This window comes from Heterodontus francisci, chromosome 43 (genome assembly GCF_036365525.1).
Source record: "Heterodontus francisci isolate sHetFra1 chromosome 43, sHetFra1.hap1, whole genome shotgun sequence".
NCBI classification, from domain to species: Eukaryota; Metazoa; Chordata; class Chondrichthyes; order Heterodontiformes; family Heterodontidae; genus Heterodontus; species Heterodontus francisci.
The window spans coordinates 28,164,839-28,236,927 of NC_090413.1; the positions used below are offsets into that span (position 1 = coordinate 28,164,839).

At 47.6% G+C, this 72,089-nt stretch overlaps 1 protein-coding gene across 2 annotated transcripts; it reads right to left on the reverse strand.

The window, feature by feature from the left end:
- Window positions 1–2,448: 2,448 nt before the first annotated feature.
- LOC137355774 (mitochondrial adenyl nucleotide antiporter SLC25A24-like) lies at window positions 2,449–53,052 on the reverse strand. 2 transcript variants are annotated; one of them, XM_068021276.1, is made up of 10 exons: window positions 52,607–53,051; window positions 22,013–22,139; window positions 20,994–21,081; window positions 15,029–15,140; window positions 12,702–12,860; window positions 12,016–12,165; window positions 8,527–8,634; window positions 6,830–6,997; window positions 4,711–4,861; window positions 2,449–3,246 (listed from the first exon to the last, which is right to left on the reverse strand). In XM_068021276.1, the coding sequence occupies exons 1-10, from the start codon at window positions 52,796–52,798 to the stop codon at window positions 3,062–3,064; spliced, it is 1,440 nt and encodes a 479-aa protein (XP_067877377.1). In that variant the 5' UTR covers window positions 52,799–53,051; the 3' UTR covers window positions 2,449–3,061. The 2 variants fall into 2 exon arrangements, with proteins under 2 accessions (XP_067877377.1, XP_067877378.1); XM_068021277.1 differs by lacking the exon at window positions 12,016–12,165 and having other exon boundaries at window positions 52,607–53,052.
- Between the last annotated feature and the right edge of the window lie 19,037 nt (window positions 53,053–72,089).

The following is a 72,089-nucleotide window of genomic DNA, read 5'->3' on the forward strand; positions in this document are numbered from 1 at the left end:
GCTGCCAGAGCTGCGTCTAGGTTGGAATTGAAGGTTTCTTTCACTGTCCTTGGAGTCCAAGGTAGGTGCATAAGCACTGATGAGGGAGGCGGATTGATTGCCTTTGAGCTTAAGATTGAGTGTCATAAGACACTCATTGATCCCAACAGGGGGTTCATGGAGACTCTTCATAAGCTCATTTTTGATGGCAAAGCCGACTCCATGAATTCTGTGTTCCTCTTGTGATTTCCCTTTCCAGAAGAAAGTATAGCCACTGCCATGTTCTTTACTCAGTTCCTCACCTGCTCTGCAGGTCTCACTAAGGGCGACTATGTCAATGTCTAAGTGTTGGAACTCATGGGCTACTATCGCCATTCATCTCTCAGGTCGATCTGAGTTCTCCATTAGCGATCTGATATTCTGAGATCCTATCTTGATTGTTTTTGTGAGTTTCCACTGCTGATGAGTGATCCCACTGCATGTGGTTTTCCAGCCGAGTTTGAAGTGAGGCATGCTATTTTTAGGGCATCTTTTCCATCCCCTTCCCTGGAGAATTGATAACGGGGAACAGGGAAGTGGCAGATAAATTAAACCAATATTTTGCATTGGTCTTCACGGTGGAGGACACTATAAACATCCCACAGATATCAGATAAGCAAGGAGCTAATGGGAGGAAAGATCTTGTAACAATCTCTATCACAAGGGACAAAGTATTTGACAAACTAATGGGACTAAAGGCAGACAAGTCGCCAGGACCTGATGGCCTGCATCCAAGGATTTTAAAGGAAGTGGCTGCAGAGATAATGGAAGCATTGGTCGAAATATTCCAGGACTCACTGGATTCTGGGAGGGTCCCAGCGGATTGGCAAACCGCTAATGTGACGCCCCTGTTCAAGAAGGGAGGGAGACAAAAAGCAGGAAACTATAGGCCAGTCAGCCAAAAATCCAACGGTCATTGGGAAAATGCTAGAGTCCATTATTATGGAAGTAATAGCAGGACATTTAGAAAAGCTTAACGCAATCAAACAGAGTCAACATGGTTTTGTAAAAGGGAAATCATGATTGACAAATTTGCTAGAGCTCCTTGAGGATATAACAAGCAGAGTTGATAAAGGGGAACCGGTAGATGGAGTGTATTTAGATTTCCAGAAGGCATTTGATAAGGTGCCACATAAAAGATTATTGCACTAGATAGGAGCTCACGGTATTGGGGGTAATGTATTAGCATGGATTGAGGATTGGTTAACTCACAGAAGATAGAGAGTCGGGATTAATGGGTCTTGTTCAGGTTGGAAAGACGTAATTAGTGGAGTGCCAAAAGGATCAGTCCTCGGGCCTCAATTATTTACTATCTATATTAATGACTTGGAGGAGGGGGCAGAGTAATGTATCCAAATTTGCTGATGATACAAAAATAGGTGGGAGGGCATGTTGTGATGAGGACATAAGGAATCTGCAAGGGGATAGAGATAGGTTGAGTGAGTGGGCAAAAACTTGGCAGATGGAGTTTAATGTAGGAAAGTGTGAGCTCGTGAACTTTGGTAGGAAGAATCAAAAGGCAGACTATTATTTAAATGGAGAGAGACTCCAAAAAAGTGCAGCACAGAGGGATCTGGGTGTTCTTGTGCATAAAACACAAAAAGTTAGCATGCAGGTGCAGCAAGTAATTAGGAAAGCAAATGGAATTTTGGCCTTTATTGCTAGGGAGTTGGAGTTTAAAAATAGGGAAGTCTTGTTACAACTGTGCAGGGTGTTGGTGAGGCCGTACCTGGATACTGTGTACAATTTTGGTCCCCATATTTAAGAGGATATACTGGCATTGGAGGCAGTTCAAAAGAGATTTACTCGGCTGATTCCTGGGATGAAGGGGTTGACTTATCAAGAACGGCTAAACAGGTTAGGCCTTTATTCATTGGGGTTTAGAAGAATGAGGGCTGATCTTATTGAAACGTACAAGAGTCTAAGGGGGCTTGACAGGGTAGATGTTGAGAAGATGTTTCCACTGGTGGGGGAATCTCTAACTAGGGGGCATAGCTACAGAAAAAGGGGACACTCATTTAAAACTGAGATGTGAAGGAATTTCTTCTCTCAGAGGGTGGTGAATCTCTGGAATTCTCTAACCCAGAGAGTTGTGGAAGCTAGATCACTAAAAGTATTTAAAAGAGGAGATAGATAGATTTTTGAAATATCGGGGAGTTGAGGGCTATGAGGAGCTGGCACGAAAGAGGAGTTGAGGTCTGGGGCAGATCAGCCAGGATCCTATTGAATGGTGGGGCAGGTTTGTGGGGCTGAATAACCTACTCCTGCTCCTATTTCTTATGTAAATGCAAGTTGTTGTTGCTATGAGTCTCATGACAGAAGCTTGCTTTCCTGGAGAGGATAGTGAGGAGGTTAGAGATAGAGAGATTGGTACCAGCTCAGCAATTCACAGATCAGCTTCAGTAAAGAGCAGCGAGGGGTTAAGAGCAAGTGAGTTTATTAAATTATTAAAACAATTGTTATATACATACAGTGTTCTGACATCACATTCAGCAGTAGATATCTCATGCATGACCAAGTTACCCAGTTGTATTGGCAACATGTGGCATGTGAAAACATTTCTTTTTGAAAGAATATCTGGTCAGAACCAAGTTCCCATTGCGAGACCCATTGCTGGTTTGCACTAGTCCCATCAATTTCAGCTGGGATGTGTCTCCAGTCAGTCTGTTCAGTGCTTCCTGCTGCAAAGTGCACCTCAGGTGAGGATGGAATCGGGAATCTGGTCTGAGGCCCAAAAAAGGGAACCTCGATCAGGCTGAAGATCATCTCCCTGATCTGATCAAAGGCAGCACTCCAGTGCTGCACAGGGAGGCTGCTTCCCGCCAGGGAGGTGCTGGTGACTGGAGAATTGTACAGTCAAACAATAAAATGATAAAAGGAATTAAGACGGGAGGAGACCATTGAGGATCAGGGGTTTTCATTTTTCTTCACGTTTGCTGGCATGCTATATTTTTCTGGAGCTTCTTTGTGTTTGGAGAGAACACAAGGGAAAGAACAGGGCGAAGATGAGAATCGTTCAAAGGACAAGGGTCCTCGCACCCAGTTACTTTGAGGTGACACCCAGGAAGAATTTCATATACTCGTACACAACATAGCTGATGCTCACAGCAGGCACCACCTTCATGAAGTTTGGGGTGATTCCTCGATACAAGCCAGAACAGCCCTCTCCTTGCACGATCGTGGCAAACTGCTGAAACATGCTCAGTTGGGGCTCGTTTTTGATGACAGCTGGGGAAAGAAGAGATAGAGGCCTTAAGGTGAGGTTTGAAACGATGACCCCCTTTTACAGTAAGTAATTCTCACTATGTATTCCAGTACATCCAGCGCCCTCTGCTCCCATGGCGCTGCCAGTCTTTGCTCCCAAGTACCTGCCAGTCTCTGCTCTTGGTGCACTGCCAGTCTCTGCTCTTGGTGCACTGCCAATCTCTACTCCAAGGCCACTGCCAGTCTTTGCTCCTGGTACCTGCCAGTCTCTGCTCCAAGGCCACTGCCAGTCTTTGCTCCTGGTATCTGCCAGTCTTTCTACCAAGGACACTGCCAGTCTCTGCTCTCAGGGCACTGGCAATACCCCTCTGCAATTGGCCCCTGGACGGTGTATGAGTGGAGCCTGGGATAACTCTCAAATGAACATACATACAGATGAATTAGGAGCAGGAGTCGGCCCTTCGAGCTTGCTCTGCCATTTGATAAGTTCATGGCTGATCTGATTGTGGCCTCAACTCTACTTTCCTGTCTACCCCCCATAACCTTTGATTCCCTTGTCAGTCAAAAATCTATCTAACTCAGCCTTAAAAATATTCAATAACCCAGCCTCCACTGCTCTCTGGGGAAGTGAATTCCATAGACCAGCAATCCTCGGAGAGAAAAAAAATTCTTGTCATCTCCGTCTTAAATTGGAGACGCCTAATTTTTAAACTGTGTCCCCTAGTTCTAGTCTGTCCCACAAGGGGAACCATCCTCTCAGCATCAACCCTGTCAAGTAGTCCCCTCAGGATCTTATACATTTCAGTAAGATCACCTTTCATTCTTCTAAACTCCAAAGGATACAGGCCCATCCTGCTCAACCTTCCCTCATAAGATAACCCCTTTATCCCAGAAATCAACCTAATGAACCTTCTCTGAACTGCTTCTAATGCAATTATATCCTTCCTTAAGTAAGGAGACCAAAACTGTACAAAGTTCTCCAGATATGCTCTCACCAATGCCCTGTACAACTCTAGCAAAGCTTCCTTACTTTGTATACTCCATTCCCCTTGCAATAAAGGCCAACATTCCATTTGCCTTCCTAATCACTTGCTGTACCTGTATGCTGACTTTTTGTCAATCACGTACCAGGACACTCAGATCCCTCTGGACCACACAATTCTGCAGTCTGTCTCCATTTAAACAATATTCTGCATTTCAATTCTTCTTGTCACATTGGAGAAGTTCACACTTTTCCACATTAAACTCCATCTGCCAAATTTTTGCCCCATCATTTAACCTATCTGTATCCCTTTGCAGACTCTGTCCCTTTGATTTTTTTTTTCCTTGCTTCCCTGCCTCGGACCTCTGTCAGGCAGTTCCTGTCAGCAGCGTTGGTCAGCTCAGTGTGTTGAGGGAGTTCACAAACCCCGGCTGCTGTTTCTGAGTGCCCTACATTCTCTCCATCAGGCTGTGCCTGAATCAACCTGATGGGGCCCCAGCTCTCACCTTGTGCTTGCATTCTGGTCCGGACGAGTGCCAGCGGGTAGCTTGCCAGTTGACCACAGGTACTGGAGATGGTGCCACATGCAAGAAGGACCAAGACTCCCGGGTTGGTGCTGTCTCGGCCGTACCTTTGTAAATAACGGTTCTTCACAGTCTGCCAATGTAGGGAAGAAAAATTCAAGAGTAGGGAGCAGTGCACAGGGAGGGGCTGAGAACGAGACTGGATTTGAGACAACCTGTGGAATGCAGGGACTTACAGTTGTTCTGTCACCTGGGGCACATTCCCCTACATTACATCGTAGGCACGGGTAGCCTTTCTGAAATTGGGCTGCACATTTTGAGCTGGTGTCCAGTATGTTACCAGGAGTGGTGGAAGCAATTTGTGCTGCAAGGAAAGTGTATCACACAACAAATATATGGAAAAAAGACAGGGAATGCTGTGGGGTATTCAACCACAGGAGGTTTAACAATCAGTTCTGAACCAATATTCCCCAATTTACAACATATACACATATTTCTATGAGTGTGCATATATACACACACATACACTCACACTTGCATGATTACACATACACACATTCAAATCTGCTGTCCATGCCTCCCTTGGGATCTCTGTCAATGTTGTAACCAGGTGTCAGGAATAACACTGGAGCAGTCAGGACATGCCAGTTATTCTTCCAACTTGCTGCAGAATGAATCGGCCTTCTCTGGGAAGCTAGGTTAGCTGCATGCCCTCAGTTACAGTGAGTGAAGAAAGCCTATGTCTGTTCTCATTATGTGGGAATCAAGGACTTTTACCAGTATTTTCAGGATCACATTCCATGTATCCATCTGTTTCTTCATTGAAACAACAACAAAGTGACTTGAGTGTGTGCATGGATGTGTGTGTGTGTGTGTGTGTGTGTGTGTGTATTTTGTAAATTGGGGAATATTGGTTCAGAACTGATTGTTAAACCTCCTGTGGTTGAATACCCCACAGCATTCCCTGTCTTTTTTCCATATATTTGTTGTGTGATACACTTTCCTTGCAGCACAAATTGCTTCCACCACTACTGGTAACATACTGGACACCAGCTCAAAATGTGCAGCCCAATTTCAGAAAGGCTACCCGTGCCTACGATGTAATGTAGGGGAATGTGCCCCAGATGACAGAACAACTGTAAATCCTTGCATTCCACAGATTATGTCGAATCCAGTCTCGTTCTCAGCTCCTCCCTTGATTGCAAAACGGGGCTGCGATAATCAGCCATCGATTTTTCATGTCTGAGCAAATCAGATTCCAGTAGATTAGAGTATTTATTTTGGGAGGAGGGGGATGTCCTGTGATTTGATCCTTTATCCAGCAAGATCCAAAACACAGTGGCCTTGTGTGAGGGAGTGTGGTTATAAATCAATGCAGAAACAATACTTTACTCCGGATGGAACTCTTCAAATCATGGAAGGGTTTTTGACAAAGTAAATAAGGAGAAACTATTTCTACTGGCAGGAGGGCCGGTAACCAGACAACACAGATGTGAGGTGATTGGCAGAAGAATGAGAGGGGAGATGAAACATTTTTATGCAGTGAGTTGCTGTGATCTGGAACGCGCTGCCTGAAAGGGTGGTGGAAGCAGATTCAATAGTAACTTTCAAAAGGGAATTGGATAAATACTTGAAGGGGAAAAAATTGCCTGGGCTGTGAGGAAAGAGTAGTGGAGTGGGGCTAACTGGATAGCTCTTTGACAGAGCTAGCACAGGCACAACGGGCTGAACGGCCTCCTTCTATATGATTCTATTATCATGGCAGGGAAGCAGTTCTTCAACTAACACCTGGAATCCCAAGAAATGCTGCGTGATTTTACCCAACAAACTCTGTCCGTTTTCATTACCTTCCTCGGTCTCCACAGACACTAATTTGTCTATTTTAAAGGGTCGAATGTCTCTGCTGAAAAAGGAATGTCGTGAGCCTTCATCGGTGAACATTCCCAACAATTGTCCTTGGTCTAAAGCCCCCGCGATGTGCATGAGCTCACAGAGCAGCTAACGCACCTGGTAATCAGAAGAAGACTTCACACTCTGGGCCAGAGGACATTCAAGGGAGTTTCACCGAGGTCACAATATTGCTTTTTTTTTTAAGACTTACCTCATAGATGGCAAGGTCGATCCCAGCGTAAGGAATGATGCCAAGAACATTCGGGAGGTATCCTTTGAAAAAAGAACGCGGACCTTCCTTCCTGAGCATTTTCTGAGCACAGTCAAAGATTCCCATGTACTGGCCACTCTTTCCTAGGCCCATCCTGGTCTTTAGTATCTAAACAAACAAGGATTTCTGGTGAGAAGTCAAGATTTCTCTGTGTACCAAGATAACAATGCATTCAGCATTGGAGGTAAACTTACACAACCTCAACACTTCCCAAAGCGCTTTACAACCAACAATATATTTTTGAAATGTAGTCACTGTTGTAATGTAGAAAATCTCAGCCAGTCTGCGCACAGCAAGCTCCCACAAACAGCAATGAGTTAAATGACCAGATAATTTATTTTTAGTGAGGTTGGTTAAGGGATTAAATATTGTCCAGGACACTGGGATGAACTTCCCTGCTGTTCTTCAAAATCTTACACATCCACCTGGGAGGGCAGACAGGACTTTGGTTTAGAGTCTCCTCTGAAAGACTGCACCACCAACAGAGCAGCACTCCCTCAGCACTGCATTGATGCGTCGGCCTAACTTTTGCATTATAAATTCTTCCATCTACATTCATGATGGGGACCTGCCTGTGTTACCATTTAGTTACAGCCTCCTGCCAATGAAATAGTTGCAGTGCCACCACAGGTGAGAAGCTGTAACTGCAGCGTGACATGTTTACTCAGACAGTCGCCATTATAAATATGGATGTAGGAATTTATAATGAAAATTTAGACATGAGGAACAGTGTACAACTTCAAAATGTGGACCAGTTAACAGCTGCATGTCCTGCTTCAATTATCCCCAGCCCTCTAACCCTCTAACTTTGCCTAAAACTCTAAATCCCTACATACATTGAAGATAATCGAGCAGTAATTTTAATTTTAGTCCTGTCTCTTTATCATTAATTTTTAAGCTGGCTTTTATTTTGGTTTTCAGAATAAATGTAGTTCTGATTTTAATTCACTTTAAAAAATACACCTTATTTATCCAGCTATTCATAGTTAAGATACAGACCAGCCATGATCTGGTTAAATGGCCTAACAGGTTTGAGGGGCTGAATGGTCTCCTTCTGTTCCAGGTCTGTTGTTAAGGTGCAATATGGTGTCTGTCTCTCAACTATTAGTGTGTTGGTAACGAGCGATGGAGACACAGGAGGCTGGAGTTACTGACCAGGCAGCAATCACACGGAACAGGAGGAGGCCATTCAGCCCATCGAGTCTGTTCTGCCATTCAGTTAGATCCCACCTGATTTGTACCTTAATTCCATCTACATGCCTTGGCTCCACAATCCCTTTATACCTTTGTCTGGAGAAAAACCTATCGATCTCAGATTGAAAATTATTAATTGACCCACAGCATCGCCTGCTTTTTGTGGGATAGAACTCCGCACTTCTACCACCCTTTGTGTCAAGAACTGTTCCTAATTTCTCTCCTGAATGGCCTGGCTCTAATTTTAAGGTTAAGTCCCCCACCAGTGGAAAATGTTTCTCTCTATCTGCCTTATCAATTCCTTTCAAAGTCCTAATAACTTCATCAAAGCACCTCTTAACCTTTTATATTCCAGGAAAACAAGCCTAGTTGATGTAATCTCTCCTGAGAACCTCACCCTTGCAGCCCTGATGCTGTCTACAGGTACTGTACGAGCTGCTTACCTCCATTGGGTAGATCAGGGTCTGACTAGTGACACCAGCGAGCGAGCCTGCCACAAAGCGTTCATGCACCTGGAGTGTGGTATGTGAGCTCGGAAGGAACTTTTTATACTGTTCAGGATTTTAAAAAAGAAAGTCTTAGCAACAGGATAACATCACGGTGCCTTTTAATGACAAACTCGATCATTGAGAAGCAAAATAATTTACAGTGCCACAGGAAAACAGCTGAGGGGAGTGACACTAATTGGATAGCGCTTTCAAAGAGCCAGCACAAGCACAATGGGCCAAGTGGCCTCCTCCAGTGCTCTTTGATTATCCATCAATTAAAGGGCACTGTCGGATTTTTCTTTTGATTTAATTGAAACATTACTTGTTTAAACTCTTGTGTACTGATGGTGTGAAAAGCAGAACTGACCATCCCCCACTATGCTGCACCTCTGTCAAACTGCAATAAAGACCTGCATTTATGTAGCGCCTTTCACAACCTCCCAAAGTGCTTTACAGCCAATGAAGTACTTTTGAAGTGTAGTCTTTGTTGTAATATAGGAAATGTGGCAGCCAATTTATGCAGTGCAAGATCCCACAAACAGAAATTAGATAATGACCGGATAATCTGTTTTTTAGTGCTGTTGAGGGATCATTGTTGTCCAGACCCCCAGGGAGAACCTCTGTGCTCTTCTTGGAAATAGTGGCTATGGGAGCTTTTACATCCTCCTGAGAGGGCAGACATGGCCTTGTGTTAATGTCTCAGCTGAAGGATGGCAGATCTGACATTGCAGCAGTCCCTCAGTACAGCACTGGGTGTGTCAGCTCAGATTATCTGTTTCAGAGGCAAGATTGCTACCCACTGAGCCCCAGCTGACACCAAAAGATCAGTCATAGCCTGGGCTCACAGCTCGGCCCAGTAATACAGAAGAACACTATGCAAAGGGAAATGTAGTGCAGTGAACAGAATGTGACAGGGGGAAGCTCCCTTTGGCATTGCTCAGGTGTGTAGGCAAGAAGACTGTAATGATCATGGGTTCAGTTCTGGCCCATGCTGCTTTAACTGTTCTGGATCATGCAGTAACGAGAGCATTAAATCGGCCTCAGTTTCCTCAGGAGCGGAGGAAAAGCTTCCTGCTGATATTCCATGTCCAAATGACTTCCTTCCTGGAGAGTGCGAATGCTGAGTGACGAGGTTCATACTGCTCTGTCAATATCCTCCCTTTATGGTCACAAAATCCACAGGTGAAAATTAAATGTAGGGGGCTGTTGGCAGATATGAAATGATCCCAATGAGATTCAGCACCTCCAGCAGAGGAGGGGGGGAAATCACTTCCTGGTCACTTTTTTTTTTCCCAAAAATATATTTTATTCATAAAAATCTGTAAAAAAAATACATTACAAAACAGTTCAAAACAGCACCAAGTTGACATTCCAGAAAGTGCAAAGGAAATCAGTTTTTTTTTAAATACAGGAGTGAGTTGCTTCACAACCTTTTCATTCCATTTTACATGCAATGTACATTTTACAGCAAACCCATATTTGGTGTATACAGTCCGAGGGGTTTTTCACAGGTTCCAGCCCCTCAGTTCAGCTTGGTGGGGGGACCTTACACAGTGGTCTTTCCCCATTGAGCCTTTGCCGCAGCTGCCCCAAGCTTTAGTGCGTCCCTCAGCACGTAGTCCTGGACCTTGGAATGTGCCAGTCTGCAAAACTGGGTCGTGGACAACTCTTTGCGCTGGAAGACCAGCAAGTTTCGGGCAGACCAAAGAGCATCTTTCACCGAATTGATAGTCCTCCAGCAGCAGCTGATGTTTATCTCGGTGTGCGTCCCTGGGAACAGCCCGTAGAGCACAGACTCCTGTGTTACAGAGCTGCTTGGGGTGAACCTCGACAAAAAACACTTTCCACACCTACTTTGCAAAGACACATTCCAGAAGGAGGTGGGAAACTGTCTCTTCCCCACCGCAGCCACTGTGATTTGCTCTATCATCAGGCCAGGAACAGCCACCTTCAGTGGGATTCCTCACGACATCACCACATTAAGGGAAACACAGGAGGAACCACCCCATCCCCATCCCCTTCCCACTTGTGAGTGACATCAGTTCGGGGTGGTGAAATTCCCACATAGAACGGCAGAGATGGGAAGCCAAGCTGGGAACGCTGGGAATGCGGAATTAAGCAGAGAATGCTGGAATGTCCAGGGTCTGATGGAGAAAGCTGGGTGAGTGTGAAGGAGGGAAAGTCCTACGGCCGACTCACTGCCAGTTGGTGACCCACTCCCTGCTCATTTCCTCTCAGCATCAGGGTTAAACTTCTGACTGATCAAAGGTCATCGACCTCAAACATTAACTCTAATTCTCTCTCCACAGATGCTGCCACATCTGCTGAGTATTTTCAGCACTTTCTGTTTTTATTTCAGATTTCCAGCATCTGCAGTATTTTGCTTTTATCCAACTTTTGACTGTCTGACAAATCCACTTGGATGCAGTAAGTCTCATTGTCTCCAGGAATAAAGAGACAAATGAGAGACATTGATAATTGTGTGGCCTCTCTGTCAGAGAGTGACAGGTCCCTCATTGAATTCCAGTCGAGAGAGAGTGTGCTCAAGAGTATTACTCGTCAGGCTGCTGTATGGAGTGGTGTTGTGTACTCATATTGCTGAACTAGTAATTCAGAAAACTGGAGTTCAATCCCAGCCTGACTGTGTGAGAACTTTAATTTAGTTTAAACTATCTAGAAATGTAGAGTATTATCAGTGCAAGTCACCATGAAAGCACAAAGGACATTCACACAGTACTACAAGGAGTGGCTGAGGTGAAGAGCATAGATTCATTTAAGGGAAAGCTGGATAAAATTCTTACCGGGCGTGACAGGGTGGATGTAGATAGGATGTTTCCCCTGGTTGATGAGTCCAGAACCGGGGGACATAATCGTAGAATAAGGCTAGGCCATTTAAGACGGAGATGAGGAGCAATTTCTTCGCTCAGAGGGTGGTGAATCTGTGGAATTCTCTACCCCAGAGGGCTGTGGCAGCTCAATCATTGAGCAGGTTCAAGACAGAAATCGATAGATATCTGGAGACAAATGACATTTGGGGATATGGAAATAGCACGGGAAAGTGGCATTGAGCAGGCTCGATGGGCTGAACGGCCTACTCCTGTTCCTATGTCCCGAAACATAGGAAGAAGCCCACATGGAGGACAGACTAGATTGATCGAATGGCCTGTTTCCCGTGCTGTAAATTCTATACCAGCATGGATTTAATGCTCAAATCTCTGGAGTGGGACTCAAAACCACAACCTCTGACTCAGGTGAGAGTGTTACCCACTGTTACGATGGTTAAGGGAGGGGACCAGGATTCAGAATGAGTCCAGAATCTCTCTAAATGAACAATCACCTCTGTTTAGAATATTTTGGATCGCATTTATGTGACAAACAAGATCAGTACGGTTGTCCTTGGGGTGAAATGGCTAAGCATGTCCCACTCCCTTAACCCCCCAGTACCTGTTCGTAAGCCATAAACTTGATGCTTGTCTCTGGAGTGATTTTGAGGACATTGACTCCATTGCCTCGCCACAGTGACATGTAACCTCCTTCTCTCACCATCATCACCCACACCCCGACCAGGTTTAACTTCTGCTTGGCTGCAAAGACCTGCAGGGGAGAGTAGTGACCAGTCTTCACCATTTCATTTAAACATTTCCTCATTCTGGAAGGAGTGGTTTGAATATGGTGGACAATGTGAGTTCATGGCCTTACGCCTAGTTACCTATTCTCTCCTGCACACTCAGAGAGGAGACAGGCAAGGAGCCAGATCACTTGCTGCAGATCACCATCATCGGCTCCAGATCACCATCGCTGGAGCCAGATTACCGGCTCCAGATTACTGACTCCAGATCACCATCACCAGCTCCAGATCACTGGCTCCAGATCACCGACTCCAGATCACCATCAATGGGTCCAGAGCACTGGCTTAAGATCACCGTCACTGGCTCCAGATCACCATCAAGGGGTCAAGAGCACTGGCTTAAGATCACCGTTACTGGCTCCAGATCACCATCACTGGCTCAAGGTCACTCGCACCTCCTTGAGGTCACGAACTCCTGAGGTGTCAGTGTCCTCCAGAGGTCACCAGAGAATCTGTCTGTTCTCTGGTTGCCGTTACCATCAATGACCGCACTTCACCTCACCTGCATGTAGATCTTGAGCCGGTCCAGGGGGGCTGTACAGGTGCGTGACACTGCGCCCGCCAATGCCCCCGCCAGGAGCTGCCTCCACCAGTTTCCACTCAGCCTCTCCGTCTCTGAGAACTCATCCACGATGGTCAAAGATTCACCGATGTCCATAAACTGCAAGCCAAGGTAAGCAGAGTTTAGGGCATGGCACCTCTTTATTTAAAGGGGCAAAATTTCCCTGAAGCTGCCGTAACGTTGCTGGAAAATTCCCGGTTACAGCCAAGGAACAGAAACTGGCGTCAGTTTGAAATCTAGAATTCTGTCCCCCCCCCTCCCCACCCCCCCAAAGCTGGCGTCAGTTTGAATTGTCAAAACGGAGATGGATAGATTATTGTTAGGTAAGGATATTAAGGGATAGGAAACTAAGCGGGGTAGGTGGAGCTACGATACAGACAGGCTATGATCTAACAGAATGGCAAAACAAACTCAAAGGGCTGAATGGCCTCTTCCTGTTCCCAGTACAGTGGCATTATTTACATCTGAGCTTTCCCAATGGGCGTGAGCAGCTCATTAGAGACAGACCCTGTGCTGGCCTCACAAACACATGTAAACTTCCAGCAAAGGAATCATTGCACAGTAACCAGGACTAGGAATCTTGGCCAATTGCCCTGAGCAGGGGTGACTTGAGTTTCAGGAGCTTATCACTGCTGGACTGAGATGATCTATCATCTCCAAGAGGACCTGAGGGATTACAGGACAAACAAAGACCACTGTTTGTCTAGTTCATCTTCTATCATCCTAGTATTCACATGATAATGGAGCAATTGACTAATCACAGTGATCAATCACTATCAGAGTCTACAAGAGACCCAGAGCAGAGGTGAGGAAAACCCCCAGTGGGGGAGAGTTTTGGAAACCAGAGGCCCAAACTCACCTGCTCCTCCCGATCACTCAGCACTCACCACACGTCACATCCCAAATTACTCACACACTGGATCCCAAAATGTTGGTTTCTGAAGGAAATCTATCTTAATTTGAATGCATTAATACTAACTGCTTCAATGGCCTGTTCCATCAATTGTCAATGGAATTCACCCCTCCCCCTCTTCAATCACAGGGTCGTGTCCACTGTTTCAACACGTCCAACATCTGGAGTCAGTGTTTGGAGCCACCTCCCCCAGACAGTTCTGTACTCCAGCACATTGCCAACATGACATCCAGAGCCAGTGAAGTCAAGGGGCCCTTAGTTTACTAAAACTTGTGTAAGCTGTTTATTTTTATCTGTTTTCCCCACCCCCACCCTTTATGTCCTCACACCAATCAAAATGCAGGATAGTCCATGCTGAGACACGCCCCACAAGCTCAACTCTATGATTAACCAATCAAGGGGTTGCTTGCTATGATAGATATGGTGATCAACCTCCCCTTCACTTTCTCCTGAGAACAGGAAACCTCAGGGCCAGACACAATCAGCATCGGGCCAGTGTTCTCAGATTGAGACACCCGGTGCTCAGTCTTTCTGAAGCTCAGCAACTGTTGGTATCGTTGAATGTTCATTGAACAAACAGAGGTTCCAACTTGTGCCAAGTGCCCCAAACATCCCAGTCAGCTCTCACCCCGGTACAGATGCAGGAGATGTGGGACGTTCAGAGCCATTTAGTGTGTATTCAGCCCCCTGACCACATCCCCCAACCCCCCGCCACAGCCGGCTCCTCCTGTGGGACAGGTTGTTGGGGGAGGGGGTGAATCTGAAGGCAGAGGGATAATCATCAGATCATACGTCTCTTGGCAACCATCCAAATTGGCCTGAGGCTTCAAGAACCCAAAGGAAAATGGAGAGAGCCCTGTGCTGAGGACGTGCTGTAATTTGTGTTCAGAGTCAGTTTCTGACTCCTCACCAGGCCTCCCTCAGGGGGTCTGGCACTGACACAGGGTGCGAATCCATGCAGTCAGTGGTGACTGGCTCTCGACTGTGCCAACCCTCCAGGATCGGCCATGAGTCTCCAGGATTCGAAGCAGACTGCTGCAGGAAAAAACACAGGAGAAATTTGGTGCATCGAAAAAGGTCTGTTATTTTTTCATTATCTTTGAACAATTCTGTTAGTTATAAAAATATTGGAGATTGGGAGTCAAGAATCATCCAATCGGGTAATGTCGAGCCTGTTTGCTTTCCAATTGGACATGGGAGGTGGGCACCGTGAGGATGGACAGGCCAGGTGACCAATGACAGGGATGTGGATGTGGGTCATGTGACAAAACCTCCAGGAATACATTTAACCAAAGTTGGCAACTTTGATAGACGTGCATTTCTTTGTGAAACTTGGTACTGGGTATGGACTCACCGTCGAGTGCTTCCAGTGCTCAACAATCTCCTCCATGTTGCTTAACGGGTTAAAGATGAAATGGTCTCGAAATTCATTCCAGTCCACAGTGATGGTCCCATCAGTATCCATGCTGAATGACGGAGAGAAGATTCAGTGTCAATTTCTGTGTCAGGTACAATACCTCACACAGTGGCTGCTCGCGTCTCCTTCCCAAATGACACCCCCCCCACCCCTCACTCCCCTCGCGACATTTCTGTCCTTGCTGGACCTCCCCAGGCTGCGAGAGTCAGTCAGGACTCTGCTCCGAGACCACACTCGTGGGCCAATGTTAGAGCGTTAGATTTGGCGTTAGCACTCCTGCTCATGCCCAGGGTTCCCCAATCCTGATCTCTGTCCCGTCACTGCTGCTCAATCCTGTCTGGGTTTTTCATGTTAAAGTGAAGTCACATGCAGACCCCTCTCTCTCCCTGCTGTTTCCACGCCCCCCCCCCCCACCCCCCCCCCCCACCACTGTGGACCCCCGTCCCCACTGCCGCACTCATAGTCCAAGAGCAAACCAGCCTGTTTTTTAGTAATTGAAGCCCTGCTGCAATTTTATTTTTCTTACAAGGTTTACAGTGAAGCCAGTATTCAATTCACAAGTATGGATATGTATTAGTCAGTGATATAAGCTGCCATGTAGTATAAAAATTAACCACAAATGTAGCTACCAAAAAGGCTTTTGGTTTATTTAGATATCATCCCCTCTAAATATTGAGGAAATGAATTATCTCAATGAGGCATCAGTGTTTTTTTTCGACAATTTGATGGACTGCTAGGTTTAGATTAAGTGTCAGTGTGGTTCACTTGCTAGCCCTCACATCCCTGAGTCAGAGGTCATGGGTCCAAGTCCCACTTGAGCGTAAAAGCTAGGCCGGCACTCCAAGCCAGTACTGAGAGGGTGCTGCACTGTTGCAGGGTCAGTACAGAGGGAGGGCTGTACTGTCGGAGGGTCAGCAATGAGGGAGCGCCGCACTGTCGGAGGGCAGTAGTGAGAGTGTGCTGTACTGTTGGAGGGGCAGTACTGAGAGGAGTGCTGCACTGTTGGAGGGTCAGTACTGAGGGAGCGCCGCGCTGTCAGAGGGCAGTAGTGAGGGAGTGCCGCACTGTCGGAGGGTCAGTACCGAGGGAGTGCTGCACTGTCGGAGGGTCAGTACTGAGGGAGTGTCACAGTGTTGGAGGGGCAGTACTGAGGGGAGTGCTGCACTGTCGGAGGGTCGGTACTGTGGGAGCGCCGCACTGTGAGAGGGCCAGCAGTGAGGGAGCTTTGCACTGTCAGAGGGCTGTAGTGAGGGACTGCCGCACTGTCGGAGGGTCAGTACTAAGGGAGTGCCGCAGTCGGAGGTCAGTAGTCAGGGAGCATCACACTGTCGGAGGCTCAGTACTCAGGGAGTGCCACACTGTCGGAGGGTCAGTACTCAGGGAGTGCCACAATGTCAGAGGTTCAGTACAGAGGGAAATCCGCACTGCGGAGGGTCAGTACTGAGGGAGGGCTGAACTGGCAGAGGGTCAGTACTGAGGGAGGGCTGCACTGTCAGAGGGTCAGTACTGAAAGGGTTGGCCCACTCAAGACAGAGATGGGAATCTATGTGTGGAGCCAGAGGAAATGGGTGAGGTACTAAATGAGTACTTTGCATCAGTATTCACCAAAGAGAAGGACTTGGTGGATGATGAGTCTAGGGAAAGGAGTATAGATAGTCTCGGTCATGTCATTATCAAAAAGGAGATGGTGTTGGGCGTCTTGCAAAGCATTAAGGTAGATAAGTCCCCAGGGCCTGATGGGATCTACCCCAGAATACTGAGGGAGGCAAGGGAGGAAATTGCTGGGGCCTTGACAGAAATCTTTGCATCCTCATTGGCTACAGGTGAGGTCCCAGAGGACTGGAGAATAGCCAATGTTGTTCCTTTGTTTAAGAAGGGTAGCAAGGATAATCCAGGAAACTATAGGCCGGTGAGCCTTACGTCAGTGGTAGGGAAATTATTAGAGAGGATTCTTCGGGACAGGATTTACTCCCATTTGGAAACAAACAAACTTATTAGCGAGAGGCAGCATGGTTTTGTGAAGGGGAGGTTGTGTCTCACTAATTTGATTGAGTTTTTTGAGGAAGTGACGAAGATGATTGATGAAGGAAGGGCAGTGGATGTTATCTATATGGACTTCAGTAAAGCCTTCGACAAGATCCCTCATGTCAGACTGGTACAAAAGGTGAAGTCACACGGGATCAGAGGTGAGCTGGCAAGATGGATACAGAACTGGCTCGGTCATAGAAGACAGAGGGTAGCAGTGGAAGGGTACTTTTCTGAATAGAGGGCTGTGACTAGTGGTGTTCCGCAGGGATCAGAGCTGGGACCTTTGCTGTTTGTAGTATATATAAATGATTTGGAGGAAAATGTAGCTGGTCTGATTAGTAAGTTTGCGGATGACACAAAGGATGGTGGAGTTGCGGATAGTGATGAGGATTGTCAGAGGATACAGCAGGATATAGATCGGTTGGAGACTTGGGCGGAGAAATGGCAGATGGAGTTTAATCCGGACAAATGTGAGGTAATGCATTTTGGAAGGTCAAATGCAGGTGGGAAGTATATAGTAAATGGCAAAACCCTTAGGAGTATTGACAGGCAGAGAGATCTGGGCGTACAGGTCCACAGGTCACTGAAAGTGGCAACGCAGGTGGATAAGGTAGTCAAGAAGGCATACGGCATGCTTGCCTTCATCGGTCGGGGCATAGAGTATAAAAATTGGCAAGTCATGCTGCAGCTGTACAGAACTTTAGTTAGGCCACGCTTAGAATATTGCGTGCAATTCTGGTCGCCACACCACCAGAAGGATGTGGAGGCTTTGGAGAGGGTACAGAGGAGGTTTACCAGGATGTTGCCTGATCTGGAGGGCTTTAGCTATGAGGAGAGGTTGGATAAACTCGGATTGTTTTCACTGGAACGACGGAGGTGGAGGGGTGACATGATAGAGGTTTACAAAGTTATGAGCGGCATGGACAGAGTGGATAGTCAGAAGCTTTTTCCCAGGGTGGAAGAGTCAGTTACAAGGGGACATAGATTTAAGGTGAAAGGGGCAAAGTTTAGAGGGGATGTGCGAGGCAAGTTCTTTACACAGAGGGTGGTGAGTGCCTGGAACTTGCTGCCGGGGGAGGTGGTGGAAGCAGGTACGATAGCGACGTTTAAGAGGCATCTTGACAAATACATGAATAGGATGGGAATAGAGGGATACGGTCCCCGGAAGTGCAGAAGGTTTTAGTTTAGGCAGGCATCAAGATCGGCGCAGGCTTGGAGGGCCGAATGGCCTGTTCCTGTGCTGTACTGTTCTTTGTTCTTTGTTCTTTGAGGGAACGCTGCCCTGTCAGAGGGTCAGTACTGAGGGAGTGCTGCACTGTCAGAGGGTCAGTACGGAGGGAGTGCTGCACTGTCAGAGGGTCAGTATGGAGGGTGTGCTGCACTGTCAGAGGGTCAGTATGGAGGGAGTGCTGCACTGTCAGAGGGTCAGTATGGAGGGAGCGCTGCCCTGTCAGAGTTTCAGTACTGAGGGAGCGCTGCACTGTCAAAGGGTCAGTATGGAGGGAACGCTGCACTGTTGGACGGACAGTACTGAGGGAGCACCACACTGTCGGAGAGTCAGTACTCAGAGAGCGCTGCAATGTCAGAGGGTCAGTACTGAGGGAGCGCTGCACTGTTGGAGGGACAGCACTGAGGGGGCGCTGCACTGTTGGAGGGACAGTACTGAAGGAGTGCCGCACTGTTGGAGGGACAGTACTGAGGGAGCGCTGCACTGTTGGAGGGACAGCACTGAGGGGGCGCTGCACTGTTGGAGGGACAGTACTGAAGGAGTGCCGCACTGTTGGAGGGACAGTACTGAGGGAGCGCTGCACGGTCAGAGGGTCAGTACTGAGGGAGTGCTGCACTGTTGGAGGGACAGTACTGAGGGGCCACAGCACTGTTGGAGGGTCAGTACTGAGGGAGCGCTGCACTGTCGGAGGGTCAGTACTGTGGGAGCGCTGCACTGTCGGAGAGTCAGTACTGAGGGAGCGCTGCACTGTCGGAGGGTCAGTACTGAGGGAGCGCTGCCTTTCAGAGGGTCAGTACTGAGGGAGCGCTGGACTGTCGGAGGGTCAGTACTGAGGGAGCGCTGCACTGTCGGAGAGTCAGTACTGAGGGAGCGCTGCACTGTCGGAGGGTCAGTACTGAGGGAGCGCTGCACTGTCGGAGGGTCAGTACTGAGGGAGCGTTGCACTGTCGGAGGGTCAGTACTGAGGGAGCGCTGCACGGTCAGAGGGTCAGTACAGAGGGAGCGCTGCCCTTTCAGAGGGTCAGAACTGAGGGAGTGCTTCCCTGTCAGAGGGTCAGTACTGAGGGAGCGCTGCACTGTCGGAGGGTCAGTACTGAGGGAGGGCATCCCTGTCAGAGGGTCACTACTGAGGGAGTGCTGCACTGTCAGAGGGTCACTATGGAGGGAGCGCTGCCTTTCAGAGGGTCAGTACTGAGGGAGCGTTGCACTGTCAGAGGGTCAGTACGGAGGGAGGGCTTCCCAGTCAGAGGGTCACTACGGAGGGAGCGCTGCCTTTCAGAGGGTCAGTACTGAGGGAGGGCTGCACTGTTGGAGGGACAGTACTGAGGGAGTGCTGCACCGTCAGAGGGTCAGTACTGAGGGAGGGCTGCACTGTTGGAGGGACAGTTCTGAGGGAGTGCTGCACCGTCAGAGGGTCAGTACTGAGGGAGGGCTGCACTGTTGGAGGGACAGTACTGGGGGAGTGCTGCACCGTCAGAGAGTCAGTACTGAGGGAGGGCCTCCCAGTCAGAGGGTCAGTACGGAGGGAGTGCTGCCTTTCAGAGGGTCAGTACTGAGGGAGGGCTGCACTGTTGGAGGGACAGTACTGAGGGAGTGCTGCACCGTCAGAGGGTCAGTACTGAGGGAGTGCTGCACTGTTGGAGGGACAGTACTGAGGGAGTGCTGCACCGTCAGAGGGTCAGTACTGAGGGAGGGCTGCACCGTCAGAGGGTCAGTACTGAGGGAGGGCTGCACTGTTGGAGGGACAGTACTGAGGGAGTGCTGCACCGTCAGATGGTCAGTACTGAGGGAGGGCTGCACCGTCAGAGGGTCAGTACTGAGGGAGTTCCGTACTGTCGGAGGGTCAGTACTGAGGGAGTGCTGCACTGTTGGAGGGACAGTACTGAGGGAGTGCTGCACCGTCAGAGGGTCAGTACTGAGGGAGGGCTGCACTGTTGGAGGGACAGTGCTGAGGGAGTGCTGCACCGTCAGAGGGTCCGTACTGAGGGAGGGCTGCACCGTCAGATGGTCAGTACTGAGGGAGGGCTGCACCGTCAGAGGGTCAGTACTGAGGGTTCCGCACTGTCGGAGGGTCAGTACTGAGGGAGTGCTGCACTGTTGGAGGGACAGTACTGAGGGAGTGCTGCACCGTCAGAGGGTCAGTACTGAGGGAGGGCTGCACTGTCAGAGGGTCAGTACTGAGGGAGGGCTGCACCGTCAGAGGGTCAGTACTGAGGGAGGGCTGCACTGTTGGAGGGACAGTACTGAGGGAGGGCTGCACTGTTGGAGGGACAGTACTGAGGGAGTGCTGCACCGTCAGAGGGTCAGTACTGAGGGAGGGCTGCACCGTCAGAGGGTCAGTACTGAAGGAGGGCTGCACTGTTGGAGGGACAGTACTGAGGGAGGGCTGCACTGTTGGAGGGACAGTACTGAGGGAGTGCTGCACCGTCAGAGGGTCAGTACTGAGGGAGTTCCGCACTGTCGGACAGGGAACAATATCGCTGGTCATTTATCTCAGTGTTTGTGGTACTTGGCTGTGCAGAAACATCTGTCTTTCACACACATGAAGGACGGTCAGTTGGGGGTTGGCAGTGACAACTGTTCCCCAGCAACAACAGGGTGGGGACTGGGTGGGAGGGGAATTTACTTTCACAAATGGTGCCTTACCTCAGCAAGATCTTCTCTGCTTGTTGCAGTGTGATTGTGATCCCGAGGGTAGAGAGAGTATGCTGAATCTCGGAGGCATCAATCTGACCTGATCGAAGACAAAGAAACAGCAATTGAGAGAGAGACTAAATTAGGCCAAACAATGTGGGGAGGGGAGCCTTTCCAATTAGTGCCTGAGAATCCTTGCAAATGATCACCCTGTCACTGACTCGATCTACTCTGTCCCACTGAACTTCTCAAACCGCACCTCCATCACCAGAGGCTGGCACAAATACAAAATAGGCAGGCCATTCAGCCCATCTTAGCTTCGTTGTGAGCACATCCAACTGGATCAGAAGGTTATTCCTTCCCCCTCCCCCAACTGGAAGTCTCTTTCGAGTGTTGATTACTCTTTGCAGGCTAATGAATTGACCTTATCCACTGCTGCTGTGCTTTATCTGGAAGTAGTGACTTTCCTTTTATCTCTGGGTCCCTGTCTGATCTGGTAGTGATTCGAGTTCAAATTCTCATCTCACTCTGGACTCAGTTTCCACTCACTCCACCACCGACGCACAGTGGCAGCAGTGTGTACCATCTACAAGATGCACTGTAGCATCTCGCCAAGGCTGCTCAGACAGCACCTTCCAAACCCGTGACCTCCACTGCAGAGAAGGACGAGCAGTATTGTCATCGGAACATCACCACCCTCTTCACCACCTTGATTTATCCGTTCCTTCACCATCGCTTCACCTGGAGCTCCCGATCAAACAGCAGGATGGGAGAGCCCTCTCACACGGACTGCAGCAGTTTAAGTGGGAGACCCATCACTGCCTTCTTGAAGGGGATGGGGAGTAAATGCTGGGACTTGCCAGTGACCGCCCCCCCCCCACCCCCCGCCACCTCAGAATGAATTCTTCGAAAAGGGTTTAAGTGGAAGCAGATATTTGAAAAACAAACGATGCAGGGAAAGGGGGGAGAGTGGGATGGGGAATTGGGACTAATTGGAGAGCTGTCGGGAGGGCAGTTCATGTCACAAATACCATCATTGTTCTGATCGAGGCTCCTGAACATCAGCTTCAGCTTTTTTTCATGTTGCCGCAGATACTCGATGAACTCTGCGAGGTCTAGCTGGCCATCCCGATTGGTGTCACCTGCTCGCAGAATTTCCTGCAATATGAGGGCCCAGATAAGGAAAGAGGAAAGAAATGAGGAATGTGAGTGTTTCTGATCTCTGAGTAACGTCCGAGAGCGTTTCACAATGAGTGAGTTAGATTGAGGTGCAGTGACTGCTGGTGTGCGGCTGAGGCAGACAGACACTGTGGTGAATGTAACTCACCGTCCTAGCACTGCGGTTAATGGAGCTCACTGGTCTGGCACTGTGGTTAATGTAATTCATCGGCCCTGCGGTTCGGTTAATGTAACTCACCGAGCTGGCACTTTGGTTAATCTAACTCCGAGCTGGCACTTTGATTAATGTAACTCACCGGTCTGGCGCTGCGGTTAATGTAACTCACCGGTCTGGCACTGCGGTTAATGTAACTCACCGGTCTGGCACTTTGATTAATGTAACTCACCGGTCTGGCACTTTGATTAATGTAACTCACCGAGCTGGCACTTTGATTAATGTAACTCACCGGTCTGGCACTTTGGTTAATCTAACTCCGAGCTGGCACTTTGATTAATGTAACTCACCGGTCTGGCGCTGCGGTTAATGGAGCTCACTGGTCTGGCACTGTGGTTAATGTAATTCATCGGCCCTGCGGTTCGGTTAATGTAACTCACCGAGCTGGCACTTTGGTTAATCTAACTCCGAGCTGGCACTTTGATTAATGTAACTCACCGGTCTGGCGCTGCGGTTAATGTAACTCACCGGTCTGGCGCTGCGGTTAATGTAACTCACCGGTCTGGCACTTTGATTAATGTAACTCACCGATCTGGCACTTTGATTAATGTAACTCACCGGTCTGGCGCTGCGGTTAATGTAACTCACCGGTCTGGCACTTTGATTAATGTAACTCACCGAGCTGGCACTTTGATTAATGTAACTCACCGGTCTGGCACTTTGATTAATGTAACTCACCGGTCTGGCACTGCGGTTAATGTAACTCACCGGTCTGGCGCTGCGGTTAATGTAACTCACCGGTCTGGCACTTTGATTAATGTAACTCACCGGTCTGGCGCTGCGGTTAATGTAACTCACCAGTCTGGCACTTTGATTAATGTAACTCACCGGTCTGGCGCTGCGGTTAATGTAACTCACCGGTCTGGCACTTTGATTAATGTAACTCACCGGTCTGGCGCTGCGGTTAATGTAACTCACCGGTCTGGCACTGTGGTTAATGTAACTCACCGGTCTGGCGCTGCGGTTAATGTAACTCACCGGTCTGGCACTTTGATTAATGTAACTCACCGGTCTGGCACTGCGGTTAATGTAACTCACCGGTCTGGCACTTTGATTAATGTAACTCACCGGTCTGGCACTTTGATTAATGTAACTCACCGGTCTGGCGCTGCGGTTAATGTAACTCACCGGTCTGGCACTTTGATTAATGTAACTCACCGGTCTGGCACTTTGGTTAATGTAACTCACCGGTCTGGCACTTTGATTAATGTAACTCACCGGTCTGGCACTTTGATTAATGTAACTCACCGGTCTGGCACTTTGGTTAATGTAACTCACCGGTCTGGCACTTTGATTAATGTAACTCACCGGTCTGGCACTTTGATTAATGTAACTCACCGGTCTGGCGCTGCGGTTAATGTAACTCACCGGTCTGGCACTTTGATTAATGTAACTCACCGGTCTGGCACTTTGATTAATGTAACTCACCGGTCTGGCACTTTGGTTAATGTAACTCACCGGTCTGGCACTTTGATTAATGTAACTCACCGGTCTGGCGCTGCGGTTAATGTAACTCACCGGTCTGGCACTTTGATTAATGTAACTCACCGGTCTGGCACTTTGATTAATGTAACTCACCGGTCTGGCGCTGCGGTTAATGTAACTCACCGGTCTGGCACTTTGGTTAATGTAACTCACCGGTCTGGCACTTTGATTAATGTAACTCACCGGTCTGGCGCTGCGGTTAATGTAACTCACCGGTCTGGCACTTTGATTAATGTAACTCACCGGTCTGGCGCTGCGGTTAATGTAACTCACCGGTCTGGCACTTTTATTAATGTAACTCACCGGTCTGGCGCTGCGGTTAATGTAACTCACCGGTCTGGCACTTTGATTAATGTAACTCACCGGTCTGGCGCTGCGGTTAATGTAACTCACCGGTCTGGCACTTTGATTAATGTAACTCACCGGTCTGGCACTTTGATTAATGTAACTCACCGGTCTGGCGCTTTGATTAATGTAACTCACCGGTCTGGCGCTGCGGTTAATGTAACTCACCGGTCTGGCACTTTGGTTAATGTAACTCACCGGTCTGGCACTTTGATTAATGTAACTCACCGAGCTGGCACTGCGGTTAATGTAACTCACCGGTCTGGCACTTTGATTAATGTAACTCACCGAGCTGGCACTGCGGTTAATGTAACTCACCAAGCTGGCACTTTGGTTAATGTAACTCACCGGTCTGGCACTTTGATTAATGTAACTCACCAAGCTGGCACTTTGGTTAATGTAACTCACCGGTCTGGCACTTTGATTAATGTAACTCACCGAGCTGGCACTGCGGTTAATGTAACTCACCAAGCTGGCACTTTGGTTAATGTAACTCACCGGTCTGGCACTTTGATTAATGTAACTCACCAAGCTGGCACTTTGGTTAATGTAACTCACCGGTCTGGCACTTTGGTTAATGTAACTCACCGGTCTGGCACTTTGATTAATGTAACTCACCGGTCTGGCACTTTGATTAATGTAACTCACCGGTCTGGCGCTGCGGTTAATGTAACTCACCGGTCTGGCACTTTGATTAATGTAACTCACCGGTCTGGCGCTTTGATTAATGTAACTCACCGGTCTGGCGCTGCGGTTAATGTAACTCACCGAGCTGGCACTTTGGTTAATGTAACTCACCGGTCTGGCACTTTGATTAATGTAACTCACCAAGCTGGCACTTTGGTTAATGTAACTCACCGAGCTGGCACTTTGGTTAATGTAACTCACCGGTCTGGCGCTGTGGTTAATGTAACTCACCGGTCTGGCACTTTTATTAATGTAACTCACCGGTCTGGCGCTGCGGTTAATGTAACTCACCGGTCTGGCACTTTGGTTAATGTAACTCACCGGTCTGGCACTTTGATTAATGTAACTCACCGGTCTGGCACTTTGATTAATGTAACTCACCGGTCTGGCGCTGCGGTTAATGTAACTCACCGGTCTGGCACTTTGATTAATGTAACTCACCGGTCTGGCACTTTGATTAATGTAACTCACCGGTCTGGCGCTGCGGTTAATGTAACTCACCGGTCTGGCACTTTGATTAATGTAACTCACCGGTCTGGCGCTTTGATTAATGTAACTCACCGGTCTGGCGCTGCGGTTAATGTAACTCACCGAGCTGGCACTTTGGTTAATGTAACTCACCGGTCTGGCACTTTGATTAATGTAACTCACCAAGCTGGCACTTTGGTTAATGTAACTCACCGAGCTGGCACTTTGGTTAATGTAACTCACCGGTCTGGCGCTGCGGTTAATGTAACTCACCGGTCTGGCACTTTGGTTAATGTAACTCACCGGTCTGGCACTTTGGTTAATGTAACTCACCGGTCTGGCACTTTGATTAATGTAACTCACCGAGCTGGCACTTTGATTAATGAAACTCGCCGGTCTGGCACTTTGATTAATGTAACTCACCGGTCTGGCGCTGCGGTTAATGTAACTCACCGGTCTGGCACTTTGATTAATGTAACTCACCGGTCTGGCGCTGCGGTTAATGTAACTCACCGGTCTGGCACTTTGATTAATGTAACTCACCGGTCTGGCGCTTTGATTAATGTAACTCACCGGTCTGGCGCTGCGGTTAATGTAACTCACCGAGCTGGCACTTTGGTTAATGTAACTCACCGGTCTGGCACTTTGATTAATGTAACTCACCAAGCTGGCACTTTGGTTAATGTAACTCACCGAGCTGGCACTTTGGTTAATGTAACTCACCGGTCTGGCACTTTGATTAATGTAACTCACCGGTCTGGCACTTTGGTTAATGTAACTCACCGGTCTGGCGCTGCGGTTAATGTAACTCACCGGTCTGGCACTTTGATTAATGTAACTCACCGGTCTGGCACTTTGGTTAATGTAACTCACCGAGCTGGCACTTTGGTTAATGTAACTCACCGGTCTGGCCCTTTGATTAATGTAACTCACCGGTCTGGCACTTTGATTAATGTAACTCACCGGTCTGGCGCTGCGGTTAATGTAACTCACCGGTCTGGCACTTTGATTAATGTAACTCACCGGTCTGGCACTTTGATTAATGTAACTCACCGGTCTGGCGCTGCGGTTAATGTAACTCACCGGTCTGGCGCTTTGATTAATGTAACTCACCGGTCTGGCGCTTTGATTAATGTAACTCACCGGTCTGGCGCTGCGGTTAATGTAACTCACCGGTCTGGCGCTTTGATTAATGTAACTCACCGGTCTGGCGCTGCGGTTAATGTAACTCACCGGTCTGGCGCTTTGATTAATGTAACTCACCGGTCTGGCACTTTGATTAATGTAACTCACCAAGCTGGTACTTTGGTTAATGTAACTCACCGGTCTGGCACTTTGATTAATGTAACTCACCGGTCTGGCACTTTGATTAATGTAACTCACCAAGCTGGCACTTTGGTTAATGTAACTCACCGAGCTGGTACTTTGGTTAATGTAACTCACCGGTCTGGCACTTTGATTAATGTAACTCACCGGTCTGGCACTTTGGTTAATGTAACTCACCGGTCTGGCGCTGCGGTTAATGTAACTCACCGGTCTGGCACTTTGGTTAATGTAACTCACCAAGCTGGCACTTTGGTTAATGTAACTCACCGAGCTGACACTTTGGTTAATGTAACTCACCGGTCTGGCACTTTGATTAATGTAACTCACCGGTCTGGCACTTTGGTTAATGTAACTCACCGGTCTGGCGCTGCGGTTAATGTAACTCACCGAGCTGGCACTTTGGTTAATGTAACTCACCGAGCTGGCACTTTGGTTAATGTAACTCACCGAGCTGGTACTTTGGTTAATGTAACTCACCGGTCTGGCACTTTGATTAACGTAACTCACCGGTCTGGCACTTTGATTAATGTAACTCACCGGTCTGGCGCTGCGGTTAATGTAACTCACCGGTCTGGCACTTTGATTAATGTAACTCACCGGTCTGGCACTTTGATTAATGTAACTCACCAAGCTGGCACTTTGGTTAATGTAACTCACCGAGCTGGTACTTTGGTTAATGTAACTCACCGGTCTGGCACTTTGATTAATGTAACTCACCGGTCTGGCACTTTGGTTAATGTAACTCACCGGTCTGGCGCTGCGGTTAATGTAACTCACCGGTCTGGCGCTGCGGTTAATGTAACTCACCGGTCTGGCACTTTGGTTAATGTAACTCACCGGTCTGGCACTTTGGTTAATGTAACTCACCGGTCTGGCACTTTGATTAATGTAACTCACCGGTCTGGCACTTTGATTAATGTAACTCACCGGTCTGGCGCTGCGGTTAATGTAACTCACCGGTCTGGCACTTTGATTAATGTAACTCACCGGTCTGGCACTTTGGTTAATGTAACTCACCAAGCTGGCACTTTGGTTAATGTAACTCACCGAGCTGGTACTTTGGTTAATGTAACTCACCGGTCTGGGACTTTGATTAATGTAACTCACCGGTCTGGCACTTTGGTTAATGTAACTCACCGGTCTGGCGCTGCGGTTAATGTAACTCACCGGTCTGGCACTTTGATTAATGTAACTCACCGGTCTGGCGCTGCGGTTAATGTAACTCACCGGTCTGGCACTTTGTTTAATGTAACTCACCAAGCTGGCACTTTGGTTAATGTAACTCACCGGTCTGGCACTTTGATTAATGTAACTCACCGGTCTGGCACTTTGATTAATGTAACTCACCGGTCTGGCACTTTGGTTAATGTAACTCACCGGTCTGGCACTTTGATTAATGTAACTCACCAAGCTGGCACTTTGGTTAATGTAACTCACCGAGCTGGTACTTTGGTTAATGTAACTCACCGGTCTGGCACTTTGATTAATGTAACTCACCGGTCTGGCACTTTGGTTAATGTAACTCACCGGTCTGGCACTTTGATTAATGTAACTCACCGGTCTGGCACTTTGATTAATGTAACTCACCGGTCTGGCGCTGCGGTTAATGTAACTCACCGGTCTGGCACTTTGATTAATGTAACTCACCAAGCTGGCACTTTGGTTAATGTAACTCACCGAGCTGGCACTTTGGTTAATGTAACTCACCGGTCTGGCACTTTGATTAATGTAACTCACCGGTCTGACACTTTGGTTAATGTAACTCACCGGTCTGGCACTTTGATTAATGTAACTCACCGAGCTGGCACTTTGATTAATGTAACTCACCGGTCTGGCACTTTGATTAATGTAACTCACCGGTCTGGCGCTGCGGTTAATGTAACTCACCGGTCTGGCACTTTGGTTAATGTAACTCACTGGTCTGGCACTTTGATTAATGTAACTCACCAAGCTGGCACTTTGGTTAATGTAACTCACCGAGCTGGCACTTTGGTTAATGTAACTCACCGGTCTGGCACTTTGATTAATGTAACTCACCGGTCTGGCACTTTGGTTAATGTAACTCACCGGTCTGGCACTTTGATTAATGTAACTCACCGAGCTGGCACTTTGATTAATGTAACTCACCGGTCTTGCACTTTGATTAATGTAACTCACCGGTCTGGCGCTGCGGTTAATGTAACTCACCGGTCTGGCACTTTGATTAATGTAACTCACCGGTCTGGCACTTTGATTAATGTAACTCACCGGTCTGGCGCTGCGGTTAATGTAACTCACCGGTCTGGCGCTGCGGTTAATGTAACTCACCGGTCTGGCACTTTGGTTAATGTAACTCACCGGTCTGGCACTTTGATTAATGTAACTCACCGGTCTGGCACTTTGATTAATGTAACTCACCGGTCTGGCGCTGCGGTTAATGTAACTCACCGGTCTGGCACTTTGGTTAATGTAACTCACCGGTCTGGCACTTTGGTTAATGTAACTCACCGGTCTGGCACTTTGATTAATGTAACTCACCGGTCTGGCGCTGCGGTTAATGTAACTCACCGGTCTGGCACTTTGATTAATGTAACTCACCGGTCTGGCACTTTGATTAATGTAACTCACCGGTCTGGCGCTGCGGTTAATGTAACTCACCGGTCTGGCGCTGCGGTTAATGTAACTCACCGGTCTGGCACTTTGATTAATGTAACTCACCGGTCTGGCACTTTGGTTAATGTAACTCACCGGTCTGGCGCTGCGGTTAATGTAACTCACCGGTCTGGCGCTGCGGTTAATGTAACTCACCGGTCTGGCACTTTGATTAATGTAACTCACCGGTCTGGCACTTTGGTTAATGTAACTCACCGAGCTGGCACTTTGGTTAATGTAACTCACCGGTCTGGCCCTTTGATTAATGTAACTCACCGGTCTGGCACTTTGATTAATGTAACTCACCGGTCTGGCGCTGCGGTTAATGTAACTCACCGGTCTGGCACTTTGATTAATGTAACTCACCGGTCTGGCACTTTGATTAATGTAACTCACCGGTCTGGCGCTGCGGTTAATGTAACTCACCGGTCTGGCACTTTGATTAATGTCACTCACCGGTCTGGCGCTGCGGTTAATGTAACTCACCGGTCTGGCGCTTTGATTAATGTAACTCACCGGTCTGGCGCTTTGATTAATGTAACTCACCGGTCTGGCGCTGCGGTTAATGTAACTCACCGGTCCGGCGCTTTGATTAATGTAACTCACCGGTCTGGCGCTGCGGTTAATGTAACTCACCGGTCTGGCGCTTTGATTAATGTAACTCACCGGTCTGGCACTTTGATTAATGTAACTCACCAAGCTGGTACTTTGGTTAATGTAACTCACCGGTCTGGCACTTTGATTAATGTAACTCACCGGTCTGGCACTTTGATTAATGTAACTCACCAAGCTGGCACTTTGGTTAATGTAACTCACCGAGCTGGTACTTTGGTTAATGTAACTCACCGGTCTGGCACTTTGATTAATGTAACTCACCGGTCTGGCACTTTGGTTAATGTAACTCACCGGTCTGGCGCTGCGGTTAATGTAACTCACCGGTCTGGCACTTTGATTAATGTAACTCACCGGTCTGGCGCTGCGGTTAATGTAACTCACCGAGCTGGCACTTTGGTTAATGTAACTCACCGGTCTGGCACTTTGATTAATGTAACTCACCAAGCTGGCACTTTGGTTAATGTAACTCACCGAGCTGGCACTTTGGTTAATGTAACTCACCGGTCTGGCACTTTGATTAATGTAACTCACCGGTCTGGCACTTTGGTTAATGTAACTCACCGGTCTGGCGCTGCGGTTAATGTAACTCACCGAGCTGGCACTTTGGTTAATGTAACTCACCGGTCTGGCACTTTGATTAATGTAACTCACCGGTCTGGCACTTTGATTAATGTAACTCACCGGTCTGGCGCTGCGGTTAATGTAACTCACCGGTCTGGCACTTTGATTAATGTAACTCACCGGTCTGGCACTTTGATTAATGTAACTCACCAAGCTGGTACTTTGGTTAATGTAACTCACCGGTCTGGCACTTTGATTAATGTAACTCACCGGTCTGGCACTTTGATTAATGTAACTCACCGGTCTGGCACTTTGATTAATGTAACTCACCAAGCTGGCACTTTGATTAATGTAACTCACCGGTCTGGCACTTTGGTTAATGTAACTCACCGGTCTGGCGCTGCGGTTAATGTAACTCACCGGTCTGGCGCTGCGGTTAATGTAACTCACCGAGCTGGCACTTTGGTTAATGTAACTCACCGGTCTGGCACTTTGGTTAATGTAACTCACCGGTCTGGCACTTTGATTAATGTAACTCACCGGTCTGGCACTTTGATTAATGTAACTCACCGGTCTGGCGCTGCGGTTAATGTAACTCACCGGTCTGGCACTTTGATTAATGTAACTCACCGGTCTGGCACTTTGATTAATGTAACTCACCAAGCTGGCACTTTGGTTAATGTAACTCACCGAGCTGGTACTTTGGTTAATGTAACTCACCGGTCTGGCACTTTGATTAATGTAACTCACCGGTCTGGCACTTTGGTTAATGTAACTCACCGGTCTGGCGCTGCGGTTAATGTAACTCACCGGTCTGGCACTTTGATTAATGTAACTCACCGGTCTGGCGCTGCGGTTAATGTAACTCACCGGTCTGGCACTTTGATTAATGTAACTCACCAAGCTGGCACTTTGGTTAATGTAACTCACCGAGCTGGCACTTTGGTTAATGTAACTCACCGGTCTGGCACTTTGATTAATGTAACTCACCGGTCTGGCACTTTGGTTAATGTAACTCACCGGTCTGGCACTTTGATTAATGTAACTCACCGGTCTGGCACTTTGATTAATGTAACTCACCGGTCTGGCACTTTGATTAATGTAACTCACCGGTCTGGCACTTTGGTTAATGTAACTCACCGGTCTGGCACTTTGATTAATGTAACTCACCAAGCTGGCACTTTGGTTAATGTAACTCACCGAGCTGGTACTTTGGTTAATGTAACTCACCGGTCTGGCACTTTGATTAATGTAACTCACCGGTCTGGCACTTTGGTTAATGTAACTCACCGGTCTGGCGCTGCGGTTAATGTAACTCACCGGTCTGGCACTTTGATTAATGTAACTCACCGGTCTGGCGCTGCGGTTAATGTAACTCACCGGTCTGGCACTTTGATTAATGTAACTCACCAAGCTGGCACTTTGGTTAATGTAACTCACCGAGCTGGCACTTTGGTTAATGTAACTCACCGGTCTGGCACTTTGATTAATGTAACTCACCGGTCTGGCACTTTGGTTAATGTAACTCACCGGTCTGGCACTTTGATTAATGTAACTCACCGAGCTGGCACTTTGATTAATGTAACTCACCGGTCTGGCACTTTGATTAATGTAACTCACCGGTCTGGCGCTGCGGTTAATGTAACTCACCGGTCTGGCACTTTGGTTAATGTAACTCACTGGTCTGGCACTTTGATTAATGTAACTCACCAAGCTGGCACTTTGGTTAATGTAACTCACCGAGCTGGCACTTTGGTTAATGTAACTCACCGGTCTGGCACTTTGATTAATGTAACTCACCGGTCTGGCACTTTGGTTAATGTAACTCACCGGTCTGGCACTTTGATTAATGTAACTCACCGAGCTGGCACTTTGATTAATGTAACTCACCGGTCTTGCACTTTGATTAATGTAACTCACCGGTCTGGCGCTGCGGTTAATGTAACTCACCGGTCTGGCACTTTGATTAATGTAACTCACCGGTCTGGCACTTTGATTAATGTAACTCACCGGTCTGGCGCTGCGGTTAATGTAACTCACCGGTCTGGCGCTGCGGTTAATGTAACTCACCGGTCTGGCACTTTGGTTAATGTAACTCACCGGTCTGGCACTTTGATTAATGTAACTCACCGGTCTGGCACTTTGATTAATGTAACTCACCGGTCTGGCGCTGCGGTTAATGTAACTCACCGGTCTGGCACTTTGGTTAATGTAACTCACCGAGCTGGCACTTTGGTTAATGTAACTCACCGGTCTGGCACTTTGATTAATGTAACTCACCGGTCTGGCACTTTGATTAATGTAACTCACCGGTCTGGCGCTGCGGTTAATGTAACTCACCGGTCTGGCACTTTGATTAATGTAACTCACCGGTCTGGCACTTTGATTAATGTAACTCACCGGTCTGGCGCTGCGGTTAATGTAACTCACCGGTCTGGCACTTTGGTTAATGTAACTCACCGGTCTGGCACTTTGATTAATGTAACTCACCGGTCTGGCGCTGCGGTTAATGTAACTCACCGGTCTGGCACTTTGGTTAATGTAACTCACCGAGCTGGCACTTTGGTTAATGTAACTCACCGGTCTGGCACTTTGGTTAATGTAACTCACCAGCCCGGTGCTCTGGTTAATGTAACTCACTGACCCTATTTACGCGGTATATTACTTGAAAGACCAGCAGATTTGCTGTTGCACTGCGCTGGGTTTCGGACACTGTTATGCTGCATTGTTGGTGCAATGGTGCTGGGTTTAACTGGTTCCCTTTGAGAACAATGCTTAGATAATCCTGTGCTGAACTTTAATGATAACCTGAAGTCTTTTACAGGCTAATTCTTTTCATTGTGGTTTGGATAGTTCTGTGGCCTGGTTCCTCTCCTTGTCTCAGTATCAGCTGCTGATCTCCCACTCAGAACAAAACAGGAAATATTGTCCTTTCTCTCCTTTTATAGGTGATTGAGTTTCACGTTTCTGGTATTTTTATACACAGTTTGAATGTTGCCCTAAAATCTATCATAGACTGAATGTTTTCTCCTGCAGGCTCTACCTGAGCTTCGGTTCAGCACAGACCCCGAGACTTTCACCTGTCGTTGCTTCTTGCATCATGCCCACCGTTCTCTGGCCCTTCCCCTGCAAGGTAATTAGAACACCTCTCGCTTTCCTCTCTCCACACTCCAGTCCCGTACCTCACCCCTGTGTGGCTGCATGGTACACTGCACCCTGTACAACAGCAGAGTTATACTGAGCACAGAATGGGAGACGAGTTCACCACACAACGCTGTTCTGTTTTCATTGTGACCCTCGCTGCCCTTCCCCTTTGCCCTCTGACTTTTCTGCCTTTGCTGTTTGACACCATTCTATCCAATCTCAATGTCACTGTCTGACTTTAGCCACTTCAGACTGTAGGTCTCTCCTCCATTTATCTGCCTGTTCCTCTCATTGTCTCCGTTCCTTTTCACTTGGATCAGCTTTCTGTCTTTTCCCACAGCCTGGCTGAGTTTGTACATCATGCAGCAGCCTTGTTACTGTCATCATGAATGGATAAATTGTCCGCAGATCTTTTCATTTTCCCTGTAGTTTGTAAAAGGTGCAAGTTGTGAGCAAGGCTCTCGACACCATTAACCTTTTCTCTTTGATGACGTTGAGATCTCACTTTGAAATGCCACCATTTTCTGCTTCCATTTCAGATTTCCAGCATTTTAGTTTAACTTCATACATTGCAACAGTTGAGGCTCTTTAGAGGGAGTCACGGGCTGTGAATCACATCACATAAACAACAAGGCAAATTATGAATGCAAAATTCCTGCGGCTGAATTTTACAGACTCACCCCTGCCTTGTCATCGGGGCGGCCGAGGGGGGAGGCTGAAAGATGCCTCCGGGAGAGGCCTGCCACGGACTTCGACGCCGGGAAGGTCTGGGCCCTTATTACTGGCAGCAGCGAGGCCTTGTGGTGACCCCCCCCGACAACCCCTCGGCGACAGGAGCCCAATTTACAAATGTAACATCATTTTCATACCTGAATTAATGATCGCACTCCCGCCGTCTGTCCTGGAGCGATATTGGTGCCGGTGGCCAGCACTCCCGCGCCTTCGGATCCCCGTCCGGGGAACCAAGGCGGAACACTGGTGGAGAGGGGGGAGCAGGTTGTGGTGGGGGGAGCGGCATCAGAGAGATTTAATTGGTGGAGGGGATGGTGGGAAGGGGTGAAGATTAAAGTTTAAGAGCTTTCGGGGGGGAAGGTCAGGTGGGCAGGGGAAGTGTTCTGTCGGGAGGAGAGGACAAGTAATTAATTTTGTGGTTTTTGGGGGGTGGGAGAGGGGTAATTTACAACTATATGACCATACGAATTAGGAGCAGAAGTAGGCCATTCGGCCCATCAAGCTTCCTCTACCATTTAATAAGATCATGGCTGATCTGTTTGTGTTTCGAATTCCACACTTCTACTTGCACCTTAAAATTATTTAATGACCCCCCCCCTCCCCCACCTTCTGAGGCAGAGAGTTCCAAAGTCGCACAACCCTCTGAGAGAAAATTTCTCCTCGTCTCTCCCCTAAAAGGGCGACACCTAATTTTAAAACCGTGCCCCCCAGTTCTAGACTCCCCCACAAGAGGAAACATCCTTTCCACATCCTCCTTGTCAGGACCGTTCAGGATCTTATAAACTTCAAACAAGTCTCCCCTCACTCTTCTAAACTCCAGTGAAAACAAGCCCAGTCTGTCCAGCCTTTCCTCACAACACAACCCTCTCATTCCAAGGGGCGGCACAGTGGCGCAGTGGTTAGCACCGCAGCCTCACAGCTCCAGCGACCCGGGTTCAATTCTGGGTACTGCCTGTGTGGAGATTGCAAGTTCTCCCTGTGTCTGCGTGGGTTTCCACTGGGTGCTCCGGTTTCCTCCCACAGCCAAAGACTTGCAGGTTGATAAGTAAATTGGCCGTTATAAATTGCCCCTAGTATAGGTAGGTGGTAGGAAAATGGTGGGGCTGTGGTAGGGAATCTGGGATTAATGTAGGATTGGTATAAATGGGTGGTTGTTGGTCAGCACATACTCGGTGTGCCGAAGGGCCTGTTTCAGTGCTGTATCTCTAAATGAAATAAATAAGTATCAATGTGCCTCCAACGCATTTACATCGTTCCTTAAATAAGGAGACCAAAACTGCACACAGTATTAGAGATGTGGTCTCACCAATGCGCTGTGTAACTGAAGCATAACATCCTTTTATTTTAAATTCGTATCGTAATAAAGGATAGCATTCGATTAGCTTCCTTTATTACTTGCTGTACCTGCATACTAACCTTTTGTGACTCATGCACTAGAACACCGAGATCCCTCTGCACCTCGGAAGGGCTCAAAGCCCTTTTAAAACTGTGGGACTGCCTGAGTACAGGCTGCTGATGCCATTGCCAAGAACATACAACCTGCCCCAGCCATTTAAATGAGCCGCCGCGCTGAATATCGCTGCGCTGCTGTGACGTGCGGTCTGCGCGGGCAAACGTCATTGTTTACAAATTGGCGGCGGCAATTTAAAACGCAGCCCTTGTTTTTTGGTGGTTGTGACTCAGTTCCAAAGTGGACACCACAATTACTGAAAGAACCACCAGAGGGAGCCCGCGGCATATTTTTAATGGACTTTGTGTTTTGTGTTCATTTGGGGGATGAATCCGTCAGATACTCCACTTATACCACATTGCACAGGAAGAATTTGCCCCTTGATGATCTGATTGGTTTAGCCCTGTCCGAAGGAGGGTTGCAGAGCTGCCAATGATTTGGGATGGTAGCAGCACAGATATGGGGACTGCAGTGCATGATGGTCAAGGCGAGAGGGACAGAGTGTGGGCAGAGAGCAGAGAGACTCAAGTCATGGTCTCGGCCCCTATTGCCAGTTTGTACTGGATTAACACCCACATACAGAGTCTCAGATTCAGCCCAACCCAGGTTCTGAGCACCTAAACCAAGCCATCTCCAGTGCTGGACAGAGTGATTCCCCCCATGGCTGACACTCCAGTGTTGGACAGAGTGATTTCCACCCATGGCTGACCAGTGCAGGACAGTGATTCCCCCCATGGCTGACTAGTGCTGGACAGAGTGATTCCCCCCATGGCGGACCAGTGCTGGACAGTGATTCCCCCCATGGCTGACCAGTGCAGGACAGAGTGATTCCCCCCCTGGCTGACTAGTGCTGGACAGAGTGATTCCCCCCATGGCTGACCAGTACTGGACAGTGATTCGCCCCATGGCTGACCAGTGCAGGACAGAGTGATTCCCCCCATGGCTGACTAGTGCTGGACAGAGTAATTCCCCCCATGGCTGACCAGTGCTGGACAGAGTGATTCCCCCCATGGCTGACCAGTACTGGACAGTGATTCCCCCCATGGCTGACCAGTGCAGGACAGAGTGATTCCCCCCATGGCTGACCAGTACTGGACAGTGATTCCCCCCATGGCTGACCAGTACTGGACAGAGTGACGATCCCAGGCAGGATTTTCTGCCGCTGTTTCTCCAGTTCTGAGGCCTCCCAACTGTGGGATTTATTTCCACGTCAGTGATGGGAGATGTATAGGGAGGAGGCGGTGGGGGAGGTGCAGGTAAACAATGGGAAATTCTCCTCTTGTTTTTCCCCTCAGCAGCATCTGTGTGCTGCCATGGCCAGGGTTTCTATGACAATGGGGTTGGGGGCGGGGGGGGGGGGCGGATGGTTTATGAATGAATGAGCTGCAGGGTAGTCAGACCCCTGACATCGGGGGAGGGGAAAGACCAGAGGGAGAGTCAGGGGAGAGTGTGGGGAGATGGAGGCGGTTTGTGTGGGGAATAGCAGGGAGGGGAAAAGGGAAGAGTGGGCAAGACCTGGGAGAAGGGAGAGTGGTGGAGAGAGGGAGAGTGGTGGAGAGAGGGAGAGTGGTGGGGAGAGGGAGAGTGGTGGAGAGAGGGAGAGCAGGGGAGTTGGGAAGCACAGTGTGGGGGAGGAGAAGAAAGAGGTGGGACAGAGGAGAGGGGTTGTAAAGGAACACCAGCCCCAACACGATACCAGCAGAGAGGAAAATTTCTCCCCCCAAGTTATTGTTTGAGGACAGCGAATTCTCCCAGTGCCGTGTCCAACAACAGATTAACCATTTGTGTGATCGTGCTTTGCACAAAACAATTACCGTAGTTATCAACCCACAACAACAATTGCTGCACTCCAAGGGAAGTTGGGGTATGGATTTGAGGTGTGTAACTGCAAGAAAGGTCTTTATAAATGCAGCTTCTCTCCTGGGGCTTATAACCTGATGCATGTCGGGAGCTTGATCAACACCCCATCCACAAACATTCATTCCCTCCACCACCGACGCACAGTGGCAGCAGTGTACAAGTTCCCCTCCAAGCCACACACCATCCTGACTTGGAACTATATCGCCGTTCCTTCACTGTCACTGGGTCAAAATCCTGGAACTCTCTCCCTAACAGTGGGTGTACCTACCCCAAATGGACTGCAGCGGTTCAAGAAGGCAGCTCACCACCACCTTCTCAAGGGCAATTAGGGATGGGCAATAAATGCTGGCCTGGCCAGCAATGCCCACATCCCATGAACGAATAAAAAAAACTGTCACTGACCTCTCAATGTCGTTCCCTGATGGACCACAGTTATACTGTCTGCCCACCAGATGGGATAGCCCCTCGCATTGCCTGTTGCATCCTCTGACATTGAAAAATATCAACAACCCTTCAGAGCAGGCTGCACATTGTTTGCATTCAGTCAGTGACTGGTAAGAGCTAAAATAAAAGTGGCTGTAAAGTGATCCCCTGTGTGTCATCGTCAGTCTGCCAGTCACTGGGATTACAAGCAATAACTTGGATCATTAGCATCAATGCGTTTCAGACAGTTACTGCCCTCTCGCTGGGAACTCTATATATCCCCATCACAGGCTCCCACTGAGATTTACTCCTAGTCTCACCAGGACTATTTCTGGTGTACACTCAGCTCTGGCTCAGCGGGTGGACTCTCTGCTCTGAGTCAAACTGTTCCCACTCCAGACACTTGAGTGCAAAAATCCAGGCCAACATTTAAGCACATTACTGAGGGAGCATTGCATTGTTTCAGGATCAGTCCTGAGGGAGCATTGCACTGTCGGACTGCAGTACTGAGGGAGTGCTGCACCGTCGAAGGATCAGAAGTGAGGGACTGCTGCACTGTCGGAGGGCAGTACTGAGGGCGTGCTGCACCGTCGAAGGGTCAGAAGTGAGGGACTGCTGCACTGTCGGACTGCAGTACTGAGGGAGCGCCGCACTGTCGGAGGGTCAGTATTGAGGGAACACTGCACTGTCGGAGGGCAGTTCTGAGGGAGTGCTGCACTATTGGAGAGCCAGGATTGAGGGCTTGCTGCACTGTCAGAGGGTCACTCTTGAGAGAGTGCTGCACTGTCGGAGGGTCAGTACTGAGGGAGCACTGTACTGTTTTTTTCATTCATTCGTGGTGAGTTACTCGCTGCAGGATTCCTAGCCTCTGACCTGCTCTTGTGGCCACGGTATTTATATGGCTACTCCAGTTCAGTTTCTGGTCAATGGTAATCCCCAGGATGTTGATAGTGGGGGATTCAGCGATGGTAATGCCATTGAATGTCATGGGGAGATGGTTAGATTCTCTCTTGTTGGAGATGGTCATTGTCTGGCACTTGTGTGGCGTGAATGTTACTTGCCACTTATCAGCCCAAGCCTGGATATTGTCCAGGTCTTGCTGCATTTCTACATGGACCGCTTCAGTACCTGAGGAGTCGTGAATGGTGCTGAACATTGTGCAATCATCAGCGAACATCCCCACTTCTGACCTTATGATTGAAGGAAGATCATTGATGAAGCAGCTGAAGATGGTTGGGGCCTCGGACACTACCCTGAGGAACTCCTGCAGTGATGTCCTGGAGCTCAGATGATTGACCTCCAACAACCACAACCATCTTCCTTTGCGTTAGGTATGATTCTAACAAGCAGAGAGTTTTCCCCCTGATTCCCATTGACTCCAGTTTCGCTAGGGCTCCTTGATGCCATACTCGGTCAAATGCTGCCTTGATGTCAAGGGCAGTCACTCTCACCTCACCTCTTGAGTTCAGCTCTTTTGTCTTTGAACCAAGGCTGTAATGAGGTCAGGAGCTGAGTGGCCCTGGTGGAACCCAAACTGAGCGTCACTGAGCAGGTTATTGCTGAGCAAGTGCCGCTTGATAGCATTGTCGATGACACATCACTTTACTGTTGATTGAGAGAAGACTAATAGGGGGCGGTAATTGGCCGGGTTGGACTCGTCCTGCTTTTTGTGTACAGGACATACCTGGGCAATTTTCCACATTGCTGAGTACATGCCAGTGTTGGAGCTGTACTGGAACAGCTTGGCTAGGGGTGCAGCAAGTTCTGGAGCACGAGTCTTCAGTACTATAGCTGGAATGTTGTCAGGGCCCGTAGCCTTTGCAGTATCCAGTGCCTTCAGATAATGAGTCCATTATCAAAGATTTTATAGCAGAGCACTTAGAGAACAGTGGTAGAATCGGGCAGAGTGAGCATGGATTTAGGAAAGGGAAATCATGCTTGACAAATCTACTAAAATTCTTCGAGGATGTAACTAGTAGAGTTGATGAGGGGGAGCCAGTGGGTGTGGTTTATTTGGACTTTCAGAAAGCTTTCGACAAAGTCCCACATAACAGATTAGCGTGTAAAATTAAAGCGCATGGGATTGGGGGTAGTGTATTGCGCTGGATAGAAAATTGGTTGGCAGACAGGAAACAAAGAGTAGGGATAAATGGGTCTTTTTCCGAATGGCAGGCAGTGACTAGTGGGGTACCGCAGGGATCGGTGCTAGGACCCCAGCTATTCACAATATACATTAATGATTTAGATGAGGGAACTAAATGTAATATCTCCAAATTTGCAGATGACACAAAACTGGGTGGGAGAGTGAGTTGTGAGGAGGATGCAGAGAGGCTTCAGGGTGATTTGGACAAGTTGAGTGAGTGGGCTAATGCATGGCAGATGCAGTATAATGTGGATAAATGTGAGGTTATCCACTTTGGTAGCAAAAACAGGAAGGCAGATTATTATCTGAACGGCTATAAACTGAGAGAGGGGAATATGCAGCGAGACCTGGGTGTGTTCTCGTACACCAGTCGCTGAAGGTAAGCATGCAGGTCCAACTGGCGGTAAAAAAGGCAAATGGTATGTTGGCCTTCATAGCGAGAGGATTCGAGTACAGGAGCAGGGATGTCTTGCTGCAATTATACAGGACCTTGGTGAGACCACACCTGGAATATTGTGTGCCGTTTTGATCTCCTTATCTGAGGAAGGATGTTCTTGCTATAGAGGGAGTGCAGCAAAGGTTCACCAGACTGATTCCTGGGATGGCGGGACTGACGTATGAGGAGAGATTGAGTCGGTGAGGATTATATTCGCTGGAGTTCAGAAGAGTGAGGGGTGATCTCATAGAAACCTATAAAGTTCCGGGATTTAGATGTTTCAGTAAGAACAGAGAAGATGGTAAAAGAGGGGGGGGTGTGGCATTGTTAATCAAGGAGAGTATTACAGCGGCAGAAAGGACGTTTGAGGACTCGTCTACTGAGGTAGTATGGGCCGAGGTTAGAAACAGGAGAGAGAGGTCGCCCTGTTGGGAGTCTTCTATCGACCTCCGAATAGTTCCAGAGATGTAGAGGAAAGGATAGCGAAGATGATTCTCGACAGGGGCGAGAGTAACAGGGTAGTTGTTATGGGGGACTTTAACTTTCCTAATATTGACTGGAAATACTATAGTTCGAGTACTTTAGATGGGTCAGTTTTTGTCCAGTGTGTGCAGGAGGGTTTTCTGACACAGTATGTGGACAGGCCAACCAGGGGCGATGCCACATTGGATTTGGTACTGGGTAATGAACCCGGCCAGGTGTTAGATTTAGATGTAGGTGAGCACTTTGGTGATAGTGATCACAATTCGGTTAGGTTTACCTTAGCGATGGGCAGGGACAGGTATATACCACAGGGCAAGAATTATAGCTGGGGGAAAGGAAATTATGATGCGATTAGGCAAGATTTAGGATGCGTAGGATGGGGAAGGAAACTGCAGGGGATGGGCACAATCGAAATGTGGAGCTTATTCAAGGAGCAGCCACTGCGTGTCCTTGATAAGTATGTACCTGTGAGGCAGGGAGGAAGTTGTCGAGCGAGGGAGCTGTGGTTTACTAAAGAAGTTGAAGCGCTTGTCAAGAGGAAGAAGAAGGCTTATGTTAGGATGAGACGTGAAGGCTCAGTTAGGGCGCTTGAGAGTTACAAGCTAGCCAGGAAGGATCTAAAGGGAGAGCTAAGAAGAGCAAGGAGAGGACACAAGAAGTCATTGGCGGATAGGATCAAGGAAAACCCTCAGGCTTTCTATAGGTATATCAGGAATAAAAGAATGACTAGAGTTAGATTAGGGCCAATCAAGGATAGTAGTGGGAAGTTGTGTGTGGAATCAGAGAAGATAGGGGAAGCGTTAAATGAATATTTTTCGTCAGTATTTACAGTAGAGAAAAAAAATGTTGTCGAGGAGAATACTGAGATTCAGACTACTAGGCTAGATGGGATTGAGGTTCAAAAGGAGGAGGTGTTAGCAATTTTGGAATGTGTGAAAATAGATAAGTCCCCTGGGCCAGATGGGATTTATCCTAGGATTCTCTGGGAAGCCAGGGAGGAGATTGCAGAGCCTTTGTCCTTGATCTTTATGTCGTCATTGTCGACAGGAATAGTGCCGGAAGACTGGAGGATAGCAAATGTTGTCCCCTTGTTCAAGAAGGGGAGTAGAGACAGCCCTGGTAATTATAGACCTGTGAGCCTTACTTCAGTTGTGGGTAAAATGTTGGAAAAGGTTATAAGAGACAGGATTTATAATCATCTTGAAAAGAATAAGTTCATTAGCGATAGTCAGCACGGTTTTGTGAAGGGTAGGTCATGCCTCACAAACCTTATTGAGTTTTTCAAGAAGGTGGATGAGGGTAAAGCAGTGGATGTGGTGAATGTGGATTTCAGTAAGGCGTTTGATAAGGTTCCCCACGGTAGGCTATTGCAGAAAATACGGAAGTATGGGGTTGAAAGTGATTTAGAGCTTTGGATCAGAAATTGGCTAGCTGAAAGAAGACAGAGGGTGGTGGTTGATGGCAAATGTTCATCCTGTAGTTTAGTTACTAGTGGTGTACCGCAAGGATCTGTTTTGGGGCCACTGCTGTTTGTCATTTTTATAAATGACCTGGATGAGGGTGTAGAAGGGTGGGTTAGTAAATTTGTGGATGACACGAAGGTCGGTGGAGTTGTGGATAGTGCCGAAGGATGTTGTAGGGCACAGAGGGACATAGATAGGCTGCAGAGCTGGGCTGAGAGATGGCAAATGGAGTTTAATGCGGAAAAGTGTGAGGTGATTCACTTTGGAAGGAGTAACAGGAATGCAGAGTACTGGGCTAATGGGAAGATTCTTAGTAGTGTAGATGAACAGAGAGATCTTGGTGTCCAGGTACATAAATCCCTGAAAGTTGCCACCCAGGTTAATAGGGCTGTTAAGAAGGCATATGGTGTGTTAGCTTTTATTAGTAGGGGGATCGAGTTTCGGAGCCACGAGGTCATGCTGCAGCTGTACAAAACTCTGGTGAGACCGCACCTGGAGTATTGCGTGCAGTTCTGGTCACTGCATTATAGGAAGGATGTGGAAGCTTTGAAAAGGGTGCAGAGGAGATTTACTAGGATGTTGCCTGGTATGGAGGGAAGGTCTTACGAGGAAAGGCTGAGGGACTTGAGGTTGTTTTCGTTGGAGAGAAGGAGGAGGAGAGGTGACTTAATAGAGACATATAAGATAATCAGAGGGTTAGATAGGGTGGATAGTGAGAGTCTTAATTCTAATGTTCTAATTCTAATTCTAAAAAAAAATTCTAACAGGACTTGACAGGGTAGATGCAGGAAGGATGTTCCCGATGGTGGTGGAATCCAGAACCAGGGGTCATAGTCTAAGGATACGGGGTAAACCTTTCAGGACTGAGATGAGGAGAAATTTCTTCACCCAGAGAGTGGTGAGCCTTTGGAATTCACCACCACAGAAAGCAGTTGAGGCCAAAACATTGTATGTTTTCAAAAAGGAGTTAGATATAGCTCTTGGGTCTAAAGGGATCAAAGGGTATGGGGAGAAAGCGGGAACAGGTTACTGAGTTGGATGATCAGCCATGATCATAATGAATGGCGGAGCAGGCTCGAAGGGCCGAATGGCCTACTCCTGCTCCTATTTTCTATGTTTCCATGTTTCTTGATATCACGCGGAGTGAATCGAATTGGCTGAAGTCTGGCATCTGTGATGCTGGGGACTTCAGGAGGAGGCCGAGATGGATCATCAACTCGGCACTTCTGGCTGAAGATTGCTGCAAATGCTTCAGCCATTTCCTCTGCACTGCTGTGCTGGGCTCCCCCATCATTGAGGATGGGATATTTGTGGAGCTGCCTCCTCCAGTTAGTTATTTAATTGTCCACCACCATTCACAACTGGATGTGGCAGGACTGCAGAGCTTAGAACTGATCCGTTGGTTATGGGATTGCTTAGCTCTGTCTATTGCATGCTGCTTACACAGTTTGGCACACAAGTAATCCTGGGTTGTAGCTTCACCAGGTTGACACCTCATATTGAGGTATGCCTGGTGCTGCTCCTCGCATGCCCTCCTGCACTCTTCATTGAATCAGGGTTGGTCTCCTGGCTTGATGGTAATGGTAGAGTGGGGGATATGCCGGGCCATGAGGTTACAGATTGTTGTTGAGTACAATTCTGCTGCTGCTGATGGCCCACAGCGCCTCATGGATGCCCAGTTTTGCATTGCTAGATCTGTTCGAAATCTATCCCATTTAGCACGGTGATAGTGCCACACAACACGACTCAATGTGAAGGTGGGACTGCGTCTCCACAAGGTCACTCCTGCCAATACTGTCATGGACAGATGCATCTGCGGCAGGCAGATTGGTGAGGACGAGGTCAAGTATGTTTTTTCCTCTTGTTGGTTCCTTCACCACCTGCTGCAGACCCAGTCTAGGAGCTATGTCCTTTAGGACTCGGCCAGCTCGATCAGTATTGGTGCTACTGAGCCACTCTTGGTTATGGACATCGAAGTCCCCGATCAGAGTACATTTTGTGCCCTTGCCACCCTCAGTGTTTCCTCCAAGTGGTGTTCAACATGGAGGAGTACTGATTCATCAGCTGAGGGAGGGCGGTAGGTGGTAATCAGTAGGAGGTTACCTTGCCCATGTTTGACCTGATGCCATGAGTCTTCATGGGGTCCGGAGTCGATGTTGAGGACTCCCAGAGCAACTCCCTCCCTACTGTATACCACTGTGCCACCATCTCTGCTGGGTCTGTCCTGCTGGTGGGACAGGACATACCCGGGGATGGTGTTGGCAGTGTCTGGGACATTGTCAGTTCGGTATAATTCTTTGAGTGTGACTATGTCAGGCTGTTGCTTGACTAGTCTGTGGGACAGCTCTCCCAACTTTGGCACAGCCCCCAGATGTCAGTAAGGTGGACTTTGCAGGGTCGACAGGGCTGGGTTTGCTGATGTTGTTTCCGGTGCCTGGGTCCGTCCGGTTTCATTCCTTATTGACTTCGTAGCGATTAGATACAACTGAGTAGCTTGCTAGGCCATTTCAGAGGACATTTAAGAGTCAACCACATTACTGTGGGTCTGGAGTTACCTGGAGGCCAGACCAGGTAAGGATGGCAGATTTCCTTCCCTAAAGGACATTAATGAACCAGGTGAGGTTCAGTACTGAGGGAGTGTACTGTAAGAGGGTCAGGACTGAGGGAGCTCTGCACTGTCAGAGGGTCAGTACTGAGGAAGCTCTGCACTGTCAGAGGGTCAGTACTGAGGGAGCTCTGCACTGTCAGAGGGTCAGGACTGAGGAAGCTCTGCACTGTCAGAGGGTCAGTACTGAGGAAGCTCTGCACTGTCAGAGGGTCAGTACTGAAGAAGCTCTGCACTGTCAGAGGGTCAGTACTGAGGAAGCTCTGCACTGTCAGAGGGTCAGTACTGAGGAAGCTCTGCACTGTCAGAGGGTCAGTACTGAGGAAGCTCTGCACTGTCAGAGGGTCAGTACTGAGGAAGCTCTGCACTGTCAGAGGGTCAGTACTGAGGAAGCTCTGCACTGTCAGAGGGTCAGTACTGAGGGAGCTCTGCACTGTTAGAGGGTCAGGACTGAGGGAGCTCTGCACTGTCAGAGGGTCAGTACTGAGGGAGCTCTGCACTGTCAGAGGGTCAGGACTGAGGGAGCTCTGCACTGTCGGAGGGTCAGGACTGAGGGAGCTCTGCACTGTCAGAGGATCAGGACTGAGGGAGCTCTGCACTGTTAGAGGGTCAGTACTGAGGAAATGTCACACTGAATTTTAGAATTAGAATTAGAATATTACAGCGCAGTACAGGCCCTTCGGCCCTCGATGTTGCGCCGACCTGTGAAACCATCTGACCTACACTATTCCATTTTCATCCATATGTCTATCCAATGACCACTTAAATGCCCTTAAAGATGGCGAGTCTACTACTGTTGCAGGCAGGGCGTTCCACGCCCCTACTACTCTCTGAGTAAAGAAACTACCTCTAACATCTGTCCTATATCTATCACCCCTCAACTTAAAGCTATGTCCCCTCGTGTTTGCCATCACCATCCGAGGAAAAAGACTCTCACTATCCACCCTATCTAACCCTCTGATTATCTTATATGTCTCTATTAAGTCACCTCTCCTCCTCCTTCTCTCCAACGAAAACAACCTCAAGTCCCTCAGCCTTTCCTCGTAAGACCTTCCCTCCATACCAGGCAACATCCTAGTAAATCTCCTCTGCACCCTTTCCAAAGCTTCCACATCCTTCCTATAATGCGGTGACCAGAACTGCACGCAATACTCCAGGTGCGGTCTCACCAGAGTTTTGTACAGCTGCAGCATGACCTCGTGGCTCCGAAACTCGATCCCCCTACTAATAAAAGCTAACACACCATATGCCTTCTTAACAGCCCTATTAACCTGGGTGGCAACTTTCAGGGATTTATGTACCTGGACACCAAGATCTCTCTGTTCATCTACACTACTAAGAATCTTCCCATTAGCCCAGTACTCTGCATTCCTGTTACTCCTTCCAAAGTGAATCACCTCACACTTTTCCGCATTAAACTCCATTTGCCATCTCTCAGCCCAGCTCTGCAGCCTATCTATGTCCCTCTGTGCCCACATCCTTCGGCACTATCCACAACTCCACCGACCTTCGTGTCATCCGCAAATTTACTAACCCACCCTTCTACACCCTCATCCAGGTCATTTATAAAAATGACAAACAGCAGTGGCCCCAAAACAGATCCTTGCGGTACACCACTAGTAACTAAACTCCAGGATGTACATTTGCCATCAACCACCACCCTCTGTCTTCTTTCAGCTAGCCAATTTCTGATCCAAAGCTCTAAATCACCTTCAACCCCATACTTCCGTATTTTCTGCAATGGCCTACCGTGGGGAACGTTATCAAACGCCTTACTGAAATCCATATACACCACATCCACTGCTTTACCCTCATCCACCTGTTTGGTCACCTTCTTGAAAAAGTCAATAAGGTTTGTGCGGCACGACCTACCCTTCACAAAACCGTGCTGACTATCGCTAATGAACTTATTCTTTTCAAGATGATTATAAATCCTGTCTCTTATAACCTTTTCCAACATTTTACCCACAAGGCTCACAGGTCTATAATTACCAGGGCTGTCTCTACTCCCCTTCTTGAACAAGGGGACAACATTTGCTATCCTCCAGTCTTCCGGCACTATTCCTGTCGACAATGACGACATAAAGATCAAGGACAAAGGCTCTGCAATCTCCTCCCTGGCTTCCCAGAGAATCCTAGGAGAAATCCCATCTGGCCCAGGGGACTTACCTAGCTAACACCTCCTCCTTGTGAACCTCAATCCCATCTAGCCTAGTAGTCTGAATCTCAGTATTCTCCTCGACAACATTTTTTTTCTCTTACTGTAAATACTGACGAAAAATATTCATTTAACGCTTCCCCTATCTCCTCTGATTCCACACACAATTTCCCACTACTATCCTTGATTGGCCCTAATCTAACTCTAGTCATTCTTTTATTCCTGATATACCTATAGAAAGCCTTAGGGTTTTCCTTGATCCTATCCGCCAATGACTTCTCGTGTCCTCTCCTTGCTCTTCTTAGCTCTCCCTTTAGATCCTTCCTGGCTAGCTTGTAACTCTCAAGCGCCCTAACTGAGCCTTCACGTTTTATCCTAACATAAGCCTTCTTCTTCCTCTTGACAAGCGCTTCAACTTCTTTAGTAAACCACAGCTCCCTCGCTCGACAACTTCCTCCCTGCCTCACAGGTACATACTTATCAAGGACACGCAGTAGCTGCTCCTTGAATAAGCTCCACATTTCGATTGTTCCCATCCCCTGCAGTTTCCTTCCCCATCCTACGCATCCTAAATCTTGCCTAATCGCATCATAATTTCCTTTCCCCCAGCTATAATTTTTGCCCTGTGGTATATACCTGTCCCTGCCCATCGCTAAGGTAAACCTAACTGAATTGTGATCACTATCACCAAAGTGCTCACCTACACCTAAATCTAACACCTGGCCGGGTTCATTACCCAGTACCAAATCCAATGTGGCATCGCCCCTGGTTGGCCTGTCTACATACTGTGTCAGAAAACCCTCCTGCACACACTGGACAAAAACAGACCCATCTAAAGTACTCGAACTATAGTATTTCCAGTCAATATTTGGAAAGTTAAAGTCCCCCATAACAACTACCCTGTTACTCTCGCTCCTGTCGAGAATCATCTTTGCTATCCTTTCCTCTACATCTCTGGAACTATTCGGAGGTCTATAAAAGACTCCCAACAGAGTGACCTCTCTCTCCTGTTTCTAACCTCGGCCCATACTACCTCAGTAGACGAGTCCTCAAACGTCCTTTCTGTCGCTGTAATACTCTCCTTGATTAACAATGCCACACCCCCCCCTCTTTTACCATCTTCTCTGTTCTTACTGAAACATCTAAATCCCGGAACCTGCAACATCCATTCCTGCCCCTGCTCTACCCATGTCTCCGAAATGGCCACTACATCGAGATCCCAGGTACCAACCCATGCTGCAAGCTCACCCACCTTATTCCGGATGCTCCTGGCGTTGAAGTAGACACACTTTAAACCAGGTTCTTGCTTGCCAATGCCCTCTTGCGTCCTTGTAACCTTATCCCTGACCTCACTACTCTCAACATCCTGTACACTGGCACTACATTTTAGGTTCCCATTCCCCTGCTGAATTAGTTTAAACCCCCCCGAAGAGCACTAGCAAATCTCCCCCCCCAGGATATTGGTACCCCTCTGGTTCAGGTGAAGACCATCCTGTTTGTAGAGGTCCCACCTACCCCAGAAAGAGCCCCAATTATCCAGGAAACCAAAACCCTCCCTCCTGCACCATCCCTGCAGCCACGTGTTCAACTCCTCTCTCTCCCTATTCCTCGCTTCGCTATCACGTGGCACGGGCAACAACCCAGAGATAACAACTCTGTTTGTTCTCGCTCTAGGCTTCCACTCTAGCTCCCTGAATTTCTGTCTTAAATCCCCATCTCTCTTCCTACCTATGTCGTTGGTGCCTATGTGGACCACGACTTGGGGCTGCTCCCCCTCCCCCTTAAGGATCCCAAAAACACGATCCGAGACATCACGAAACCTGGCACCTGGGAGACAACATACCAACCGAGAGTCTCTCTCGTTCCCACAGAACCTCCTATCTGTTCCCCTAACTATGGAGTCCCCAATGACTAATGCTCTGCTCCTCTTCCCCCTTCCCTTCTGAGCAACAGGGACAGACTCTGTGCCAGATACCTGTACCCCATTGCTTACCCCTGGTAAGTCGTCCCCCGCAACAGTATCCAAAACGGTATACCTGTTGTTGAGGGAAACGGCCACAGGGGATCCCTGCACTGCCTGCTGGTTCCCTCTCCTTCCCCTGACGGTAACCCATCTACCTACTTCTTTTACCTGAGGTGTGACTACCTCCCCATAACTCCTCTCAATAACCTCCTTCGCCTCCCGAATGATCCGAAGTTCATCCAGCTCCAGCTCCAGTTCCCTAACGCGGTTCTCGAGGAGCTGGAGTTGGGTGCACTTCCCGCAGATGCAGTCAGCAGGGACACTCCTGGTGACCCTTACCTCCCACATTCTGCAGGAGGAACATTAATCTGCCTTAACTTCCATTCCCTCTATTCTAAATTCCCAACAAATCTACTGAAAAACCAAAAAAAATGTCAAAACTTGTTAGGTTAGCAATCCAGCAGACAGAACTTCTTAAATAAAAAGCTTACCTTATCAACACAACAGAGTCCTTTTTTTTGGTTAGAGGACGAGGGTGGGTGGGAGACACTACACGTGTAGGGTCTCGGGTACAGCCACCACCCAAATATATAGTTTTTACTTACCCAGCAGTCCCCTGGTCCTCCGAAAACAAAAGGGAATTAACTTTTAAACTTCCACTGAAATTGACTTCCCAGCTGTAAGCTCGCTCTCGCACCTCCGCTACAGTCAAGCTGCAGTCACCAAAACTAAAACTGTTGGAGGGTCAGTACTGAGGGAGTGGTCCAACGTTAGAGGAACATAGGAGCAGGAGTAGGCCATTCAGCCCATCGAGCCGCTCCACCATTCAATACGATCATGGCTGATCATCCACTTCAATGCCTTTTTCCCACACTATCCCCATATCCCTTTCTGTCATTTGTATTTAGAAATCTGTTAATCTCTGCTTTAAACATACTCAACGACTGAGCTTCCACAGCCCTCTGAGGTAGAGAATTCCAAAGATTCACAACCCTCTGAGTAAAGGAATTTCTCCTCATCTCTGTTCCAAGTGGCTTCCCCCTTATTGTGAAATTATGTCCCCTGGTTCTTGACTCCTCAACCAGGGGAAACATCTTAGCTGCATCTACCCTGTCTATCCCTTTCAGTATTTTGTAGGTTTCAATGAGATCACCTCTCATTCTTCGAAACTCTCGAGAATGCAGGCCCAGTATCCCCAATGTCTCTTCATTGGACAGTCCCGCCATCCTGGAACATTCCAGGTGAACCTTCGTTGCACTCCCTTTATGGCAATAATATCCTTTCTAAGGTAAGGGGACCAAATCTGCATACAGTACTCCAGGTGCAGTCTAACCAAGGTTCCATACATTTGAAGCAAGACTTCACTACTCCTGTACTCAAATCCTCTTGTGATAAAGGCTAACATACCATTAGCCTTCCTAATTGCTTGCTGCACCTGCATGTTAGCTTTCAGTGACTTATTGATAAAGATACCCAGTTCCCTTTGTGCATCTACACATTCTAATCTCTTACCATTTGAGAAATGACAATGCAGCACTCCCTCAGTATGGCACAGTAGTGTCAGCCTGGATTTCATGCTCAAGTCTCTGGAGTGGGACTTGAACTCACCAGCTCTAACTCCGAGACGACAGTTACCCACAGTGTGTTGCTGGTGAGTGTGGTATTGACCCCAGTGTGTCTCAGTTTGTCTGTCATCTAAACTCCAGGCCTCCATCTCAGCTCAGTTCACTGGCGTCAGCTGCTGAGGTCAAAATGAGGTTCAGCGTCACTCACATCGAGACAAAGAGCCCTGATCTCGCCCCCTTCCATTGCCCCTGTGTGGTCCTGTTGGACAGTGTGCGGCTGGAGTGAGTGGCTGACCACCAGGGTGGATCTGTGCTGTTCACTTACAAACATTCCATTGTGACCATTGGCCCATTGGGGTAATAGGGCTGGAGAGCCAGGATGTACACAACACCTGGAGCCAGGGAAGCAACTTCCCTTGCTGAGGTCACAGTCTCTCCCATGGTGAGGTTGGCTCTTTTACACAAGCCGCTGTGACAGGGTGTGAGCAGAGAGCTCTGACGATTGTAATTGTTTCACTGATAGGCTTTGACAAGGACCATGGACTCCCTCACCAGGAGCTCCCTTCTGGTCTGAGAGGCACTTCCCACTTATTTAACCAACTGAATACTTGGAAATTTAACATTGTTTTGAAGTTTTATTTTAGCAGGGGGTCTCATTTGTAGCTAAAGCTGCTCCCAGTTCACAAGGGCAGGGAACCTATTCTGTGCCGAGCAGGTTAATACCCGCAGTAAGAACCTCAGTCAAAGCCTAATCCTAAATGGATTACTGCAGTGTTGTTATCACTGTTTATTTGTTGGAAGGACATGGTCTGAGAGGTCAGGTTAATAACACAGCATGGGAATGATATACACATCCCTCCACAATGTCCATACCCTGTCCATACCTCAGTGTGGTGGTTGGGGGGAGGTGGGGGGTGGAGGTTGGTGGTGGTTGTGGGGGAGCAGTGGTCGCAGCATCTAACATCAACCTGCATTTATATAGCGCCTTTAATGTAGTAGAACATTGCAAGGTTCTTCACAGGAGCATTAACCAACATAATTTGACACCGAGCCACATAAGGAGATATTAGGGTGGGTGATGAAGAGCTTGGTCAGAGTGTTAGATTTTAAGGAGTGTCTTAAAGGCGGAGAGGTTTCGGGAGGGAATTCCAGAGCTTGGGGCCCGGGCAGCTGAAGGCACGGCCGCCAATGCAGCAGAGACTGAAATCAGAGATGTGCAAGAGGCCAGAATTGCAGAGTTCTCAGAGAGTTGTTGGGCTGGAGGAGGTTACAGAGATAGGGAGGATGAGAATTTTTAAAATTAAGGCGTTGCTGGACTGCGATTCATGTCGGTCAGAGCACACGGGGTGATGGGTGAACAGGACTTGGTGTGTGTTTGGTTATGGGATCTGGATGAGCTCATGTTTATGAAGGGTGGAAAATGGAATAGTATATAAAGAATAGCATAAAAACCTAACCCCTGTCAGTGTGTTTGATTGGTCAAGACCTCCGAGCTTTGATGAGGTCTTTGCAATGCCCCTGCTTACTGTCAAATAGGAGTAAAACTGTCTCTCGTCAACAAGTTTCCAATTGTGTTCGCTCATGGTGAGAGGGAATAGTTCCCAGGAAGATGAAAAGGTTGGCACGATTCTGTTGGATAAATGTAAATGCCGAAAGGAGGAATATAACATGAAATGAAAGATACTCTGCCTTCTCAGTGTCAGCTCTTATCACGAGACCCATCGATCGCAGCCCTTCTCCGAGCTCAGTCATGTTCACAAGCCCATCCTTATTGGTATCAAATCGCTGAAATAGCTCAGTCCATTTCTTCTCCCTCTCAACGTCTCGTTCCTCACCACCTTCCGCACATGTTACTCTCCACCTCCACAACGGTTTCCCCATTTCTACAGACGACACTGGCTACACATTTGCTGGTGAAATGCGGGGCATAATCCCGGCTGTGAAGGAAGCTTTGAGGTTTCGCATGAAATGTAGATCAGCAGAGAGGGGCCACGGAAGTCGCAGGTCTCCCTGATCCCAGGCAGACATTATCAGGGACTGACGCCACAAGTCTCTGGTCATATTAAACCCATCTGACAAACACTCGCTGCGCCCTACCCACCCTCCCAAAAATAATTAGCGGCTGCAATAGTTACTCGCAGTACACAGAGGAGGAAGCTGCTGGTGTACAGTTAAAACACCAGGAGAGAGAGTTCAAGGCTAAATCTGCTGTTTAATGTCACCTCCTAACTCATTCCTTAGTCATGACAGAACAGCTTCGATCTCCTCCAGCTTAAGGTGCTCGTGAGTTGCCTCGACCTTTATCCTGTTAGAGAATAGCTGAAGGTAAATCATGGGGAATTTTTCTGGGAGAAAATGCCAGGGAATTGACTTGGCACAGAAGGAGGCCGTTCAGCACAGGCATGATGGGCCAAATGGCCTCCTTCTGTGCTGGATCATTCGTTAATACATTGACACTTTCAGCCCTCCTCAGAAATGTGAACGGGCCAGGTTTAGCCAGTTTCAGGAAAAATAAAGAGGGAAAGGGGAGAAGGAGGGGGCAGGGAAAGGAAGAGGGCCAGAGAGGGGGATGGGAGGGGTTGAAGAGGTGGGGAGAAGGAGGGGAGGGGAGGAGGCAGGAGGGAAGGACACAGGGAGGGGAGAAGGGGAGAGGGAGGCAGGGAGGGGAGGAGGGCTCAGGATGGGGATGGGAGGGGAGGAGAGGGAATGGGAGAGGAGGAGGGGGCTGGAAGGAGACGAGGTGGTGGCAGGGAGGGGAGGAGAGGCAGGAATGGGGATGAGGAGGAGGAGGTGGTGGAGGGGAGGGGAATGGGAGGGGGCGGGGAAAAGGAAGAGGTGGGAGAAGGGGGAATGGGAGGAGAGGAGGAGGGGGATTGGAGGGGCAGTAGTGGTGGTGGGAAGGGGAGGGGGGGGCCAAGAGGGGAATGGGATGGAAGGAGAAGACGGTGGTGGAGGGGAGGGGAATGGGAACGGAGGAGAGTGGGGAGGGAAGGGAGGACGATGGTTGGGGAGGTGGAGGAGGCAGGGGAAGGGAGGAGGGGTGGGGAGGAGGAGGCAGGGAAGGGGAATTGTTGGGGAGCAGATTGCAGGGGAGGGAAAGAATCAAGACACAAAACACAGCAAGAGGGAGTTAAAGGTATAAGTGACCTGAAAACTGTTTAATAGGAGGTTGGGAGTCATTCACCAAGTGTGAGTCTGTACGGAGGAGCAACAAAACAGGAGAGCCAGAGGAAGCACAACTGAACAGTTTCAGGAAACACACACACACACACCCTTTCCAGCCTGGGTTCCCAGTCGTCAGGAGTAGGAATGCACTCCAGCTGTTACTGTACCTGGCCTGGGGATGCTGAGCTCAGCAGCCGTCTCCCTGACTTCCACTCTGAGATTGGCTAGTTCCCAGCATGACTGGGCAGTGTGACTGAGGCCCAGAGTTCACATTTACCAATCGGGTTAGCCCAACAAAACACTTTATTCATTGATGGGCCATTGGTTCCAGCCTGAGGCTCCCCCCGACTTTGTACTTTCCCCAACTCAATATCTCGAACTCGCACTAATCAAATGACTAACTCTCAAATTCAGGGAGCTCCCCTCACTGAATCTGTAACTGACTGCATTCAGAGATCTGTCCCACTACAACACAAAGTGTTTTATTCATTCTCAGGATGTGGGCAAACTCTGCCTTTATTGCCCATCCCAGGGTGTCCTGACCCGATGGTGTTGGGTCTTCCTGTTGAAGTGCTGCAGCCTGTCGGCTGGAAAATCTCCCATGAGGGAGTTCCAGCAGAACAGCCCAGCATGTGAATCAATGAATGACAATCAGGTCCAAATCAGGACATGTTTAACAAAATGGAAGCCTCTCACACCCCCAGGAGGTCCCAAAGGTCTTTACAGCCAATTAAGTACTTTTGAAGTGTAGTCACTGTTGTAATGCAGGAAACATGGCAGCCAATTTGTGTACAGCAAGATCCCACAAACCGTAATGTGATAATGATAAGATCATTAGCTTTTTTGAAGTGCTGTTGTTTGAGTGATAAATATTGGCCAGAACACCAGGGAGAATGCCCCTGTTTTTTTAATTGCAGCTGTGGCATCTTTTATATCCACCTGAGACGACAGACAGAATCTTAGTTTATTGTTTCAACTATATGGCAGCACCTCTGACAGTGCAGTACTCCCTCAGTAGAGCACTGGAAGAGTTAGGCGGGATTTACATGGAGAAATTTCTGGGGTGGAGACTTCAACCCACGATCTCTTGATTCAGAGGCAAGGGAGCTACCAACTGAACCAGAGACAATGTATAATTCCAGTGATGGTGTTTCCACAACATTGCTGCTCATGTCCTTGTCAGTGGGAGGGGTTTGTGGGCTGGAATCTGCAATCCAGTCCACTCAGGAAGCCCTCGCAGTCCAATTAAATTCCAGTTGGAATTCGAGGCTCCCCCTTGCACCACAAATGAATCTCAAACAAGAACAACTCCTGATATTTGTACAGCACCTTTAACATAATAAAACGTTACAAGGTGCTTCACATGAGCGTTCTAAAACAAAGTATGACACCCAGCTAAAAAAAAAAGGAGATTGGATTGTCTTGGATTGGAAAGCGAGGTGGAGAGGAGTGGTCGGGTGGGGGGAATCCCAGATATTGGGCCCTTGGCAACTGAAGGCACGGTCACCAATGGTGGAGCGATTAAAATTGAGGATACTCAAGAGGCCAGAATTAGAGGAGCATAGAGATCTCAGAGGGTTGTGAGACTGGAGGAGGTTACAGAGATGGGGAGATGAGGCCATGGAGGGATTTGAAAATAAAGATAAGAATTTTAAAATCAAGACGTTGCTTGACTGGGAGCCAATGTAGGTCAGAGAGCACAGGAGTGATAGAAGTGTGGGACTTGGTGCAAGTTAAGACACAGGCAGCAGAGTTTTGGATGACCTCAAGTTTACAGAGAGTAGAACGTGAGAGACTGGCCAGGAGGGAGTTGGAATAGTCAACTCTAGAGGTAACAAAGGCATGAATGAGAGTTTCAGCAGCAAATGAGCTGAGACAGGAGCGAAGTCGGGTGATGTTACCAGGTGGAAATAGGTGATCTTAGTGATGGCGCGAATATGAGGTCGGAAGCTCATCTCGGGGTCAAATGTGACACCAAGGTTGTGAACAGACTGGTTTAATCTCCGACTGTTGTCAGGGAGAGAGATGGCGTCAGGAGCTCGGGAACGGAGTTTGGAGTGGGGACCAAAAACGACTCCAGTACGGAGCAGTCACTGAGCTGTGGCCCATAATCAACACTCGCATTGTGGGATCATGTGACACTGATGCTGGCAAAAGTCAACAAGCTACTAAAAAATGTCAACACAAGAGTGTTTTTTATTGATTACGTTCTCAGAAATACATTTTGGTGATTAAACAGAAACTTTTCTTTTAATTGACTTAGTGCAGCATTGAACCAAACAACACAGTGTGAATATTAATCAGTGCTCGGGTTTCTTTCCAGAAAGGATAAAATCAATACAATATGAAAGTCTAAAGTCTGAGAAAGGGAGGGAGTGGAGGGTTGGGAGGGTGTGACAAAAGAACTTTCCTGATTTCAATGGCACCGGCTTGCTATCTTGCTTCCCTGCCCAGTGTCTCCCTGAATTGCTGAACATAAAACATAAAATCAACCTCATCGCTTTCACTGAAAATCTGATTGGTGAAAGGAGATGGAGTGGGCGGAGTGAGACATCCCAGCTAACACTGGCTGTGTAAAGCTGCTAAATCATTCTGTGCAGATAAAGCTCCTTTTCTTTTTCTCCCTGACATCTGTTAGCACTTGAGTGTTTAGATTAGCAGGTGACTGTGAGACTGACCCATTGGGAAAGACACTAGTTAATGCTCTGATCCAGACAGCAACTGCTGCTTATCAGGGGAATGGAACTAACCATTTTCTCCCTCCTTGCTAATTTTTGGGGTGTATTCCTTTTCCCTTGCTGCTGTGCCACAACTGGTAAACAGGATAGGTAATCTCCCTGCCAGCTCCTCTCTCCACCCCACTGCCCAGGCTGAGGGTCAGCTCGAAACGGAGATCAATAGATTTTTGTTGGGCAAACGTATTAAGGGCTATGGAACCCAGGTGAATAAATGGGAGCTGAGATCCAGAGCAGTCACGATCTCACTGACTGACAGAACAGGCTCAAGGGGATGATAGTCTGCTGTTCATATGGAATCATCCATGAATTTCTGCCTGATCTGCTGAAGGCACAGACTCATGTGGGGTTACAGCTCCGCAGAGACAAGTTATAGCCTCGGAAATGAGAGCTAGGGCAGGGGGAGGACAGTGTGATCTCCTCGTGGTCAAAGGCTCAGTGTGTGGGGCGAATACATGAGGCACAGTGAACCACTGTTCCCGAGTGAGGTGAACGAGGTAGAGGAGCACCTGCTACACCATCCACAAACATGCATTAGCAACATGGTGAGAGAATAAATAAACTAACAACAAACAAACACAGATCAACAAAAGAAAAATGTCAGTGCAGAAAATAGGGAATTAGGAGGAGGTTCCAAAGGTGTCTTGCCAGGTACAATCACGTTATCTCCTGACCTATCTTTGGATCCTTGTGCTGCTCAGTTTATATATTTTGCCTTACAAACCAGCTTTGCTAGATTGCAAGGTGTCAGTAGAATGCTCTTGACTGCTATCTGACACGTGAACTGGATATACTGTCAAGGCATGCAGCTCCCTCCGTGTAACACACTGTTCAGTACACACAGCTGTCTCTGTGTAACACACTCTTCAATACACACAGCTCTCTCTGTGTAACACACTGTTTAGTACACACAGCTCTCCCTGTGTAACACACTCTTCAATACACACATCTCCCTCCGTGTAACACACTGTTCAGTACACACAGCTGTCTCTGTGTAACACACTCTTCAATACACACAGTTCTCTCTGTGTAACACACTGTTTAGTACACACAGCTCTCTCTGTGTAACACACTCTTCAATACACACATCTCCCTCCGTGTAACACACTGTTCAGTACACACAGCTCTTTCTGTGTAAATCACTGTTCAATATACACAGCTCCCTCTGTGTAAGACACTGTTCAATACACACAGCTCTCCCTGCGTAACACACTCTTCAATACACACAGCTCTCTCTGTGTAACACACTGTTCAGTACACACAGCTGTCTCTGTGTAACACACTCTTCAATAAACACAGCTCTCTCTGTGTAACACACTGTTTAGTCCACACAGCTCTCTCTGTGTAACACACTCTTCAATACACACAGCTCCCTCTGTGTAAGACACTCTTCAATACACACAGCTCTCCCTGCCTAACACACTCTTCAATACACACAGCTCTCCCTGTGTAACACACTCTTCAATACACACATCTCCCTCTGTGTAAGACACTGTTCAATGCACACCGCTCTCCCTGCGTAACACACTCTTCAATACACACAGCTCTCCCTGTGTAAATCACTGTTCAATACACACAGCTCCCTCTGTGTAAGACACTGTTCAATACACACCGCTCTCCCTGTGTAACATACTCTTCAATACACACAGCTCTCCCTGTGTAACACATTGTTCAATACACACAGCTCTCCCAGTGTAACACATTGTTCAATACACACAGCTCTCCCAGTGTAAGACACTCTTCAATACACACAGCTCTCCCAGTGTAACACACTCTTCAATACACACAGCTCTCCCTGCGTAACACACTCTTCAATGCACACAGCTCTCCCTGCGTAACACACTCTTCAATACACACAGCTCTCCCTGCGTAACACACTCTTCAATACACACAGCTCTCCCAGTGTAAGACACTCTTCAATACACACAGCTCTCCCTGCGTAACACACTCTTCAATACACACAGCTCTCCCTGCGTAACACACTCTTCAATACACACAGCTCTCCCTGCGTAACACACTCTTCAATACACACAGCTCTCCCTGCGTAACACACTCTTCAATACACACAGCTCTCCCTGCGTAACACACTCTTCAATACACACCGCTCTCCCTGCGTAACACACTCTTCAATACACACAGCTCTCCCTGCGTAACACACTCTTCAATACACACAGCTCTCCCTGTGTAACACACTCTTCAATAAACACAGCTCTCTCTCTGTAAATCACTGTTCAATATACACAGCTCCCTCTGTGTAAGACACTGTTCAATACACACAGCTCTCCCAGTGTAACACACTCTTCAATACACACAGCTCTCCCTGTGTAACACACTCTTCAATACACACAGCTCTCCCTGTGTAACACACTCTTCAATAAACACAGCTCTCTCTGTGTAAATCACTGTTCAATACACACAGCTCTCCCAGTGTAACACACTCTTCAATACACACAGCTCTCCCTGTGTAACACACTCTTCAATACACACAGCTCTCCCTGCGTAACACACTCTTCAATACACACAGCTCTCCCTGTGTAACACATTGTTCAATACACACAGCTCTCCCTGTGTAACACACTCTTCAATAAACACAGCTCTCTCTGTGTAAATCACTGTTCAATACACACAGCTCTCCCTGCGTAACACACTCTCAATACACACAGCTCTCCCTGTGTAACACACTCTTCAATACACACAGCTCTCCCTGTGTAACACACTGTTCAATACACACAGCTCTCCCTGTGTAACACACTGTTCAATAAACACAGCTCTCTCTGTGTAAATCACTGTTCAATACACACAGCTCTCCCTGCGTAACACACTCTTCAATACACACAGCTCTCCCTGTGTAACACGCTCTTCAATACACACAGCTCTCCCTGTGTAACACACTCTTCAATAAACACAGCTCTCTCTGTGTAAATCACTGTTCAATACACACAGCTCTCCCTGCGTAACACACTCTTCAATACACACAGCTCTCCCTGTGTAACACACTCTTCAATACACACAGCTCTCCCTGTGTAACACACTCTTCAATACACACAGCTCTCCCTGTGTAACACACTCTTCAATATACACAGCTCCCTCTGTGTAAGACACTGTTCAATACACACAGCTCTCCCTGTGTAACACACTCTTCAATACACACAGCTCTCTCTGTGTAACACACTCTTCAATACACACAGCTCTCCCAGTGTAACACACTCTTCAATACACACAGCTCTCCCTGCGTAACACACTCTTCAATACACACAGCTCTCCCTGTGTAACACACTGTTCAATACACACAGCTCTCCCTGTGTAACACACTCTTCAATATACACAGCTCCCTCTGTGTAAGACACTGTTCAGTACACACAGGTCTCCCTGTGTAACACACTCTTCAATACACACAGCTCTCTCTGTGTAACACACTCTTCAATACACACAGCTCTCCCAGTGTAACACACTCTTCAATACACACAGCTCTCCCTGCGTAACACACTCTTCAATACACACAGCTCTCCCTGTGTGACACACTGTTCAATACACACAGCTCTCCCTGTGTAACACATTGTTCAATACACACAGCTCTCCCTGTGTAACACATTGTTCAATACACACAGCTCTCCCTGTGTAACACACTCTTCAATAAACACAGCTCTCTCTGTTAAAATCACTGTTCAATATACACAGCTCCTTCTGTGTAAGACACTGTTCAATACACACAGCTTTCCCTGCGTAACACACTCTTCAATACACACAGCTCTTCCAGTGTAACACACTCTTCAATACACACAGCTCTCCCTGTGTAACACACTCTTCAATACACACAGCTCTCCCAGTGTAACACACTCTTCAATACACACAGCTCTCCCTGTGTAACACACTCTTCAATGCACACAGCTCTCCCAGTGTAACACACTCTTCAATACACACAGCTCTCCCTGTGTAACACATTGTTCAATACACACAGCTCTCCCTGTGTAACACACTCTTCAATGCACACAGCTCTCCCAGTGTAACACACTCTTCAATGCACACAGCTCTCCCAGTGTAACACACTCTTCAATACACACAGCTCTCTCTGTGTAACACACTCTTCAATACACACAGCTCTCCCAGTGTAACACACTCTTCAATGCACACAGCTCTCCCAGTGTAACACACTCTTCAATACACACAGCTCTCTCTGTGTAACACACTCTTCAATACACACAGCTCTCTCTGTGTAACACACTCTTCAATACACACAGCTCTCCCAGTGTAACACACTCTTCAATACACACAGCTCTCCCTGCGTAACACACTCTTCAATACACACAGCTCTCCCTGTATAACACACTGTTCAATACACACAGCTCTCTCTGTGTAACACACTCTTCAATACACACAGCTCTCCCAGTGTAACACACTCTTCAATGCACACAGCTCTCCCAGTGTAACACACTCTTCAATACACACAGCTCTCTCTGTGTAACACACTCTTCAATACACACAGCTCTCCCAGTGTAACACACTCTTCAATACACACAGCTCTCTCTGTGTAACACACTCTTCAATACACACAGCTCTCCCTGTGTAACACACTGTTCAATACACACAGCTCTCCCTGTGTAACACACTGTTCAATAAACACAGCTCTCCCTGCGTAACACACTCTCAATACACACAGCTCTCCCTGTGTAACACACTCTTCAATACACACAGCTCTCCCTGTGTAACACACTGTTCAATACACACAGCTCTCCCTGTGTAACACACTGTTCAATAAACACAGCTCTCTCTGTGTAAATCACTGTTCAATACACACAGCTCTCCCTGCGTAACACACTCTTCAATACACACAGCTCTCCCTGTGTAACACGCTCTTCAATACACACAGCTCTCCCTGTGTAACACACTCTTCAATAAACACAGCTCTCTCTGTGTAAATCACTGTTCAATACACACAGCTCTCCCTGCGTAACACACTCTTCAATACACACAGCTCTCCCTGTGTAACACACTCTTCAATACACACAGCTCTCCCTGTGTAACACACTCTTCAATACACACAGCTCTCCCTGTGTAACACACTCTTCAATATACACAGCTCCCTCTGTGTAAGACACTGTTCAATACACACAGCTCTCCCTGTGTAACACACTCTTCAATACACACAGCTCTCTCTGTGTAACACACTCTTCAATACACACAGCTCTCCCAGTGTAACACACTCTTCAATACACACAGCTCTCCCTGCGTAACACACTCTTCAATACACACAGCTCTCCCTGTATAACACACTGTTCAATACACACAGCTCTCTCTGTGTAACACACTCTTCAATACACACAGCTCTCCCAGTGTAACACACTCTTCAATGCACACAGCTCTCCCAGTGTAACACACTCTTCAATACACACAGCTCTCTCTGTGTAACACACTCTTCAATACACACAGCTCTCCCAGTGTAACACACTCTTCAATACACACAGCTCTCTCTGTGTAACACACTCTTCAATACACACAGCTCTCCCTGTGTAACACACTGTTCAATACACACAGCTCTCCCTGTGTAACACACTGTTCAATAAACACAGCTCTCCCTGCGTAACACACTCTCAATACACACAGCTCTCCCTGTGTAACACACTCTTCAATACACACAGCTCTCCCTGTGTAACACACTGTTCAATACACACAGCTCTCCCTGTGTAACACACTGTTCAATAAACACAGCTCTCTCTGTGTAAATCACTGTTCAATACACACAGCTCTCCCTGCGTAACACACTCTTCAATACACACAGCTCTCCCTGTGTAACACGCTCTTCAATACACACAGCTCTCCCTGTGTAACACACTCTTCAATAAACACAGCTCTCTCTGTGTAAATCACTGTTCAATACACACAGCTCTCCCTGCGTAACACACTCTTCAATACACACAGCTCTCCCTGTGTAACACACTCTTCAATACACACAGCTCTCCCTGTGTAACACACTCTTCAATACACACAGCTCTCCCTGTGTAACACACTCTTCAATATACACAGCTCCCTCTGTGTAAGACACTGTTCAATACACACAGCTCTCCCTGTGTAACACACTCTTCAATACACACAGCTCTCTCTGTGTAACACACTCTTCAATACACACAGCTCTCCCAGTGTAACACACTCTTCAATACACACAGCTCTCCCTGCGTAACACACTCTTCAATACACACAGCTCTCCCTGTGTAACACACTGTTCAATACACACAGCTCTCCCTGTGTAACACACTCTTCAATATACACAGCTCCCTGTGTGTAAGACACTGTTCAGTACACACAGGTCTCCCTGTGTAACACACTCTTCAATACACACAGCTCTCTCTGTGTAACACACTCTTCAATACACACAGCTCTCCCAGTGTAACACACTCTTCAATACACACAGCTCTCCCTGCGTAACACACTCTTCAATACACACAGCTCTCCCTGTGTGACACACTGTTCAATACACACAGCTCTCCCTGTGTAACACATTGTTCAATACACACAGCTCTCCCTGTGTAACACATTGTTTAATACACACAGCTCTCCCTGTGTAACACACTCTTCAATAAACACAGCTCTCTCTGTTAAAATCACTGTTCAATATACACAGCTCCTTCTGTGTAAGACACTGTTCAATACACACAGCTTTCCCTGCGTAACACACTCTTCAATACACACAGCTCTTCCAGTGTAACACACTCTTCAATACACACAGCTCTCCCTGTGTAACACACTCTTCAATACACACAGCTCTCCCTGCATAACACACTCTTCAATACACACAGCTCTCCCAGTGTAACACACTCTTCAATACACACAGCTCTCCCTGTGTAACACATTGTTCAATACACACAGCTCTCCCTGTGTAACACACTCTTCAATACACACAGCTCTCCCAGTGTAACACACTCTTCAATACACACAGCTCTCCCTGTGTAACACACACTTCAATGCACACAGCTCTCCCAGTGTAACACACTCTTCAATACACACAGCTCTCCCTGTGTAACACATTGTTCAATACACACAGCTCTCCCTGTGTAACACACTCTTCAATGCACACAGCTCTCCCAGTGTAACACACTCTTCAATGCACACAGCTCTCCCAGTGTAACACACTCTTCAATACACACAGCTCTCTCTGTGTAACACACTCTTCAATACACACAGCTCTCCCAGTGTAACACACTCTTCAATGCACACAGCTCTCCCAGTGTAACACACTCTTCAATACACACAGCTCTCTCTGTGTAACACACTCTTCAATACACACAGCTCTCCCAGTGTAACACACTCTTCAATGCACACAGCTCTCCCAGTGTAACACACTCTTCAATACACACAGCTCTCTCTGTGTAACACACTCTTCAATACACACAGCTCTCCCAGTGTAACACACTCTTCAATACACACAGCTCTCTCTGTGTAACACACTCTTCAATACACACAGCTCTCCATGTGTAAATCACTGTTCAATACACACAGCTCCCTCTGTGTAAGACACTGTTCAATACACACCGCTCTCCCTGTGTAACATACTCTTCAATACACACAGCTCTCCCTGTGTAACACATTGTTCAATACACACAGCTCTCCCAGTGTAACACATTGTTCAATACACACAGCTCTCCCAGTGTAAGACACTCTTCAATACACACAGCTCTCCCAGTGTAACACACTCTTCAATACACACAGCTCTCCCTGCGTAACACACTCTTCAATACACACAGCTCTCCCTGCGTAACACACTCTTCAATACACACAGCTCTCCCTGCGTAACACACTCTTCAATACACACAGCTCTCCCTGTGTAACACGCTCTTCAATACACACAGCTCTCCCTGTGTAACACACTCTTCAATAAACACAGCTCTCTCTGTGTAAATCACTGTTCAATACACACAGCTCTCCCTGCGTAACACACTCTTCAATACACACAGCTCTCCCTGTGTAACACACTCTTCAATACACACAGCTCTCCCTGTGTAACATACTCTTCAATACACACAGCTCTCCCTGTGTAACACACTCTTCAATATACACAGCTCCCTCTGTGTAAGACACTGTTCAATACACACAGCCCTCCCTGTGTAACACACTCTTCAATACACACAGCTCTCTCTGTGTAACACACTCTTCAATACACACAGCACTCCCAGTGTAACACACTCTTCAATACACACAGCTCTCCCTGCGTAACACACTCTTCAATACACACAGCTCTCCCTGTGTAACACACTCTTCAATACACACAGCTCTCCCTGTGTAACACACTCTTCAATATACACAGCTCCCTCTGTGTAAGACACTGTTCAGTACACACAGGTCTCCCTGTGTAACACACTCTTCAATACACACAGCTCTCTCTGTGTAACACACTCTTCAATACACACAGCTCTCCCAGTGTAACACACTCTTCAATACACACAGCTCTCCCTGTGTGACACACTGTTCAATACACACAGCTCTCCCTGTGTAACACATTGTTCAATACACACAGCTCTCCCTGTGTAACACATTGTTCAATACACACAGCTCTCCCTGTGTAACACACTCTTCAATAAACACAGCTCTCTCTGTTAAAATCACTGTTCAATATACACAGCTCCTTCTGTGTAAGACACTGTTCAATACACACAGCTTTCCCTGCGTAACACACTCTTCAATACACACAGCTCTTCCAGTGTTACACACTCTTCAATACACACAGCTCTCCCTGTGTAACACACTCTTCAATACACACAGCTCTCCCTGCATAACACACTCTTCAATACACACAGCTCTCCCAGTGTAACACACTCTTCAATACACACAGCTCTCCCTGTGTAACACATTGTTCAATACACACAGCTCTCCCTGTGTAACACACTCTTCAATACACACAGCTCTCCCAGTGTAACACACTCTTCAATACACACAGCTCTCCCTGTGTAACACACTCTTCAATGCACACAGCTCTCCCAGTGTAACACACTCTTCAATACACACAGCTCTCCCTGTGTAACACATTGTTCAATACACACAGCTCTCCCTGTGTAACACACTCTTCAATGCACACAGCTCTCCCAGTGTAACACACTCTTCAATGCACACAGCTCTCCCAGTGTAACACACTCTTCAATACACACAGCTCTCTCTGTGTAACACACTCTTCAATACACACAGCTCTCCCAGTGTAACACACTCTTCAATGCACACAGCTCTCCCAGTGTAACACACTCTTCAATACACACAGCTCTCTCTGTGTAACACACTCTTCAATACACACAGCTCTCTCTGTGTAACACACTCTTCAATACACACAGCTCTCCCAGTGTAACACACTCTTCAATACACACAGCTCTCCCTGCGTAACACACTCTTCAATACACACAGCTCTCCCTGTATAACACACTGTTCAATACACACAGCTCTCTCTGTGTAACACACTCTTCAATACACACAGCTCTCCCAGTGTAACACACTCTTCAATGCACACAGCTCTCCCAGTGTAACACACTCTTCAATACACACAGCTCTCTCTGTGTAACACACTCTTCAATACACACAGCTCTCCCAGTGTAACACACTCTTCAATACACACAGCTCTCTCTGTGTAACACACTCTTCAATACACACAGCTCTCCATGTGTAAATCACTGTTCAATACACACAGCTCCCTCTGTGTAAGACACTGTTCAATACACACCGCTCTCCCTGTGTAACATACTCTTCAATACACACAGCTCTCCCTGTGTAACACATTGTTCAATACACACAGCTCTCCCAGTGTAACACATTGTTCAATACACACAGCTATCCCAGTGTAAGACACTCTTCAATACACACAGCTCTCCCAGTGTAACACACTCTTCAATACACACAGCTCTCCCTGCGTAACACACTCTTCAATACACACAGCTCTCCCTGCGTAACACACTCTTCAATACACCCAGCTCTCCCTGCGTAACACACTCTTCAATACACACAGCTCTCCCTGTGTAACACGCTCTTCAATACACACAGCTCTCCCTGTGTAACACACTCTTCAATAAACACAGCTCTCTCTGTGTAAATCACTGTTCAATACACACAGCTCTCCCTGCGTAACACACTCTTCAATACACACAGCTCTCCCTGTGTAACACACTCTTCAATACACACAGCTCTCCCTGTGTAACATACTCTTCAATACACACAGCTCTCCCTGTGTAACACACTCTTCAATATACACAGCTCCCTCTGTGTAAGACACTGTTCAATACACACAGCTCTCCCTGTGTAACACACTCTTCAATACACACAGCTCTCTCTGTGTAACACACTCTTCAATACACACAGCTCTCCCAGTGTAACACACTCTTCAATACACACAGCTCTCCCTGCGTAACACACTCTTCAATACACACAGCTCTCCCTGTGTAACACACTCTTCAATACACACAGCTCTCCCTGTGTAACACACTCTTCAATATACACAGCTCCCTCTGTGTAAGACACTGTTCAGTACACACAGGTCTCCCTGTGTAACACACTCTTCAATACACACAGCTCTCTCTGTGTAACACACTCTTCAATACACACAGCTCTCCCAGTGTAACACACTCTTCAATACACACAGCTCTCCCTGTGTAACACATTGTTCAATACACACAGCTCTCTCTGTGTAACACACTCTTCAATACACACAGCTCTCCCAGTGTAACACACTCTTCAATACACACAGCTCTCCCTGCGTAACACACTCTTCAATACACACAGCTCTCCCTGTATAACACACTGTTCAATACACACAGCTCTCTCTGTGTAACACACTCTTCAATACACACAGCTCTCCCAGTGTAACACACTCTTCAATGCACACAGCTCTCCCAGTGTAACACACTCTTCAATACACACAGCTCTCTCTGTGTAACACACTCTTCAATACACACAGCTCTCCCAGTGTAACACACTCTTCAATACACACAGCTCTCTCTGTGTAACACACTCTTCAATACACACAGCTCTCCCTGTGTAAATCACTGTTCAATACACACAGCTCCCTCTGTGTAAGACACTGTTCAATACACACCGCTCTCCCTGTGTAACATACTCTTCAATACACACAGCTCTCCCTGTGTAACACATTGTTCAATACACACAGCTCTCCCAGTGTAACACATTGTTCAATACACACAGCTCTCCCAGTGTAAGACACTCTTCAATACACACAGCTCTCCCAGTGTAACACACTCTTCAATACACACAGCTCTCCCTGCGTAACACACTCTTCAATACACACAGCTCTCCCTGCGTAACACACTCTTCAATACACACAGCTCTCCCTGCGTAACACACTCTTCAATACACACAGCTCTCCCTGTGTAACACGCTCTTCAATACACACAGCTCTCCCTGTGTAACACACTCTTCAATAAACACAGCTCTCTCTGTGTAAATCACTGTTCAATACACACAGCTCTCCCTGCGTAACACACTCTTCAATACACACAGCTCTCCCTGTGTAACACACTCTTCAATACACACAGCTCTCCCTGTGTAACACACTCTTCAATACACACAGCTCTCCCTGTGTAACACACTCTTCAATATACACAGCTCCCTCTGTGTAAGACACTGTTCAATACACACAGCTCTCCCAGTGTAACACACTCTTCAATACACACAGCTCTCTCTGTGTAACACACTCTTCAATACACACAGCTCTCCCAGTGTAACACACTCTTCAATACACACAGCTCTCCCTGCGTAACACACTCTTCAATACACACAGCTCTCCCTGTGTAACACACTGTTCAATACACACAGCTCTCCCTGTGTAACACACTCTTCAATATACACAGCTCCCTCTGTGTAAGACACTGTTCAGTACACACAGGTCTCCCTGTGTAACACACTCTTCAATACACACAGCTCTCTCTGTGTAACACACTCTTCAATACACACAGCTCTCCCAGTGTAACACACTCTTCAATAAACACAGCTCTCCCTGCGTAACACACTCTTCAATACACACAGCTCTCCCTGTGTAACACACTGTTCAATACACACAGCTCTCCCTGTGTAACACATTGTTCAATACACACAGCTCTCCCTGTGTAACACATTGTTCAATACACACAGCTCTCCCTGTGTAACACACTCTTCAATAAACACAGCTCTCTCTGTTAAAATCACTGTTCAATATACACAGCTCCTTCTGTGTAAGACACTGTTCAATACACACAGCTCTCCCTGCGTAACACACTCTTCAATACACACAGCTCTTCCAGTGTAACACACTCTTCAATACACACAGCTCTCCCTGTGTAACACACTCTTCAATACACACAGCTCTCCCTGCATAACACACTCTTCAATACACACAGCTCTCCCAGTGTAACACACTCTTCAATACACACAGCTCTCCCTGTGTAACACATTGTTCAATACACACAGCTCTCCCTGTGTAACACACTCTTCAATACACACAGCTCTCCCAGTGTAACACACTCTTCAATACACACAGCTCTCCCTGTGTAACACACTCTTCAATGCACACAGCTCTCCCAGTGTAACACACTCTTCAATACACACAGCTCTCCCTGTGTAACACATTGTTCAATACACACAGCTCTCCCTGTGTAACACACTCTTCAATGCACACAGCTCTCCCAGTGTAACACACTCTTCAATGCACACAGCTCTCCCAGTGTAACACACTCTTCAATACACACAGCTCTCTCTGTGTAACACACTCTTCAATACACACAGCTCTCCCAGTGTAACACACTCTTCAATGCACACAGCTCTCCCAGTGTAACACACTCTTCAATACACACAGCTCTCTCTGTGTAACACACTCTTCAATACACACAGCTCTCTCTGTGTAACACACTCTTCAATACACACAGCTCTCCCAGTGTAACACACTCTTCAATACACACAGCTCTCCCTGCGTAACACACTCTTCAATACACACAGCTCTCCCTGTATAACACACTGTTCAATATACACAGCTCTCTCTGTGTAACACACTCTTCAATACACACAGCTCTCCCAGTGTAACACACTCTTCAATGCACACAGCTCTCCCAGTGTAACACACTCTTCAATACACACAGCTCTCTCTGTGTAACACACTCTTCAATACACACAGCTCTCCCAGTGTAACACACTTTTCAATACACACAGCTCTCTCTGTGTAACACACTCTTCAATACACACAGCTCTCCCTGTGTAAATCACTGTTCAATACACACAGCTCCCTCTGTGTAAGACACTGTTCAATACACACCGCTCTCCCTGTGTAACATACTCTTCAATACACACAGCTCTCCCTGTGTAACACATTGTTCAATACACACAGCTCTCCCAGTGTAACACATTGTTCAATACACACAGCTCTCCCAGTGTAAGACACTCTTCAATACACACAGCTCTCCCAGTGTAACACACTCTTCAATACACACAGCTCTCCCTGCGTAACACACTCTTCAATACACACAGCTCTCCCTGCGTAACACACTCTTCAATACACACAGCTCTCCCTGCGTAACACACTCTTCAATACACACAGCTCTCCCAGTGTAACACACTCTTCAATACACACAGCTCTCCCTGCGTAACACACTCTTCAATACACACAGCTCTCCCTGCGTAACACACTCTTCAATACACACAGCTCTCCCTGCGTAACACACTCTTCAATACACACAGCTCTCCCTGCGTAACACACTCTTCAATACACACAGCTCTCCCTGCGTAACACACTCTTCAATACACACCGCTCTCCCTGCGTAACACACTCTTCAATACACACAGCTCTCCCTGCGTAACACACTCTTCAATACACACAGCTCTCTCTGTGTAACACACTCTTCAATACACACAGCTCTCCCTGTGTAACACACTCTTCAATAAACACAGCTCTCTCTCTGTAAATCACTGTTCAATATACACAGCTCCCTCTGTGCAAGACACTGTTCAATACACACAGCTCTCCCAGTGTAACACACTCTTCAATACACACAGCTCTCCCTGTGTAACACACTCTTCAATACACACAGCTCTCCCTGTGTAACACACTCTTCAATAAACACAGCTCTCTCTGTGTAAATCACTGTTCAATATACACAGCTCCCTCTGTGTAAGACACTGTTCAATACACACAGCTCTCCCTGCATAACACACTCTTCAATACACACAGCTCTCCCTGTGTAACACACTGTTCAATACACACAGCTCTCCCAGTATAACACACTCTTCAATACACACAGCTCTCCCTGTGTAACACACTCTTCAATACACACAGCTCTCCCTGCGTAACACACTCTTCAATACACACAGCTCTCCCTGTGTAACACATTGTTCAATACACACAGCTCTCCCTGTGTAACACACTCTTCAATAAACACAGCTCTCTCTGTGTAAATCACTGTTCAATACACACAGCTCTCCCTGCGTAACACACTCTTCAATACACACAGCTCTCCCTGTGTAACACACTCTTCAATACACACAGCTCTCCCTGTGTAACACACTGTTCAATACACACAGCTCTCCCAGTGTAACACACTGTTCAATAAACACAGCTCTCTCTGTGTAAATCACTGTTCAATACACACAGCTCTCCCTGCGTAACACACTCTTCAATACACACAGCTCTCCCTGTGTAACACGCTCTTCAATACACACAGCTCTCCCTGTGTAACACACTCTTCAATAAACACAGCTCTCTCTGTGTAAATCACTGTTCAATACACACAGCTCTCCCTGCGTAACACACTCTTCAATACACACAGCTCTCCCTGTGTAACACACTCTTCAATACACACAGCTCTCCCTGTGTAACACACTCTTCAATACACACAGCTCTCCCTGTGTAACACACTCTTCAATATACACAGCTCCCTCTGTGTAAGACACTGTTCAATACACACAGCTCTCCCTGTGTAACACACTCTTCAATACACACAGCTCTCTCTGTGTAACACACTCTTCAATACACACAGCTCTCCCAGTGTAACACACTCTTCAATACACACAGCTCTCCCTGCGTAACACACTCTTCAATACACACAGCTCTCCCTGTGTAACACACTGTTCAATACACACAGCTCTCCCTGTGTAACACACTCTTCAATATACACAGCTCCCTCTGTGTAAGACACTGTTCAGTACACACAGGTCTCCCTGTGTAACACACTCTTCAATACACACAGCTCTCTCTGTGTAACACACTCTTCAATACACACAGCTCTCCCAGTGTAACACACTCTTCAATACACACAGCTCTCCCTGCG

Coding starts and splice junctions, on each gene's coding strand:
- LOC137355774 (XM_068021276.1), bottom strand. CDS start 52,798: ATGGGGAAACCGTTGTGGAGGTGGAGAGTAACATGTGCGGAAGGTGGT. Junction 22,140..52,606: donor TAAGAGCTGACACTGAGAAG/GCAGAGTATCTT, acceptor CTCATATTGCAG/GAAATTCTGCGAGCAGGTGA. Junction 12,861..15,028: donor AGCACTGGAAGCACTCGACG/GTGAGTCCATAC, acceptor CTTGGCTTGCAG/TTTATGGACATCGGTGAATC.